Raw genomic sequence first — 69,369 nt, forward strand, 5'->3', positions numbered from 1 at the left:
AGTTGCTATCCAGCCATTACTACTCTAGAGTTCAACGATTCACTTCTCATTGGACCCAACCACAAAGCCCTAACCCTAAACCCACGGAGGTGGAAGAGGGGTTGTTAAAAATGTAAACTCTCTTAGAAATCCAATATGCATCCAATAGGAAACATTGATAATATTATTACTATAGTATGGACAATATTGTATCCTAATTTATCTTTTTTTTTTTTGTCCTGGCATTGAGGTGTGACAGTAGTAATCTACATGGATGTGGAAGCACACGGGCAAAAGCGGTCACCTTTTAGTGTCTTGGGTAGGCATATTGAATTCCTGGGACATCTTCCCCAAAAACTGGAATGATCCAGGATAAACAGGGACAGCTGGACACCTATTTGAGGGTAACCCCCAGATTGGCGTTTGATACAATCCATAGGGATTATCCAGTGCTGTAAAATGTTCTAATACAATTCAGCTGCGTTTATCCTGATGCTTTATCATAGCAACCCTTTAGTTTCTTGAAAATTCTATCTTATGATTGAGTGTTTTTGGAATTGCAGAGAAATAAGTTATGGATAAATTAGTAAGAAACAAATATAAATACATTATTTTTTAATAAATGTGCATTTCTCCAACTGTTCAAGCAAATACAGAAAGTGGTACACACACTAAACTTACATTTACAAAAAAAAGGTTGGTTCTACTTTAAGAGAATGGTGAACCAAGGCTTTTACCTCTTGTAAGAGCAAACAAAAGTAATGCTGGTCTCCATTTTAATATGGTGCAAATATCACACAACACTAAATACCAGCGAGCAAGCTGAACAAAAATACAATCGCTAATATGTTTCGACTTTGGGCATAACATTCCGGTGACTATTCCTTCCTGTTCTTTGGTTGAGAAATGTCCAGAGCTCAGTGTAGCAGGGAAATCAATATTTTATACTACTGTATACAATACAAAGTAAGGCAAGACAAAGGCAGGCACTCAAATGCAGCCATTTAAGAGTTTCCTTTTTACATTTACAGGGTATCAGGAACATCACCCAAGAATTTATAGGGCCCATTATTGATTAAGTTTGTTTACCCCAGCATACAAGTCATAATAGATCTAAGCAAAACATTTACTGTACAACAAGAATACATGTGAGGATAGATTGCATGCTCTTTCATGTAGCTAAACTGTAAAATATCTGGTATAAGAGATGTGATTAACCTTTAAATTCTAGCTTCCTTGCAACATTATATCAAGCTACATTCTCCCAGGCTGCTTTGACTTTTAAATAATAAATGGGGGTAAAAAACAAAAATGCTATTGAGTTACAGGGGGAGATGGTATTAGAAAAGATCAATAAAGCATGCATAATCTTTTCCTTAGTTCAGTGATCAATATACAAATGCTGTGCATTATAAAAAATGCATTTTGTAAACAGAAGGTGTACATTGGTACAATATCCATAATTAGCCTTTACAGCTCATCTCCAAAGTGCTTACTCTAACAAGCTGTAAGTCACAAGAAGTAGTCAAAGACCTTGCAATAAGGCTTAATACTGGAAATAAGCAAATGTATCACACATTACCTCAACACAGAATTGCACATGATTTCAATCTCTCTGCAGCATTCTTAGTTTCTGAACACTTGTTGTACTTACAGTGGAATAGATAAGTCCCACTTACTTGAAAACAGAAAAGTGCATTTGAAAAGGAGTCAACAGCGTCTTGCTTTGACTAGGTACTGTAAATACTGCCCACTGTGGTTTGATACGTTAGCCCACAGAGTTCAGTTCTAACCTGTACACTTAAATCACTTCTTGCAAGACACAAAAGTTTTCAATAGGAACTGACGCAGAAGCAAAAGTGCACTACGTTATTAATAAAGTAAACGTGATAGTGCCCCCTGCTGGTACCCATTCATATTACAAGTATCACCCCAATCAGAGAGGATTGCACACACACACACACATTACATATAACTTCTGAACTGTAGTTTCAATACTATACAGCAATAAATACAAAAACATTGAGTAGGCAGGCATGTAACAATCCATAAGCACCATTTAGCACTGCATTATCTGATAAACTGGAACCAATATCTAATACATTTACTGTTGTATGTAAAGAATATATGCATTGACAATCCTACTGTCTGTAGTCCCTACAGTATGTCAGTAAAGAGGCGTCATTCAACTGCCCCAAATAATCTTTGGTTAGCGGTCAATCTGGTAGTTACTACTGCAATACCCCTTATAATACTAATCAAAGAGAACTGGCGAGTGCTCTTAAACAGGGTTGCTCTCTGCCCAGGAGGGGTTGGAGAAGGTCAGGTTTTTGCGTGTTGCCCATTTTGCAAAGATGGCTTTCTCTGTGATGAAGCGGTGGCCTCCCGTGGCTGCTTTCTCGTGGGCTCTGTACATCTGGCACTCATCCAGCCTCCCGTTCTCGTAGTAATGGTAAGGCACTGTGTTGAGATTGGCTCTGCTACGGAGGAAATACACACCAACGAAATTAGGAGATACTGCTAATTGTTAAATGCTAACCTTTAAAAAATCCACTCCCTTCTGTATTTCATACCAGCAATGTAATCACTGCACAATAAAACAGGGTCTTTATCATGATAAAATGTTTAAGCATAGATCCAGTACAGTTACCTGCAATAGTTATCGTTGATCATCCCATAGACTTGAATACTGTCACACATGTCTAAAGCCAGAATCATTGTGAAGAACCCAGTGCTGAGGTAGGTGCCAGATTTAATCCTGCAAATTCATATGCAAAATAAGGCGCTTCCTCATTTCATTCAAATCATGTGACTTTACAGCACTGCAGCCCCTCCTACTCGTCAAATAATTGTAACCCTTTCATGCGTCGACCTCATATGGAAGACACAAATGCACCATGACATCATATGGAGGATGACATTCCTTCCCCCCCACCCCCCAAATATATAAAAAGCAATACTTTGTTTGTCCAAAACTGCCCCCCGCCAGTTATTTAATATCTCATGCATGAAAGGGTTTTAATTTTTTTTTTTTTTTTTTTTTTTTATTCAAGAGGTATATGGTACCTGTCCTTTCCAGTTTCATTTTGAAAGACACGGTCACACTCAAGTATCTTCTCTCTGGTCAGCATGTAGATGCGAGTGTCAGGGTACTTCTCAGTCACTCTCACCAGAGTATTGTAGATTCTGCCCCTCCCATCCTGCCTCATGTTCCTCTCAGGCCCCCAGACCACATACACAGTGTCGGCCGCCTGTCTGAAGAAGAGCGTCTCGTTCCGGAGCAGCAGCGGCACGCTGGTGTGCGAGACGACCCGCAGGCTGGTCTTGCTGCCCACGTCATCCTCGTACCCCAGGGTGGGGGCGTTGTTCATGCGCACCACGCAATCCGATTGGTCAATCTCTCTCCCTTTCCGCGCCCCCAGCATCTGACCCGAATTGGACACGAAGGCACATTGTTTGCAGTGGAAATCCAGTGGCTGAGGAGGTGGGGAGGGAGAAAAACCAATCCTTTTTAGACCACTTGGAAAGAGTGGACCACTGCAAGGCAAACCTTATGGGGCTGGGTTTTTAAACACTATCCCAGCAGCTGTACTAAGTTAGCAAAACATTGTTACAAACATCTGAATTTTTTATTTTCTTAGTGGTTTGTAATATTAGCAGACAGTCTCCTTTCAGAATGCAACTAAAAAAAGAAACTAATTGCTCTGCACAGCAACATCCTTTTGATGAACTCACCCGACCAGTAGAGACGCACACATATCCATGCAGCCCGCTCTCGATGTGCGGTTTCACAGCCTGGTAAGAAAAGAACACCGCCAGAGTGGTAACGACCCCCAGTGCAATCCACAACAGCCTCTGTGAACAGTAACAAGTCAGGACTGGCCAAATACACGCTTTCTATCAGTATTGCTTTAGGAACATCATTAACACAAGACCCATCAGAACAGGCAGACTTATTCTGCTGGGTCTCCAAGGGGCATCTAATGCTCTGGAGTGCTCAAAATAATTACAATTTAAACTAAAGCACAGGATTCAAAACAAACTTCATCAAAAAGCAGAAACACCACTGGCGTGTTGTAGCATCAGCTACCACTGTAGGCTTTCATATATTATTTAACTTGACATTGATTGAACTGTGCCGAAACGCAACTTACCAGAGTTCTCATTTCTTAACTGGGGTGTTCTTAACCCACTTGCTGGTTTATTCCAATATTGTGAACAGGCAGCTGCATTATTCCTACAAAGGAATGGGAAAGCAGTGTTTTTTGCCCCTCTTGTCAGGCTGAGAGCCAGTGGTACCTATTCAAACAATATTATATAAGGAACAATGGCCACGTTTTAGAGAACTGTGAGTTTACAGTCTAACTTTCTGACGTCAAACTAATGACGAGACTGTTCTAAAACACAGCACTAGTATTTTATATGTACAGTATAAAATAAAGCGCATTCTGTGTACATCTGCAAAACTACTCACTCTAAGAAAACAAAACTTTTCAAAACTAAAGAAAATAATGAAGACAGTACTGTTAATAGTTACAAAAGTTCAAACAGAGAACCCACCCCCGCCTCCTAAACTAGCATTACAACACAGTCTTATACGGTATTATCAACCAAAAGGGAGATGGTAAATGGTACTGGGAAACTAAATAAAACAAATCCTGTCAGCTATTGACTTTAAAACAATAAACAAAACATCAAAGTGCAAATACTTACAGCTTTGGTTACAAATTAAACACGTTTTTCTTTGCTAAAATCAGTTACCCCCATGTCTCTTTAAACGTCCACCTGTGTATCAGAAATAACGGTCCTCTACGACAGGAAAACAACGGTTCCACTTATGGGGACACACAAACACTTAATTAGTTTAGAACCTAATGAAGGGATTCTAAATAGTGCACAGCTGTTAATTAGACAACCTCAAATTACATGTTGTAATTGGATGAAATAACTGCCCTGCGATTAATTAGGTGAGTGGGAAATGTTCGTTATGTCCTTATTATGTAAACACAATTTTGTTTAAGCTGAATTCATAAACATCAAATATTGTTTTATTTATTTAGGTTGGTTTAAATAAACAGAATTTCACCATTAAGTTTATCTGTGAATATAAAAGGAGGCGTTTTGTTAATAATAACCCCCAGACTGCCTTTCCTTTTAAAGAGTTAATTGTAATTTTGATCCGGTCTGCGTCAAACAAACAGTCAAAATTCAGACGCTTTCAAAGCAGGAAGTAAATGTCAGTTTGCTTCAAGTGGCCTGGCTTGGGCTCTTACCTCCCCTGTTTACATTGCGGTTGCTCAGACTCACAGCTCTCGTCGGAAATTTTGCCTCACATTGGTTCACAGCGCAGTTCATTACATCTCCAGCCCTCCCACACCGGCGACAAGTTAGTATGAGCGCCGGAGGAGAAAATGCCCTTTCGTACCGGATGACTGACCATCTACCGCAGAGTGAGTGAATCGAAAAACTAAATTATAGTCTACAAAAATAATAAGGACACAAGGACAATGCCCCCCTCGCTTCTTTATGCCTGCTTCTAACGCTGCTAGGGTTCAGGCTTGGAAAACAATTCTGCTAGACTGCATTGCAGGACAAGACTAGGAAGCAAGGGCAGTTAGAAAGTGATTGCACAATACATCCGTTTACTTTGGCTAAAATGCTTTCAAATAAGTGGTCGGGGGGGAAAGCATGGACGCGATTTTCAATACCTTTCAGTAATATATACGTTTTATTGGCAGCATGCCGTTTTGCATATATAATTTAGGGCATTTCCACGGTTTGGTTTGCTTATGCTTCACACGCGTTAACGTAGTCCTCCTTGTTCAGGTGTAATTTGTACTGATGGAGATGTAAACACAGTTTGAAGCAACGTTCTCGTTTGTATTTTCTTGACTCGTTTTATCGTGTGCGGTAATATTTGGTGTAGTGAGTAGATTCCCGTACACTGGGGAGAACGGCTTTGTGATTTTGTTTTGGGTCTCTTGTGCTAGTGTAGTGTTCAGTTCGCATGGGTGGCCAGAGTTGAACAATGCATTATATCTGTGCTGTGCATGTCTGGGGTATACCATGATTTCATACTGTTCCTTTACCCAGCTTCTCTACACTTTCCTAGGGGTCATTCAGTTCAAAAGTTAAAGGGTAGTATTTTTTTGTTGAAAGACCTTGAAACCAATGTTAATTAGGCCAAAGGTCATCACATATGGTCAAACAATGTGGGCAAATGTTCGCTAACGCCAAGCTAAATGGCTTAACTATTTACAGGGATAAAACTCTGCTAAATCTCTGCACAAGGTGGTTCAATGCAGACCGAAACAACGCTGCCCCCTTTTCTAAATACATTCATTGTAAAAACTACCCGTTTTATTAAAGTAAATTCTAACCCCGTTGCAGTTCGCTGCTTTTTCCACTGTTTTAGTTGGCATTTGGTGCCACCTGGTGGTAAAATATTGGAATAACGCCATGTAACCTTCTGCATAGTCAGGATTTTACCATTTGTACCAACTACTGTACATCTGTTGAAAAAGAAGAGGGGCTTGTCATTATTTGTGTATACAGTTTTAAAATATATATGTAAAACAGTCCAAATATCCTCTTTCTCTCTCTGTGAACTCTAAAGTTTCAGTGGTATGGTGCTGCTGAAAAATGCTTCCCCACTGTTACAAACATTAAAGTGGCATAGAAAGTGAAAGGACAAACAGAACCAAGTAGCACAGGTTATTGCAGTTGTGGGGGGAGCAATTTCTGAGCTCACCCATGCCTTAGAAGCTTTCTGTTAGGCTTTCAGTTGAACAGAGGGTATATAAATTCCACGCAGACCAACTAAACTGAATCATCAAAACATACAGAGGAACAAGAACAAGTAAAGAAAACACAAAAAGTAGTTGCTTTGACTAATCCTCATTACGCACGTGGAGATTACCTCCCCCACAAAAATGTTAAGCAGGCTTGTGTTCCGGCTGTTTTCCATGTTTTTGTCACTCTCATTTCAGGACTTGGAAGGGAATGGAAGGGGAGGGCAGGTAAAGGAAGGCAGCTGTCAGGAGTGGCCTCTGGCTTGGAGTTAAACCCGTCTGCACCTCTGAGGTTACGGGTGTTGAAATGTCTCGAAGGAGCAACGATGGTGTCTCCATTGTTCAGGCCCTGGCCATGACCGTGGCTGAGATCCCGGTGTTCCTCTACTCCACCTTCGGGCAGGTGAGACTCAGTAGCTCTCTGAAACAAAGTTAGGATGCAGTGTGTTTTCAATACCATCGCTGTCTTTTATTAGAAGGTGTAAATTGTGTTCTTTTCTATTGTTTTTGACAAAAACTAATACCAAACAAATTGAGTTTTGCATTCTGTAACAGCTGCTGTAGTAAAGTTCTTTTCTGCTCACTTCTTTTGCCTGACAAGCCCCTTTACCTGAACTGTAATTTCAGTGACCCCAGAGTGCTTATACTGTAATGTACATGCCAGTGGTCATCATCTTCATTTTTAATTCAGTCTGATTGTTTAGTACTGGACAATAACCATTGCAATGAAAGCAATGATGGAAAACGTGCACATTTAAAAAAAACGTTTTCGACTTTTACAAGCTGACTTTACAGGGGCCCTTACTAGACTATAAAACCAGGGCTATGGTACTGGCTCTCCATTCAATTTAGCAAAGCTTTTTACATGTTGCTTGTTTTACATCGCCTATGACAAAAACAGATTTGACAGCGGTCATAGCAGGAACGGTAAATGCTTTAGATGTTAACTCTGACGGTGATCATCTATTAAACAGAGAGAAAGTGTGGTCCTTACCTTTGACTCCTCTGTAGTCTCTCTTCTCCCAGCTGAGGCTGTCCCCGACCCTGAAGAAGGTGCTCTTTGCCACGGCGCTGGGCAGTGTCGCCCTGGCCCTCACCGCACACCAGCTAAAGAGACGGCGACACAAGAGGAAGCAGATCACCCCAGGCAAGGAGGTCCAGAAACAGCAGCCTGTCCCGGGGTCACTGCTGGGGACAGGGAAACCCTCATCTCTGAAGAGAGGTAAAGAGCACCCAGATGGTACAGGTAAAGGTGCTACCAGCCGTCTATTTCCTATTTGAACATTGGACACTTAATAATCTTCAAAAATGTATTGAGAATAAAAACAGATGCATGAGAACTGTATTATTTAAAAGCAATAGGATTAAGAATGTAACATTTCACCATGTGTTAAAGGACAAGAAGGGTGACAATTCTTGTGGGTTGCTTGTCCGTTGCAGCTCCGTACCCGGGCCGGAGAGCGACAAGCCCCAGCAGCCGCAGCAATGACACCCTCAGTGGGATCTCCTCCATCGCCCCCAGCAAGCATTCCAGCTCCTCCCACTGCCTGGCATCGGTGAGTCAGGGACCAGAGAGCCGCCAGCAAAGAAGTGCTTTTTCTTATAATGGAAGTAGATGTTCATATTTAATAATGCAAGAAACCTTTCAGTCAATACTATCTGTTTATTTGAGTGTAAAAACTACTTCCTGATGCTGTTTGCCTTTCTGTTGAATCTTCTCATTAAGATACGAGTACCGCTGTCAAGCCAGGCAGCCAGTCCCGGAGCACCCTGGGAGACTGAGGTGATGGAAGAGGAGGAGCCTGGGAATGCAGAGGACAACGCGGATAATCTCTATGTCCTGGGTAGGGTGCAGACTTTGTAACCCACTGCAACTGGGAGGAGATCCATTAGTAATGATATCATTTGCTGTTTGTTTGGTTTTCGAGCTCAATAAAAGGGCACTGGCTACAGTGAAGAGCTTTCCTTTACAGTCCTCCCCCAGCTTATTTCACTCATGAGCTTAATGTTCTGCCATCAGGCGGAAATGCGCTAACCCTTTCGGTCCTGATCCGTGCAGGAATGGAGTTGTTTGAGGAAGCCCTGCAGAAGTGGGAGCAAGCTCTGAACATCCGCCAGCGAAGTGGATCCGACATGACCAGCAGGAACAGCCTGGTCCCCCAGAAACCAGCCTTGGAGGAGCAACCGGAGGTACCGGAACTCCTCCGTCCTCTCTCTCTCTCTCTCTCTCTCTCTGTCTCTGTCCTCTCTCTTTCCTTCAGCATGCACAATTACACCGTGCCAGGGGCTGCCCCAGCTAGTTTGTGTATTGGAATGGGATCAATAATAGACCACCTGCGCAGTCCTTATTTAGAATATTTCTGATTTAATTCGGCATGACTTGGTTTCATATAGTTTTGCCGTAGAGTTCACAGTGATTGAGTGTTTTGCCCTGTGTCACTGTGAGGTTGGTTTTCAGGCTCGGAACAAGGGGTTTGCGGAGAAGCTGGAGACCCTCCTCCATCGGGCGTACACCCTCCAGGAAGAGTTTGGGAGCACCATCCCGCCAGACAGCCTGCTGCCAGACTTTGGTAAACACCAAGAGGAGGCATTATGGGACATTTTTTTTTTCTTGATTATTATAGATTTCCTGATCCATGTCGTGCCTTGAGAGTTTTAAGCAGCATCATAAAGTATTTTTGCTTGTTGCGCGATAAATTAACAAACAAGAAAAGAGTTTTTGCAGTCTGAAGTCTAGATCTGCATGGCCTCAAGCTAGAACGTTTTTTTAATGTATGCATCTGTATGTGGCTTCCTAAGATCTTTCTCCGGGCTTGCAGAGAGTGAGGGGACATTAATCCTGCCCAATGCGGAGGGCTTCGATCGGATGCAGATGGATGGCGCCAGTGGCACCTCTGACGATTCTTTCTTCTCTGCAGCTGAGGTGAGTGTGTGTCCCTCGGCAGGGCTTTACCACATGGTTCCTAAGTAAGCATTTTAACATCGGATCCTTCTTTTCAAGCGTATATCCTATAATACGATCTTGCCTAATCGATGACGCACACGCTGGCACTCGCTGTAAAGCTTGCGTGGTCCGTGTTACTTTAAATCTATGTTAAGTGTGCCAGCATGCTGTCATCTCCTCCCAAAGGCTTTTTTTTTTTAAACCAGTGTATTAAAGCAGAGTTTTTGATGAATTGTGATTGTACCTCTTAGTATTTTGTCAAACTCTTATTCAGTTTCTATCTGATGTTTATGGTCTGTGTTACGTGAAGTCTCTCCCAGTCCTAAGCAGAGTTGGCTGGACTGGAGCTTGAGATCTTGCTTGTGTTTCCTATGGCACCCACGGATGTGCATTAACTCTGGAAACCCCCCCCTCCTGTATTCAGCTTTTGGATGCTCTTGCGTTTGATGGTGAAGCATTCGTTCCCTCGAAGCCAGGGGGTCTGTATGAAGAAGCCCTGATGCAGGTTAGGGAGGGGCAGGTCAGCTGCAGGACCCTCAGGTATGAAGGAGCACCACTGCTTTGCTTGTACTTTTGAATGTCAGCTACGACTGTGTCTTGATGTTTCTTTAGATTTACAATTAAGGGCTTTTATATGTACATATTTCAGTTCTCTTAAAAAGAGATCAGCAAAACATGTGCAACAAACACCAGTAAGCAACTCTGAGAGTAATCAAGTTAAAATGTAATAAAAAAATAAAAAAATAAATCATTTTCAGCTTGACCACTTGTCAGTCAGCTGATATAGTTTACAGTTTGTCCTCTATAGTTCTGCTTGAAACATACGAGTGAAGGTAAAATAGAAGCACCTACAACATTACTAGCAATGCTAACTTCACTTTCTGCTCAACACTATGTACTAGAAGAATGGAGTGGAGTGTGACTGGAACTTCTCGGTAGTTTGTGAATGACGTGTGGTGTAGCTGAGGGAGAGGTTGCTTTAGTTGGGATATTGTTGAGGTAGGTGCACTGCAGTGCTAGGGGGTGGTCTAAGAACCTGTGACCACTGTTCTTTGTGACTTGCAGGACAGAGCTGTTACAGTGCTACAGTGACCAGGACTTCCTGTCAAAGCTGCAGTGCGTGCGACAGGCATTTCAGGTACGCTGCTCTCCTGAATGAACTCTCGCTGGAATGAAGGGTAGGACACTGTGGGTACATCTAATAGGCGGGGATAAGGTATAACAGGGAATTGCCAGGATCACATTGGCTATTGCAGAAACCTATTTCTGGAGGGATAAAAGGAAGAACACGTATCTTGCCCAGTCATTCTGCATTGGCATTGGTCCTATCATGGCTGCTATCACAGACCTTAGTTGGCATCTGACGTGGAATACCTTCCCTTTCATCAAGTGCGAAATTCTTGGTAAAATAGAAAACTGAACATTTGCCGCATGTGTGTTTGTCGATCTCTGAGCCAGTGGTATCCCAGGGTGATTGCATTAGGGGACAGCTCTGTAAGCAGTGTCTCTTTTGCAGTTATTGCTACAGGACGAGACTCATCGGCAGTTTTTCATGGAGATTGGAAAGCAGATGATCTCGGGACTCATGATCAAGGCAGGCAAGGTGAGCAATAGCACAGGACAGTGCAGCACATCCAACCCAGCACCAAAACATCAATTCAGCACAACAATAGAAAATCCATTCACTTTAGAGGCAGTATTCAAATGATTGTGCAGTATTGCTAAAGAACAGATCAGTCTGCTACCGAATGATCGTAGGACAATCACATAATAACGTGCAGTAAGAGACGTGCGGACAGCAGTCTCCACAATAGCTAAAGCTCAGTTTGGAATCCCCTACCAATCACATAACCATGCGACCAAGTGATTCTACCATGACATTAGTAACCAGGAAACATGTGGGCAAAAAGAACAAGGAAAATGAATGTATGTGGTGGTTAATGTGCTACAATGTGTTTGTCCTGCAGAGTCCAAAAGCGTTCTTGGAAAGCTATGAAGAGATGCTTCGCTATACCCAGAGAGGGGAAACCTGGGCAACCACCCAGATGGAGCTGGAGGGGCGAGGGGTAAGACCCAGGACACTTCAGAGAGAGAAAGGGAGTCCTGCGATGAAAATTTTAGTTTTTTTTTTATTACAGATTCAGCGTATACAGATTTTTCATTGTTACAGTTTTAAGAGATACACCGTCCTTATTAATTGGTTAGTTCCAGTTTAATTATAGTAGATGTCACTGTAATCCGAGAGGCATTAATCAGTGGGTAACTGTAGAGGGAGCAGTCCTGTGTAAGGCTGAGCTGTGCCCTCCCTCCTCCTGCTTTCGCTTAACCTGCAAGAATGGAACATCAGCAAATAAAAAATGCATGCAAGGCTTCTCACACTTATTATTGATGAGCTGACTTCGCTCTCAGCTTGTCATTAGATACCAGGACAAGCGATGATGAGATGTGTTTATTAAGGCAGCTAGCTCGTTAAAAACATTTGCATAAATTACAATAGCAGACAAATATCTAATCGGAGATGTCAACATATTTAGTAAGCATGCGGTCTAAGTGACTCTGCTAAGTTTGATCAAACACTTGTTCCAGGACTCTATATAAATTTGTAGGGTATCTGTGCAGATGAGATTAGTGGGACCTTTAAGGGGATGTTTTCAAATTGCATCAAGCCCATCCTCGGAGCAGCTGCCTCATCACAGCAAAGAACCTCTTGACAGGGTTTCAATTTTGCGCTTTATTTAATGCACCCTGCTGAGCAGAGGATAATTACCACAGCATAGGTAAACTCAGCGGTCCCTGTGATTGAAAGCAGTAGAAATCTGACGTTGAGTTCCTGTCCCTTCTCCCAGGTTGTGTGCCTGAACTTCTTCGACATTGTGCTGGATTTCATCCTGATGGACGCCTTTGAGGACTTGGAGAGCCCGCCCGGCTCGGTCGTGGCTGTCCTGCGTAACCGTTGGCTCTCTGACAGCTTCAAGGAGACGGTAAGCCTTGGGTTCAGAAATGAAACTGGGGAACCTGAGTGGACCCACATTATACCTTTACCTGGTAAGGACCCTCAGATATGACCTGAGCATGCGTGAAGGTGTTCACTGCTTGTTTTTCAGGCGCTGGCGACAGCCTGCTGGTCAGTGTTAAAGGCAAAAAGACGTCTCCTCATGGTAAGTCCAAGAGAATTACCCAGCAAAGCTCAACCTGCCTTAATAAAACATGGGAGATCTTGAGACGGAGGCTCCATGCTATCTATAAGAAATGTTCATCGGATCAGATACCAGGTTACTCGTGTTTCTAATGTCTGTGCATGGCTGCTATCAAAGCTGGCGTCAGCAGCTTCCTGAGCTCAAAAGCTGAGCAGCTTTTTCTTCATACATTTGCTGGCATTAATTTCTGTGGTTGTATTATTGTATCATTACATTTACTAAGCGCAAAATGAAAGCTCAGCTGCTTGATCTTACGCAGTTCTGATTCATTTATTCATGTTCATTTAAACGACTCCACAATGCAAAACACTCATACGTAGAGATCATCTTCAGTAAAACGGAAGAAGCATTTCTTAACAATTTCTTTAGAGTGGGGGGAAAAAAAAGTGTGAATAATGAGGATGACTTGAATATTCAGGAAGTTTATTGATTTTATGTTTTTCATTTTTTTTTTAAACCTTATTTTTAGGTACCAGACGGCTTCATCTCCCATTTCTACTCCATTTCAGAGCATGTTAGCCCCGTTCTAGCCTTTGGATTCCTGGGCCCCAAGCAGCAGCTCTGTGAGGTCTGCAATATCTTTAAGGTAAGACTCTGAGAGATGGTGTATTGTAGTAACACCACAATCCTTATCGTGGCTTCCAAACAGCTAAAGCTGTGATAAAGATCAATGTAGTCATGTTACGCTAAAACAGATGAAAATGCCCAAAACATGAAGCCGCTTGATAACTTGATAAGTCCCACTTTTTGATGCTGTGAAAGCCCTGTTGTGTAAAGAGGGTTAACAGTTTCTTAGTCCGGGAACAAGCAGATTGGTCATGTTTGAAGCACAGCATTCTCAACCCATAAAGACTGAGCCTTTACCCATTAGGTTCTGCTGGCAAGTCGATGTATTGGTTTTATGATGCCATTCATGAATTATAGTCTTGGTTGGTATTGGTGCTGGTTTTTACGAATGTTGTAAGTAATAAAGTAATATCCTTAAATACCATAACCCCTGCTTTTTTTTATATACAGTAATGCTCAGTTTAGGTGATAAATAGATGTCGCTGAAACGAATGCCTCAAGAATAAAAGTATGTGAAATGTATTTCTCTGTGTTCCGTTCACAGCAACAGGTCATTCATTACCTGAAGGACATGTTTGACCACGATAAAGTCCGCTACACCTCATGTCAGTCTTTGGCTGACGATATCTTGCAGTTGTCACGGCGACGCAGCGAAATTCTCCTCGGTTACCTGGGCATTGACAGCCTAACAGAGCCCAACGGAACCTTGCACCTTGGCAACGGGCCTTCGCCGCATAACTAAGGAGGCTTGTTTCTAATCTGACTGTATTGTTATCCAGTGGACAGGGTCTGGAGTATTCTGGTAACTGGCTGTGAACGTTCCAATGATTTAACAGCTACCCGTTGAAGATCCTGCTTCGTCTGCATGTCCACCATGAAAATCAAGCATTTATTTGAGAAATCGGGGCGAGAATAATAACTGCTTGTTGGTCAACTGAATTATGACACAGAGTTTATTACATTGCACTGATGCTGAACAATGAAGTCAAATGTACTCTGCAGTGCTAGGGTAACCAATTGAGACAAATTACCTTTTAAATTATAATTATTCTTTTTATTAATATTGTTAACGCTTTTGTTTCAGTACTCTAGATTTAAACTGTAAGATACTCATGTCAGGCAGCTAAAAGTCTTGGCCAGATCCTTCATTACTGATGAAGACTTCAGCCAAAAAGTTTTGAGCTGTTTAGAGATTTAGAGGGAACTGTCGATGTACCCTTTTTCACTGGCCCAGCTGGGAACATTGGGAGCTGGGAGATGCCGCATCTGGTTTCCAGTGGAAGGTCCAGCTTTCCTCATCCGAACAATACAGATGCTCACAGGATATTTTTTCTTATGAGGAGTTATGCATTAAGTGATAAAAGCTGGGATTTAAACCAGGATATGTTTGTTTGAATCGTGCACAGTTATGTGCCTGTGGACATGGGATTGTGTCTGGGGAAGACGGTTCTTCAGCAAATGAAAAAATCGATGGAGGAGTCCTGACTGAGGATCCTATTGGAGCCTGCAGACGGATACATACTAAACCCTGAGAATGATCTGCTTGTTCCTAGCTTTCATCAACAATAACCACAACCGGCTTCAATGAATGGGGACTTGCTGTGTTTCTTCTCAGTAGAATGGCCAGTATGCAGTCTCAAGCCACTAAGTTTGAAAGCACTGGTAGATGTTTTTTTTTTTTTTTTTTTTTCATTCTGGTCTCCCATATGTGAAGCCCCAAGCATTTCTTACACCTGGGTTTGCGTCATTGCATCAGATGGTCTGTTCAGTTTGAGATTGTTTGAAATGTGAAATCTGTGGTTGTTCCACAAGGCCATCCCTGGTCCTGGATAGCCACAGTCCTGCAGGTTTTCTGGGTATCTTTTTAAATCATCAATGGCTAAAGACCTGGAACAATGGTAAGTGTTGACCAATTAAGAAAATAATTGGTTCAATTAAGTCATTGAAAATTCTGGTGGAACAAAAACTAGAAGATCCTGCGGCTCTCCAGGACCAGGGCTGGACGTCCCTGATCTATACCATCATTGGATGTATAGTAAAGTTCTTGATTTCAATGTGCAATCCATAAGCCCAGGCATTTTGAGGTGAAGAGATCTGGAAAGATCTCTTGCAGTAAATGGAGACTCGCTGTCCTTTAGGGCTACAAGAAGAGGTCAAAAATGTTGCTAAGATTACAGTACCAGTACAAATTATGGAAACAACAAATGAGCAAAACTAGAGGTTGGGATTGTATTGCCCATCTTTCCTGACATGGACCCTTCACTTACTGAATATCTTGGTATCCCTGAATAGGTAATCATCTCCTCTTAAATATGCTAAATATTTTAATGAGCAAGGCATCACACAGTAGAGTGGAACCCGAAATGTTCTCCTTTTTCTAGGAAAGCAGTGCAACGGGATGGGGAGTTTGTTGCCGGATAACTTCACTCAGTCTACTTGCTCACTAAATATCTTGGTGTCCCTGAATTGATCATTCCCACCCCTAGTATTGCTTGAAATCATTTGTTCCCATAATTTGTGCCTGTACTGCATGCAATTTACTATACATAGTAAATATGTTAGAGGACAGTCCAGGAATCTTTATACCAATACAGAACTTTACTATACGATTCTTGCAATGTTAGTAGATATAGAATAGACTGGTGCAACACCATAATTAGATAAAAGTCAACACAAAAGACATGATAGTCAAAATAATTGTTTATATACTATGATTCTATATGAATGAATGTAGATCTTTTAAAGTTAAAGAGGAATGGCAGGTTGCCCTGGGCAGGTGTTTGTAGAGCTGGCATTAGAATTGTTCTTTGTACTTGGTGATGCTGAAATTTAGAAGGTAGGAAATGCAGTGCTAACTAGAATTTGTGTGCACACTGATTCAGCGTAGCATGTGGACCGGAAATCTGTATGATATTGTTTCTGCACTTGTACAATAATGGAAATATATATATATTCCAAACACTGACAATCTCAGCTGCCTTACCATCTTCATTCTTTACTTATGTTGGCAGTAGCTTCTTGGTGCAATCGAAATGATTGTTATAGCCCTGGGTATTTGACTTGACTTCATATAACGGTAAAAACTGAAAAACAACCATGCTTCTTATTTTTGTTTCTGTATTTGAACACATCACGTGTTATTTTATAGTGTGGACAGCGGAAGAAAGTCGCTGCTTCGCCCAGTAGATATTGTATATAATTTTTGATCACCTAAAGCCAAACGTCCAGGTTAAGAAAATGAGTGGTGTCAAGTATTATGTTTCAAAACTGATTCACTCTTTTAATAAGCCTTTGAATGTATGTTTTAAAAATTTACAAATTATTTAATTTAACAATAAATGGATCCTACTTTTCCATGTCAGTCTAAATAATCTTTGAAGCTGACTAATTCTATGTTTCTAGTCTGCTGCTAGGGAATGCCAGATTGAATTCTATGTTCCTTTTTAAATAGTTTTTAGAAAAAAAGACGAGATCCCATGTAACAAACTAATCAGAATGCATGTGAAACAGTAAACCAAGGTTGTGTCTGGTAAAACTTTTTTTATCCTGTGGACAAAGTCTTGAGTTCTCTAAGAACTAAAAGGATAGTTCTACAGTTCAGTTCTACACTGACAATGCTGTATAGGCTAAATATAATCTTGGAGGGCTGGCATTTTTTAATCTTGTAAAAGCTTATGCAAAGCATTCTAACACCGCCATGGGGGATCAAAACATGGCACTTTCCTGCTTAAAAACTTTACTTTCTTTGGGGAAAAACACATTTCCCTTATTTATTTAAGCCAGTCTATATGTAATCTGGAACCGTCCAATGATTTCAATTGCTGTGCAAGGATACAGTGGTATTTAAAGTTGAAAATGTGAAAAATCTTATAAAACTTGATTTGGGGTTTTAAACCAGGTTTATATTCAGTTTTGTATATTTAAATTTGTATTAGAGCCCGTTTCACTGCGTTTTAACTGTTCCAATCCATGTTTACATGAAATCAGTTTCTTCTGTTCCAAGTGACTTCTGAACGCACTCTCCTCTTCACAGCCAAGGCTGCTTGTTTTCAAAGTGATTCATTAGAACCATTTTTTGTCTAATTCAGCTTAATAAATCATAACACAAAATTATTTCCCTAAATGCAATTGTGTGCCTGCTTTCCTTTTTTTATGTTTTGCATTTTTGTTTTGCAAATATTGTGTAGTCTCTTCTTTGCTTTTCGTTGCCATACCCTAATTTGATACTGTCTCGGTTTTTGTTGGAGTATCTTCAACAAATACGTACAAATTCCAATGAAATGTACGAACCATCAAATGGTGTTGAGGAGTTTTGTGTAGCCTGTGTGGGTTAAGAACTTCAGTGGAGGGTAAAAATTAACCTGGGCGCCTAACCAATCAGAATCTCCAATTAGACTTACACCAATACAAAATCAAATCATGGATTGGTTGCTTCCTGACTGGGACCTGCCAATCGGACTGAGCCAGCAGTGCAAACTGAAGACGCACAGTCCAAGCGGTTGAAAAGGGATAATAATGATATAACCAGAAACTATAGACGATAATGCACACCACACGTACTAGGATATGTAACTGCAAAGATAATATCCAATACAGGCAGATTCTATTACACAATCAGAGCTTTTGTACAAACACAGGCCTGCCTGCCTACCTACCTGTGAAATTCGGCCAGTATGATCGAAATTTCAGTTTGTACATAACCTATTATAACTAACATGTAACATTTCATTGTAAAACTACAAGTATTTATAATAACCATCCATAAAGTTCCAATTGGGGTTTCAATAGATGTGACTGGTTTACCCTGGCAGTAAAGATCCCGATCTGGAAATGCTGTGGTAAAAATATATATAAAAAGACTTTCACCCACTTTATAAAACTGTAGTGTTAAAGAACAATTGCATTGTACTTCAAATTCAAAATACAGTATTTAATAACCTTATTCTTGCCAGTGGAGGTGGGTTGGCGAGGATTTGTGGCACACTCAACAACCCGGTTTCTCAGAAATGTCGGGTTCAGTGGTCAAGAGTTGCATCTCACAGTGAAGAACTTATCTGAAGCAGCAGAAAGGAGCGGCAACTGGCTGTGGCTGAGACGGAAAGAGTCTGGCTTGGGGATCTCAAGCACAATAGAAAGACAGCAACGCCGATGTGCGGGTAAGTAAGCTGGACTGAGCTGAGTGGGGTGATGCTGGGACGCCAGAATCACCGTGGAGCCCTCTTGAGGTGTCGTGGGCTACTCATGTAATGGAAATCATGGCGTTGCCTTTCTGACCCTCTTATGATTTAATCCCTACTTTGAGATTCTTGTAATATTGTCGTGTACTGTGCATGTGCGCCTTTAACGTTTCGGTTTGTTGCCAAGGCGTTTTACACACACCTACACGAACTCTGTGTGTTTGTCTCCTGGCTGCCACCCTCTTGTTTGCTCTTCTTTTCTGGTTGGGTATTGTCCTTGTGTGGCGTGAGGAGGTTATTTTAATTGGACAAACTCTTTCGCCTTTAAACACTTGGTCGATTATTTGCGAGACAGGTTTGGTGTGCTTTACTGTGAATGGTCCGCTTGTCGGGTTGAGCCCGCAGGTCCTGATTGGACGAGTCCACTGGGGGCGTTGCGTTCTGATTGGTCACTTGCTTGCTCCCGGTATCCGGGTAAGATGGCGGGCGTAGACGAGTGTACGGTCACTGCTCCGTGGCTGGCGGTCTCTTTAACACACGTCGAGTATCCTACAGGTAAACGCAGATTTGAAACTTGGATTTGTTTTCGGACAGTTCAGTTATCGCTCTGTTTTGAGTTGGGGTTGTTTTTTGTTTTTATTAATTTCGGTTGCTGAATGGACTCAGCCGAGCAGCAGCTGCCATATAGTGAGCTATGCTATTTTAAAGACTGGGAGCTCCAGTACGCGTGCGTAATAGGGGCAGATAAACATGCCAAATAGTGAGCAGTGGCGCGCATGCGCTGTTGTCTACTACCTACACTAAATGGATTTAGGATTTTATAGACATTAAAATTTAGATTTAAGGAGAATATCTTTCAACCAAGCAGCCCCGACCGTGCTAATATAATCTATACACAGTGACGGCATCATTGCGATTTCCCCACGTCTACTTCAACTTGTGAAACTCTACTGTATTTGCAATTCAAATAACGATTCCTGGTTCTTTTTGTGCAGAATAGCGGAGACGGTTCAAATGTATATCTGGCATTTAAACCACTGTGATAGCTTGATGAATTGCAAATACCCGGGCAAACATCCAACCAGATAAGGGTTTCCAAAATAATAAACAAACAGATAATTTGCGTCCGTGGGCGTGCATGTACAATTCATACAGATTGCTGTTTTTATTTATTTACAAATTTATTTAGACCGACTTTTTCTTAACACGCAAATCTCATGTTTTAAACACAAAAACTTTGTGATCTTGTGTAATTTGCATTCATAGTCAACTTTATACAATGAAACTCTTGCCAAGAATGCTTTGTTTTATTTCATGCATCGTGCAGTAAGCCGGACAGTTTCACTGCTGTCACAGCCTTGCATTTTGTGACAAAACAGCCCATGTGCAGAGATAGAGGAACGTTCATTGAGTAGCAAGCATGGAAATGAGACTCCTGTTGCGTAGCAGTTTCTCCCGTTCCAGGTTTTAGTATGCACTTAATGAGGCCCAGTGTATAGCTAGCAAGCTCAGGTTGTCATTTTTAACTCACAGTAAAAGCAGGATTGGATCAGACTGCTGTAGGAGCATTAACTTAATTATACCTATGTGCAAGTTTGCGTGTGATTTAGTTCCAGAATTGTTCGTTTAGATCGAGGAATTAGAATGAAAAATACACTCAAACAGCAAGCAGGTTTAATGACTAGCAGCAGTTTATTGAATATAGAAATAAAAGTATTCAATCTAATCATCTAAAGTCAGAAACTAAGTTAAATAGTTTTAACATAGCTACATTGAAAGCAGTTAAGTTTCATGTGTAAAAGTGCTGATCAAAGGCTATACTTAACAATCCTTAATGCTTGGGCGAACAGCCTGCTTGTTGAGAATTGTCCCTTTTTAAGTTTCCTCTCGCTCTGTTCTTCCACGATGAAATCTTTGATTTCCGAAGGAATCCAATAACACAGTTTACGTGCTTGGTCCGTATAATCTTCGATCCCAGTGGGATCTAGCACAGTTCGTGCTCTGGTTGATTCTAACTTGTTCTGCTGAACAAAGTTTAATCAGTCGGTCTCTGCCACGCTTCATCCTGTTGCCGGTCCGTTCAGCCTGTCACTGGTGTCTCTTTAAAGCTGTCGATGCAGAGGCTTGTGGTTGACTCAGTACTGTCTAAGTACTAGAATTTCTTCGCTCAGAAACTGTAAGTCAAAGCAGGATAATCGAAGTAAAAGCAACCAAGCTTGGTACGACAAGAGCAACAAATATTTATTTTTGTTAGTTTATATAGCTTTCTGCTGTTTGCAGTCTCGTTTCCTTTGTCTCTATATGGTCAGGTCTGGTGAGTAGCTTGAAAAAATGGATGGTGAGTAAGTAGATTCAAGAAAATGCACAGAGTTCTTTTCTTCAATCTGTTGTTAGGTTTATTGAAATATGCAGGGAGTCTGGTCCCAGGTACAGGACAAACACAATACTTGTCCTTACAATGTTTGCATGACACTAAATACCCTTCTGTATAGATGGTCCACCTCCTCTTTCTCTGACACTTAACCAATAACAAAGGTACAACACATTATTCTGTTACCGTATATTTAATTTATTGTGTGTGTAGTCTAGTGTGACGACCTCTGATGACCCATTCTTCAGACCCCTGGTCCCCAAAAGGTCCATACATCTGGTTTTTGTTATCTTCTTGAGACCCTTTGATTCCAGTGGCATTATCTCTTTGGATCTGTCTGAGAACCTTTGGGTCCAACATCAGTCTCTGGGAGCCTTTTACCCCCTTTATGCATTTTATTCCAAAAGTCTTGGAGTCTGGCTGATAACAGCATTCTTATCTTGTTAGCTTGCAGTCAGTGCTGGGCAAGAAGCTTGTAGACGCAACGTCTCTATCAATTGTTAGCAGTACATGCAGTTTGAACCAAACAGTCTGCTATCTGCAATATTAGTCTGTTTTCAGAAAAGAACACCAGTATAGCTCTGCCAGTCCACATGCGTAGCAAACTGCTAATCAATTCTCGATCCATGTTTTCCAACATCTGGTTAGCTTTTTTTTTTTTTTTTTTTTTCTTTTTTTTAAAGCATCATGGCAACTATTTCGTTAGAATTTCTTAAGTTCAGTTTAACTGGGCCTCTTCGGGGGGGAATGGAACATATTTAAATGAGCCCATCTATATGTTGTGGTTTGCACCTTGTACTCTAGGCTGCTTCAGATGTCTTGGGTGAGATCTGTGTTTTTCCCGTTTTGCGTTATCGGCACTGTTCTTGTCTTAAGTTTTAAGTTCCTGCAATGGTGATAAATGTCTATTTTAAACCATTCTTTTAATTAACCATTTGCAGGGTATAGCTCATACACTGATATGCAATGGGAACCTTAGTCCATCCCTGTACTGTAATTATTACACAGAGCAGGCTGGCTGAATAATGATGATCTGGATGATCCCCCAGAGAGAGCGAGTGGGTGTTTCGCAGTGATCCTCAGGAGTGGAATAACCACAGCACTGCAGTAACTTACAATGGAGTATTCTGTTTGTATAACCATTGCAACATATGGAAATATATGGAAATTAAACAGCTGAATTTGGAGCTGAAGATGAAGCGCTGCTTCTGATTAGCAATGTGGCATCTTTCAGAACAGTGCAATTCGCTCGGCTGTTGTGCCACTGGATTTGAATGAATGCAAGACAGATTCCAAATAAATGTGATTAATATAGGCTAAACATATTCACTTTGGGTAAAAAAAAAATAAAAATGAACCAAATGGCTGCTTTCGTTTGAAGCCAATTTAACTGACTTCACAATGATTTCAATTTGTCATTTGTTTCAACTGTGAGAAGCTCATTTTGACAGACTACTGCTAATTTAAGGCAAAACGATGCATTGGAATTGGTTATAAGGGAATTGAAACTGGGAAATGATTTGAAAAAGGAATCGAATTGAAAAACGGAAATGAAGCCCAATCCTGGTTGTGTTCAGCTCTGTCTTTCTGTCGAGAGTAATTCACCTTTGTCTTTCTTTTTTAAGGTGACTTCACAGGCCAGCTCCTCGCATACTCCAGTCTCTTGCCAGTCTTCATTCTCGTGGGCTTTGTAACACTCATTGTTTTTAAGAGAGAATTGCACACTGTAAGTCCTCTGAGCTTTACCCTCCTGGGAACGACTAACTGATCCAGCTGGCATGTAAAATGTAGATCATATTTTGAGGTTGCTAAACAAGAATGAAAAAACATTTACAGATGTTGCACCTTTTTATGCTTAAAAATGAATCTGTATACTTATTACAGGTGGATAATTGCAGTCACCTGTAAAGCTATTGTTTTTCATGGTAGTTCAATAATTTCATTGTAAACATCGTGAGAAATGCCCAAACAAATGGCATGATGACCTGGTTTGTAAACCAGATTCCTGCGTTTGTGTTGTTTGCATATTGTATTATCAGAGTTATCAGTTACTGTGACTGACCGCAACATTATTATATTGTGTGTGTGTTGTTTCTTCAGATATCATTCTTTGGGGGGCTGGTCCTCAATGAGGGAGTAAACTGGTTATTGAAGAACATATTTCAGGAGGCCAGACCGTGTCGAGGTATGGAGCAGCCACCCATCATGCTAGGTGATTGAGTGGTGGGGTGGGGAATTGGACTGAGTTTTAATGGCTTCTGTAATGCAAGCACGTTTTAATGTAATTATTTCACTCTATTCCAATTCATTTTAAAATCAATTCCTATGTCCTTTTGAAGCAATCGGGAATATATAGAGACATAATTGTTTGATTGTTCAGCTGCTTTCATTTTGAAGCCAATTTAATTGAATATCAGTGACTTTAATTTAAACAGTCGTTTGCCACTGTGAGGAGCTCATTTTAACAGAATGCCATAGATTACATCAAAGATGTGTTGGAATTGATTAAAAGAACGTGGGAATTGGAATTGGGAATTTGATTTTAACAAGGAATTGAAATTTTGAAAAGGTGTGCTCTGAATTACAAACCCCTTGTGCTTCTCCTTCCAGGTGCTCATGCCACCCTCACTACAGAGTATGGGATGCCCTCCAGTCACTCCCAGTTCATCTGGTTTTTCTTTATGTACTCTTTCCTCTTTCTTTATTTTAGGTAAGGAGTTTGCTTTTCTGTTTTATATTGCATTTTGGCTCTGAATCTGGGAACACATTTGCTGTGATAGTCTGTTTTAGTCCGTTCTCAATATTTACACATCAGTTAGTTTTTTCTGTAGCAGCTCCATTGCCTTGCAGTTTGGCTTCACCTGTATTCTCGGTTAAGTTGGAGTCAAAATCAGCCTTTGGAATCGTCATAATTAATGCAAAGCTTTCCAGGATAGTGGTTTTTACAGAATCTGACCTGCAAAGTGACAAGCTGTGTGTTGTGAAACGGCTTTTCACAAGTTTTATTTAATCGGGTGGGTTACAAATGCCTAGAAAGGAAAATGGGGGACAAAGCAGCAGTAAAAAAAAAAAAAAAAAAATGACTCCTGTAGTGTCACAATACATGCTTATCGTTAAAGTGTTGAATTGTTTTAAAACCAGTTTAACGTGCCTCGCTGTTTGTCTTGAGTGAAGTTACAGAGGAAGTATTGCATGCAAAAGGACTCGTCGTATTCTTTTTGCTCGTACCAAATCGATCATTTCATTTGAGCTGGAAATGGAGGCATTACTTGTGTTCTGTTAAGTGGCTCTTGAATATTTGATGCACTGTATATCATTAAAGATTTTTCCTTCTCCACAAAGCAGTCCTTTCATCACAATCAGAGAAAAAAACATGATTCAAACTCCACACATAGGACCTTTGCATTATTGTGAATGAGCTACTTAAAGCAGCAGCCTTCTGTTTATACATGTGGTAGGAAAACCTCTTGTGGTTCTTGGTACGTTTTTGTAGGTATTGTGACCTGTGACTAGAGCAGGTTGTCTCCTGCACTTATAAACCAGCCAAGTCAAGATAAAATATGAAGTTTTAATATATAGTAAAACACTAAATGTTTTTCTATGTACTGTTCTTGTAATTAAATACAAACGCTTGTTCACGGTAACATTCTGGTTTTAAAGCATATTGAAGAAGGCACTAGAATTCTGATTAATGTTTTTAAGTTGTACAGAAGTACTGTGTAATTGTTCTAGAATGTGTGTGTTTTAAGATACTGTGTGATGTGACTGGCTTTGTGAAAGAAGGTGTTTTGAATGTGGTTTATATCTTGCAATCTAGTAATTGAAGCCATCAGAGTAAGTACATGTTAAGAACAGCCAGTGCAAACTCTTTTTTCCTTTCCTTTTCAGAATGCATCAAACTAACAATGCCAGGTGTCTTGAGCTGCTGTGGAGACACGTTCTGTCTACCTGTTTGCTGAGTATGTCGGCCTTCGTTTCATACAGCAGGTACAAACACTTGCATTATTCCCTACTTCATGATTGCTGTGTTTTCTTGTAGCCGAGGGGCTGTGAACCTGCACCCGCATCTGGGTTTCAGCACGTCCCCTGTTTAGGTTTGTGATCAGGCCCTTGGTAAATCTGCTCTGAGCTGATCGCATTTATCACAGCATGAATAAGTCGTACCCAAGACTTTAGGTTTACTGGTAGCTGCTATTTCTGCAGCTATAAAGTGAAACGTTTTCTTTAACATCAAACTCCTGGCTCCTGATGATTTTAAATAATATACTTCTAAGATAGTTCTGAAATCCAAGACTGGGTGCTAGTGTGAGTTTAAAGCCATGACCTCTTCACATCAGTACTGTGCTCCACTACAACCCATATTGGGACTCTCGGCACTAGAGTAAGCCACATTCAATATATGCAATTGCTGTCTTCTAAGTGTAAGCTACTCGCAGTTTTCAGCAAAATATTAACATCCCATCTTTTTTGCATAGAAACACAACACCCAGGAGTAATATACTGTTCTTGACAATGACCCTGAATAGAACATTGTGTTCTTTTTTCCAGTGCAGAGATGATTCCTCTTTTAATATCATGTGTTTTTTTTTTTTTTTTTTAAGAGTGTATTTGCTGTACCACTCCTGGAGTCAAGTTATACATGGAGGGGTAGCAGGGAGTATCATGGCAGTAGCCTGGTTTATCTTCACACAGGAGTTGCTGACTCCACTCTTTCCCAAGATAGCAGCATGGTAAGTACCAATATTCATAAAGCACACACAGAGAAATGCATTGATTTAAAGAAGAGTTGCATCTTGTTGTGCATTTTCAAGGGATGGACCTGTTTTGATATTGGTCAACTGAAATATGCAGTGCCTAAAGCATGCTGTACAATCTGCAGATTAAAAGGACATTTTTTGAAAAGGCTCACTTAGAAGATACGTCTAGCTAAAACTATTCTAAGATATTAAGAGTTGTGTGCAGCTACTCGGTAACAATCACGAGAAAGCAGATGGAGCTGGAAGTTCACAAAGGGTGTCTATGCAAACCTCTCATCCCTCAATGCAGTCACTATTTGAGGTGTAATGATTCATCATATATCTGTGAATCATGCTACTTTCTTTGCATGGTGTATTTTATTGTAATAGAGGTATGTATTGTTTGTATTGTGATACAAGACCAAAAGCACAACCTAGCTCATTGTACTGCACTTCACCAGGTGGTTCTTGGATGAAGAATAAGGGACATCTTATTGTGACATTAGTGCAGCGACCAACATATCCATCAGTTGCAGGTCATTTTAATTTATTTTTTTGCTGTGACTGTAGATTAATATGTATTGTATTTGCCCCCTTACCTCTCAACAGGCCAATTTCTGAGTTTTTCCTAATCCGGGACACAAGCCTCATTCCAAACATTCAGTGGTTTGAGTACACAGTAACTCGAGCAGAAGCAAGGTAAAAGAAAAGTTTTGTATTATTGTGTTTTTTTGGTTTTTTTTTTTTAGATTTGATATTATAGATGAAGTACAAATGATATGATATTTATCAGTTTTTATTTTAATTTAGTAGTTTTTCTACATGCATTAAAAACAGGTCTTTTACTACTGAGTTTCCCTGTAGCACGAAACTGATTTGTATGCTGTAATCCTTTCAGTGTATTTATTTGATCAAATACAGAATTGTTTTGCATGCAAGTCATATTTTTTCATAAATGTAAACCCATTCTGTATAACTCTTAATCATTCAATTTTTATTTATTTCCCCTCAGAAACAGACAACGAAAACTGGGAACAAAACTGCAGTGATTTTTCCAAAGTTCCTTGTTTTAACTTGGAAAGGACCACACACACTGGAAAACCTGGACTGACCAATGAAGGAGGGGGGGTACCATTTCACAAACGGACCAAAGGAAATGCTGGGACTGACCTGCAGCCTGAAGGAGCCAATGGGCTTTCTTCTGGTGCTTGCGCAGCTTGCTAATCGCTCCCCGATGCATGTGTGACCGTGCAGGAGTCTGACTATTTAATAAAAAAAAAAAAAAATGTTATCAAACGCACGTTGGCAGTAAAACATAGTGAAAGAAAAGTACTTTGCAGTGTGTATCAGAATTTAGGAGCAAATGAAAAATGGAACTGTCGGGTTGATTTCATTACTATCATGGCATGAAATTAGTATTTTTTTTTAATAGAAAGCAGAGTTGCAAGTAGCTTTTTTTTTTTTTTTTTTTTTTTTTTTTAGGGGTGGGGGTGGGACTTTGTTTAGATTTTTCCTTTTTGATCATGCATTTCAGAAAAAAAAGTTTAGGGTTTTTTTTTTTAACACAAACAAAAAGGAGAAAAAAAAAAGTCGAAAGTTTAATATAAATTTAAATTTGCACTGTAAAGATTAAAAAAAAGAAAAAAAAAGATTTACTTTTATTAACACTAGAGGTGTGTGTGTGTGGGGGCAGAGAGGAACTGAAATGTTTTCCCTGTTACTTTACCTCTGTGTCTTAAGTACAACTTGTTTTATTTTGTTAAATTATTATGCATCCTTTCAAGTTTTGGTATTAAGACCAGAGCAAACTGAGCAACTATGAAGAGCTACAGTTGCTAAATATTTTCTGCTGTAGTCCTGGTGCCGCTAGCCCAAACATTTCAAATATACAGTGGTAGATAAACTGCTGCATTGTGGTACCTGTGCTGTTGGTCGAGTGGTCTGATTACAGCGAATGACTTTGAACTAAATTAACTATAACCAGAAAGCAGCAGCAGCAGCAGCAGCAGGATTTCATCCATAGTGTTGTCTTGGAAATGTGTGGATATTCCAAAACCTGATGTAAAACGTGAAAGCCAAGACAGTTGAAAAAGGAGACCAGTAATGCTATTGCTAATCCTAATGAGGTTGAATTTAAAGCCTTGGTTGACGCTGCTTTTAAAATAGGAATCTAGACTACTTTAACCCTATTCTCAGCTTTTGATATTATCAGGCAGCAGCTAATTAATAAAAATGACTTTTGACAACTTTGAAATCAACCTGAAAGTGTGACATCTGGTAGCTTTACCAAACAACTGGCAAAGAAAAATCATCTTTTAAAATAAAATAATGAAAAAAAAAATTGGCGAGGGTTCAAATGGGACTCCCTGTGTTGTATTAAACATGATCCAGTTGACATGGTCAAAGGGAGTGGGTTTGGGGGTACAAAACAAAATGTGTTGGGGTAAGGGTGAAAACTTTAGGATTTATTTTTTATTTTTTTTAATATATAGGATGTTATACCTGCATTATTTTAAGAGACGGGGTAAATCAAAACACTTATCCAGCTCTTCATGTTTTATTCTGGGGCCTTAATATGAAAATGCATGTAAAGCAAAGTTTGTCAGTAACACACACTACCTGCACATTACATAAATAATGAGGAGTCCTGAAATTATGCATACAACTGTTCCCAGGTTTTGGATGTAGGTTATATTTTGTATACCACACTGGGAGCCCTTCATCGGTCAGTCTCATTTTAAGCTTTATCTTCCCTAAATTCTCAGGTTTATTTCCATTGAAAATCGCTCATTAGCATAGAAAATAGGGCACTTTATAGTGCAGCTGGTGGCGAGTTTGATCAAAAAGTTTTGTGAGAAAGATTATGGCTTTTGACATACTATTTTTAAATTATGTTGAAAATGTTTTTAAATAAATAGAAGTGTTGCATGAGTGTGAAATTGAGAGTTGTGAAGTGGATTTTTAATTTTTTTTTTAAGCACCAGACCAGTCATTAGCGGATAAAGGGCTCCTGTTAATTAGGGCTGTAGGAACAATTTAATAATTTCCAATCTGAAATGTTATTTAGGTTCGGAAAGATCAATGACTTACTATGAACACTCGCACTAGACGCAAGGAAAAAACAGTTATTAGCAGAAGTTTATTGAATACAGAAATATGAAAGGACAAATCACAAAAGTTAAAAAAATAAATCTTAAGCATGTGTTATCCATCAAAGATAATCAATAGATTCAAACCTTCAATCTAACTTTTTCTAAAAAGGCACAGATGACCCTGAACAGGTTATTATGGGCTGTAAGACATTGGAACCCTTTGCATGGTGGGTTTCAGTGGCCTGGGTCCATGGTTCGTTGATTGATTCTGCCTACTGATGATGCAGAGCAAAACATGCTGGCGGCCTGCTGACATGAACAACAGTGAGTCTTGTTGATGGTACGCAACTAACCTTGACCCGTGAAACAGGAGGTAATCCCTTTATGTGTGCATGTTATAGGTGCAGAGGTGACTCACCACTGACCAGTGTCGCAAGTAACACAGAATCAGCTAGGCTGGTCAGTAACACATTGAATTTCTTTGTATGGAGAATCTCAGTAGCTAAGGCTCATGGTTCATCAACTGATTCAGATTCAGTTGTATTGTGTCAACCAGCTGATGATGTGAGGCAGAACAGTAATGGGATACCAGAAAATATGAATAACTGAGTTTTGGCCTTCTTCAGTATTCAGGATGGAAAGCATATCTCACAAAGTGACCTTGTGTGAGCAGAAAGAAATGTATAGTAACAATGTGTACAGATCCAGAACTATTGTACATGGTGCAGAAGTAACCCTGACACATAAATTAAAACATAATCCTCTTGTTAATTGTGTATGTAATATGTGCCAAAGCAAGTCATCAGCGACTGGGCCCAGACTTTGTCCAGCATACAGTCATTTGGCTTGTTTGAATGCAATGATTCTGTAGGAGTTTCTTTCTCTCATTTAAATGTAAACCCAAAATGACATTACGAGGATTGAATGCATGAGTTGTGAAAGGGTCATTTAGTAAAATGGGCACATCTGGGAAAATTAGAATGTGAGGAAGGTGTTCCTGCTAAGCGTGTACAAGTGTCTTGTAGGTACAAAGTCAAGGCCATGGCGACTCACACCTGTGGTGCGAGACGATGGATTCAAGGGCCCATTGTCGTGTTCGCTGAGCCAACCAGAGCTGAACCTGAGACCGAAGTGTCCTGCTGGGAGCGAGCTGAAACCCTGGACATGGACTGGATGATTTAAAAATGAAATGTATTAATGCAATAATATGTGTTATAATCCTTTGTAGTGTTTGTATAATCTTTAGTCTGGAAAATTATGTAAGTGTGTAATCAAAAGTAACGCTTAATGCTGTTTTAATCAGTAATTGTGTATTCTCTTTATATAAAATCATGCAGTAGAAACTGGTATAGTTTGATACAAGAATTGATAGTTTTATACAAGAATTGATTCCCAGAATTGAATGCTAAGTTTCTATAGCACCCTTTTACCCTAAGGAAATGTTGTTAAATGTTGAAATAAGGTTTATATAATGTGCTTGCTTTTTACTATAAACAATTTGTGCATGTAAGACCATATGCTTAACAATGCCTGTTATAATAATATGCATGAAATTGTTTCTCATCAAGATAGGTTCGCATTTAAAATAGTTAATAATCTTGTTCTATAGGGAGTAAACTGTTTAGTTTGACTCTGAGTTAAAAAGATGATGCAGCATAAAGAGATGTTGTTTGAAATATAAAATAAGAAGTTTAAACAAATAATGAAAAGTAATTTTAAAAGTAGAGGATAGGTTTTGAAAAGGTAAACTTTATGTGAACTTTCTTCCCGAACTTTCTGTGAGCCTGTTTTTTAGAGAAAACCGTGCCTGGTGAGGGAGGAATAGTTGGCACGCAGAGCGAGAATTCTTTTATCAAAAGGATTATAGAGTCAAGGTTATAACGTAACAAAGAAAATTATCTTCTCACCCTAGAAGAAGGGGGAACATTGCTAAAAGATATTAATCATCGCTGGAAAGTAGGAAAATTGGTATACCACTAGCGAACTGTTTTTAGCTGGTTTGTGTGCTGCTGAAAAAATAGGAGGTCGTCCGCAGTTCAGCTGAGTTCATGCTGTTAAGAAACTTATAGGACAGAGACATTACAGTCTTACACTTAAATAAAAAAAACAAATAGATTATCCATGAAGAGAAAACTCTATATTAGAATAAACATAAGATGGAAGTTCCCTATAATATCTGCTAAGCACACACCTGTAAGGAGAAAAGGAAACTAATTTGAAAAATAGGATGATATGAGGGAATATAGACTTAGAAACCAGTTACATATAATCAATATAATTATAACTGATAGAGTTGTATATATTTTAAACAACACTCATATATTCAAAATAATATTATTCTCTTTGTATGCACATATAAAATAGAGGGATAGCAAGGGTCTTGTGAACTATGTTTCACCTAACTTTTTAGATAGAGGAGGGGTGGAGAAATGAGTGAGATCATGGTCAAATGTTTGGAACAGGTGCATTTCTTGGAAAGTTGTTGGCATATGGCTCTAAATTTTTAGGCTGTTATGTGCCAAAGAAAGATAAGAAGTGTCAAAACAAATTAATGATTGGATTTAATTAAGTCTCTCCATGTATTTCAATGAAGACAAAAACCTATCAAGCCTCAAGTCTTTTACAATGAGGTACCACAATCAAGACTCAGCTTGGCAGAGTGAAGTGGTCCATCATTTGTAGATCTCCACAAGACAATTCTGATTCCTTTGTTCACGCTACTCTTCCTTATAATAGGAGGTAAGCATATTATCAACATTTTTATATCTCACATGTATTGGTTGTATTGTTATAAGGTATTGAAACTATATTTTAGTGTTGAGGGAGTGTTATATTGAATGAACTGAAATATAGAAGTGGGTGCTTAGACCGCGTGTATAGCTGGCCCTGTGGCTACACAAATACATCTGAGTGTATTAGGTCATTGGCGTGTGTATAGCTGGCCCGGTGGCTACACTGATACACGAAGATGTATCATGCCAATTGAAGTGTTAATGCTGAATTTGCAATTAACTTAGAAACGCTAATTGCTATTGCATGTTTATGGATTTTGGTGGTATGCGCAAACTACCTTTCCAATATTAAAAGCGTTTTAATAAAGCGAAGGAGCACTGCTCTGATTCGTAAAACTTCAGATGAATGAGTCTTGAGTGTTTTTCTTGATTAAAAAGGGGTTATATGGACATACATACAGCTCGTCCAGTGCTCGAACATAAACCACTAGGAGTTTATAACATCTCTGTCCTCCTAACGTCTCCCCTGAGTTAAGAGTGTGTGCAGAGTGAACAAAAAGAGTACGTGAAAATCTGTGAAGGCAGCAGACGTGACAGCTTAATAATCTTTAGTCTGTAGAAATAGTGTGGAAGTCCTATGAATAATTCCTATGTAAAGCTATGTAGTACAGTCTAGCACTGCATGATACGCCAGCCTGCTTCAAGCAGTCTCTTATCAAGATGAGCATGGCTCTCGGGAATAAGTGCCAAGTCTTTGTTAACACTTTCCAGTTTTGATGTAGAATGTTGCTGTACTAAGTAGATGGGTATGTTAATATGTTTGCTTTAAATAGACTTTTTGATGTGAAAAAAGGGGCTAGGGGGGTTTTAAAGAGAAAAAGGGAGAACTATAAAGACTTAGAAAGGACCAATTCACTGCGTGACTGGTTGGAAGATAAAAAAATATATATATATTATTAAAGATTAAATAATTAAGTCTTGGTTAATTGAACAAGTAAAATTTGATTTAAAAACAGTCTCTGATTTAAAAAGAACAAGTATTTTAAAAAGAATGTATTCTAAGGATAGTTGAATTAATACAGTCTTAATGTTGCTACTGGTAAAAATAATATAGTTAAAAGCCTTATTTGGTAAAGAGTAAATTAAACTGGATTTGATGACATGTCAGCAAATCTTGCTTTTAACATTTAGAGGGTGGACCCTTTACTACCTTCTTTTACCAACAAGACTCGAAAAATCAGGGCTTGGGTACAAAACAAAACATGGCAGTTGCATCATATCCCTTTCAGTTTCAGTATTTAAATGTTATACTGTTTGGTTTATGTGAACGTTACCCGATATGAGATACTGTCCTGCCAAGACATTTAAGGAAAATGTGTGTGTATACATATTAAATGTAATGGTAAAATCATGCTGGCATTAACCGAAGGCAGATTGCATTGCTACACTTATCACATGCTGTGGGTGCTTTATTCTTCCTAAATATTGGTTGCAGTCACAGTCTGCCAGTCAGATGAAGTAACAACAAAAATGTTGTGAAGTATATGGCTGGTTTTAGAGTAGTCCAAGATTAGTGCTAGTCTGGATCTGTGACCAATAATGTTTGGGTTCACAGACGCTGTTAGGCACTTACCTTGGACTACCTTTTTCTAAGGTACTGTTACTGCATACAGTCCAAAATATGTGCTAACCAGGGTCTGCTACAACAGCCATAACTGGAATTATAGCAGATTATTCCTGGGTGTTTGACATCAAGAAAGCTGATCTGTGTGGAACTACTTCATGTTAATTTCACACTTTGAAGAGGCCTGCAAATCTAGAATTGCCCAAATGTTTGATGTATTGCATTGCATTGCAAATTTGTAGATCAAACGAGAGAGGACGGGCGTTTCATTCAGGCTCATTCCGGTTGTGAAACTTTAGAATGAATGTACAATTTGAAACAAACGATTTTCGGGTGCTCGTTACTAAATGACCTCTAATTGAGTAAATAGGGACCTGGCTGGAACAAGTCTGTTGTCTGGAATGGTACTAGGGTACTGCTATAAAAGCGTGTTTGGATGCAAATTGGGTAGCTGGAGCAGTAGACTTAGAAAACATTAAGATTTTGTTTGAAAACATCAGGCGTGAATTTCCTTTAAGTAAGAAAATAGAACCAGCGCTGTGCTTCGAAGTTAACGTATTATCTAACAAGGCAGGTGGGGACACAATGAAACGAAATGTTAAGGTATTTACTGATATATCAGACTAACTTAAGAGATTGGCTAAGTAAATTCAGTGGGTGTTCATATCGACGTGCTGTGTGACTACATTTATATTATTACTGTACAGCAGTGGTGTCGAATCGCGATCTCGGAAGGCTATTCCACTCCAGGTTTAACAGGTAAAATTAGATGCATAACTACTTCAGGGTCTGGTGGGGGTCATTTTGGTTCAATCATAAAATTTAGCCCAGCAGGAGTGGAAAAAACAACACAGCTGCTGCAGAGAAATTATATATCCATAGTTTATCATCTAATGTTATTGTTTTTGTCATCGAGGTGCTGCGTAGATAACTCTGTGCCAGACACACTAATGGGATTGTCGTGGGAGCGTGTAAACAACGCGTTTCCGTGGGGACCTTGAAATACGACTGACAGTTTTGGCCAACACAAGGCTTCAGTGCAAACGCCTTCTAGAAGTGAAAAGGCTACATGACATGGAAATGGTTGTGTGGTGTTTCAGCCTCGCATCACTGCCACTGCAACCAGAAACGCTATTTAAGTTACAGTCTGTGAACTGTGAAAGTAAGTACTCTTATCTCTCACGTCACTTCCTGTAACTCAGAGGCTGCAAGTTGAGAGGACTGAGAGAGGACAAGCTGGCGCTTGTTTAGTAACATGTAGTCAGTCCAACCGGCAACAGGACTGCTACAAGAGGTAAGTTAAATCAAATGACTTTTAAAATAGGCATATACAATAATATTGCATAACTCGCTAATTTGAATTAAGTGGGATAGTTCAGCAGCAAACTAACTAGCATGTCTTGGCCTAATTTGAGAGGGAGGAGACTGTTATTTATAATAATTTTTATTGTGCAGTTTTGTAAACTGACTGTTGAAGCGCGGAGGGCAGTTATACAAGTTTGGACTCTTGTCTTTAGTGACAGAAATGTGTTTATTTGAAAATACGTAGACAGTACACACAAACTGCTCGGTTGTTTCAAAGCTCCGACGCGCCGCGGGAAATTATTCACGTGACGTGTTTTCTTTACTGATTTATTTTGGCATGGGAAGGATATTCGGCTTTCCTTGTTAAAATAAGCAGCTTGCCGTTTTCATAATATACATTTCTGATCGGTATGTGTTCAATTCAGAGGCCTCGTGAATAAAACAAGAGATGTGTGCAAGAGAGGGAAAGTTAGGGGAAAGTGTGCAAGAGACTGGAGGAGTGTTAAAGATAAGGGGAGGAAGAAGACTGTTAAAGGGAGGGTGATGCAAGAGGAGGAGAAGAGGGGTGCATCTGCAGGATTGAAAGAGGATAGAAATGTGCAGGAAAGTGAGAAGGGGTGGTGAGCTTGTGCAAGAGGAAGGTGTGTGTGTGTGAAGGAAGAAGAGAGAGGGATGTGTGGGAGAGGAGGTGCAGGGGAGAACGCTTATACAGGATAGAAAGAGGTGGGTCTGTCCAGCAGAGGTGCAGAGGAGGGAGAGCGCTTGTCCAGGAGAGGGAGGGTGGGTGTGTGAAAGCGGAGGAGGATGAGGGGGGTGTGTGTGAAGAGGAGTAGGAGGAATGGGGAGTGCTTGTGCTGGATAGAGATGATGGTGGGTGCTTATGAAGGAGAGGAGGGGATCTCTTGTGCACGATAGAGAGGAAAGGTGAATATGAAGGAGAGGAGGAGTAAGAGCATGAGCAGGATAGAGAGAAGGGTGAAGGAGAGGAGGGGGATCTCTTGTGCATGGTGGAGAGGGGTGAATGTGAAGGAGAGGAGGAGGAGTAAGCCCATATGCAGGATAGAGACAAGGGAGGGGGAGCGCTTGTGCAGAATAGAGGAGTGCATATGAAGAGGAGGGGAGATGGGGGTGGGTGCATGTAAAGAGGAGGAGGAGCACTTGTGCTGGATAGAGAGTAGGTTGGGCCTGTGAAGGAAAAGGAGAGGAGCGCTTATGTAGGATAGACAGGTGGATGTATGTGAAAGAGGGGGAGCGCTTGTGCTGGATAGAGAGATGGGTGGATTCATGAGGAGGGGCAGTGCATGTGCTGGATAGAGAGAAGGGTGGGTGCATGTGAAGGAGGAAGGGGGAGTGCGTGAGGGGGAGCGCTTGTGCTGGATAGAGATAGGTGGATGCATGTGGCGGAGGATCGCTTGTGCTGGATAGAGAGTAGGGTGGGTGTGTGAGGGAGAGTGCTTGTGCTGGATAGAGGGGTGGACGCATTTGGAGGAGGGGGAGAGCGCTTGTGCAGGATAAAGAGACGAGGGTGGGTGCGTGAGGAGAATTGCTTGTGCAGGATAGAGAGTAGGGGGTGCGTGTGGAGGAGGGGGAGTGCTTGTGTAAGGTAGAGAGGAGGAGCAGGGGGAGTGCTTGTGCAGGATAGGAGTGTGCATATGAAGAGGAGGGGGAGACGGGTGGGTGCATGTGAAGGAAAGGAGGAGGGAGAGCATTTGCGCTGGATAGAGAGTAGGGTGGGTGCGTGTGAAGGAGGGGGAGCGCATCTGCTGGATAGACAAGTATGGGTGGAGGAGGGGGAGCAGGGGAGCGCTTGTGCAGAATAATGTGCATATGAGGAGGAGGGGGAGACGAGGGTGGGTGCATGTGATGGAAAGGAGAGGAGGGGGGTGAGTGCTTGTGCTGGATAGAGAGATGTGTGGATTCATGAGGAGGAAGAGGGGGAGCACTTGTGCAGGATAGAGAGGAGGGGGTGCTTGTGCAGGATAGAGAGAGTAGGCTTTAATTTTCAGCTTTGATCCCAGTTAATCACATAGTGGTTGAAGGAGTTGTATTTTTTTTTTTTGTAGGCAACCTCTGGAATGGAACTCCAGGGGAAAATTGAGCCGTATGGGCTCTAATTGTGTATTGTGCAGTGTTTTTCTATTTCTCAATAACCACAAAACATTCAGACTATTGTTAATATATACCCAATAATTGCAGTGAAACAAATTAAAATATTTGAACGTTACTTGCCTGCCTACCCTTTTTCCCACATCCAGAACCGGAAACATCAGTTTGCTTTTGTGATGCATGCTTTGAGAAATAGAAAGTGAAACAGTCAGTAAGTGCGCTAGACTTGGCACAAGCCACAACAAAGGCACTGGATCTGAAACTCTGTTACGCAAAACTCTAAGCATATTTCAAAATGCTAATCCTAGAAAACTGAAAAGAAAAGCAGGAGGTTTTTTTTTTTTTATTTTTAAATATGTACTTCTATTGGATTTATTTTTATTAAAGGAGGTGAAAGATGAGCACATGCCGCTGGTGCACACCTGGTGGCCCTGATGCCACTGACTTTCTGCGTCAGTACGCTTCTGGGTCACTTTTGTCAAATGAAGAAAAAGCTGCCAATGAAGACCTCTGCTACTGCCTGGAGTGTGTGGTGGAGTATCACAGAGCCAGAGAAGAGCTACCATCCCTGCACAAGGTAACAGTTGTTTTGAAAAGTTAAGTTTGATTCCAAAACGATGTAAAACAATTTCCTTCTCTCTCTCTCCTCTAGTGCTTGTGGAAGTTGGAGACTTCCCGACTGCTTGATCACTTTGGAAAGTCATTGAAAGAGGAGGTCGGGGAGGAGGATGATTTGTTTATAGTGGAAGATGACCAAGAGATCCAAATCCATGGAATCACAGGGCCTGAATTCGAGAATAATCTACGGGTTCCACTGCTGGAGATATTGAAGTACCCCTATGTGTTGGTACACCCCAAAATCAGTAAGTAATACTGTTCAGGTACAGGCATGAACACAAACAACATTCCATAACCTATCTAGTCCTGTTAGAATATGCCAGTCTTTGTAAAAGTGCATTAATGTTATGCAATGGCAATCAGCGGGAAATATGACACCAATGTTCATTTTCTGGGAAGATGTTAACTGTGTAATCTGGTGGGTGAAATTATTATTTTTCTTTTAGGCGAGTTATGTGTTGAGGCTCTTTGTAGGATGGAAAAGTCCAGTTCCTTCCAGGTCTTTGATAAACATTCTGGGATTTACCTCCTTCTAGTACACCCTGATGAAACTGTAAGTGTCTCTTGTTAAATCATTCAATGCACATGCATGACCATGCAGCATTTAAAGTCAGTTATTTGTTTGCTTCCCCAGTTCTGACTTGTTGTTATGCATCCTAGGTGCGCAAGTGGGCGATCCGCACTGCCAGGGCCCTGGGTAAGGTGGACCGGGATGATTTTTACGACCTTCAGGACGTGTTCTCCTGCATGTTTAAGGTTATTGAGCTGGACCTCTTTCTCAACTCCGATATATACAGCTGTAGCGTAATGGAAGAAGGCAAGCTGATCCTGCTTCCACCTCACCTCTATGACTCCACTAACTACAAGGATTACTGGCTAGGTGAAGATTTTCCACCTCACCTCTATGACTCCACTAACTACAAGGATTACTGGCTAGGTGAAGATTTTCTGTATACTAGTGCTGTCCTGAATGTCTTTATATTTATATGGTATTACAAAATGTGCTCATTTTGGAACTTGAGCACGTGGGTATGACTAAGATATTATTAATATGATTCTAGACCTTTTGATATCATTACTCCTATTAAAACAACTGAGGTTACTAGTGATCAATTTATTTGTAAGTTTAAGGAACGTAAATACAATGAAGAGGTTTGTACAGTGTTTGATTGCTGGATCTGAGGTTTTATTCAGGATGTTTTGGAAACGGCTGTACATTATATTTGTGCTGTTTTTCTACATTCTTTCAGGTATCTGCATGCTTTTAACAGTATTGGATTCTCAGGCTATGGACTCTTTGCTGCTTGGTCCTGACAAACAGAATGATCTCATGCATTCAATTCTCAACACCATGGAGAAGAGTACACCGGGTATAACTTTATATAAAACCACCATGGACCCAGTTAGTTTGTAACTTTATACAAAATGTTTTTTTGTTTTTACGATTGCTGTAATTTGTGCTTTAGCCCCTGTTTCCTTTGTTTTTTAGATGAGGGTTTAGACCCTTTTTGGCCGGCATTGCAGTGTTTTATGGTGATTTTGGATCGGCTCGGCTCTAAAGTTTGGGGTCAACTGATTGACCCAACTCAGGCATTTCAGACAATTATTGGAAGCCGCAGTTACAATCAGGAGATTGAAAATATACGCAGAAACACAACTGGGTACATACCTTTTCTTATTCGTTAAATTTCCAGTGATTTGAATTTCTATTCCCTGTTTTTGCTGTCATTTTGACCAATATCCCAAACTTGTTTTAAAGACAAATGTTATATGTAGGTACATAACAATCCACATCATGTATTCTTCCTGACTACAATGTTTCTTCATGTATGCTTGAACCCCTTACCCGAACTGGCCTCCTACAAACTTTGTTCTAATTTTCCACCTTTTATTCTCTTTAATGCATGTAAACTCCCGATTATCAAACCACCTGTTTTATACCAGCTTATTCCCTTTCCCAGGAGAAGGTTGGATTGAAGGGATTCTTCTTTATTTATTAGGATTGGGTTGGAATGAGATCTTTCTTAACTTTGTGTGTGTTTTTTTTTTTTTTCTTTCTTTTAAGACCCAAAATCAAGGTTGAACCAGACCAAGATGAAAACATGGTGACATGTAGTCAAATTGTCTATGACTGTAATACCAAGAAACAAAACAAGGTACAGTGATGATTTATTATGATCATATATGTGCTGGGCTTAATGTAGTTCCAGCATTGAAATATTTGGTATACAATTAAAGTAAAACACAGCCTGCTGCTTGTAGTAAGTAAATAACAACTCTTGTCAAATTCCCTTTTGTTGTCTTTATGCTAAGATGAATTCTTGTAATTTTTTATATTTGTATTTATTTCTTGTAGGACACTGGTAGCAGAAGTGACTTAAGTACTGAACATTGCTCAATCATGTACGAAGAAATGCAGTCTCTAGTGAATGTGCTTCAGTCTGATATGGGGCAGGAAATGCGTGTCCACAACAGCACTTTTTTATGGTTTATCCCATTTGTACAGTCTGTGATGGACCTCAAAGACCTTAGCATTGTCTATACTGGAGAAATCATTCACCACCTGTGTGCGGAAATAAAGGATCTTATAAACGGGCGGGTGCAACAGTGTGATAAAGTCACAGAATTTTTCATCCTCATTCTGGTTTTTGTCATTGAACTCCACCGCAATAAAAACTGCATGAACCTATTGTGGTTCAGTTCACAGAAATGGGTTGAGGTGTTGGTGAAATGTGCCACGCTTTCTAGTTGGACTTCCAGTCATAGCTGTTCAACAAGAGTGTCTTCAACAACTTCCTCATCCATGCTTCCTCAAGTTACCAATGTGGCTCCTCAAGCCTGTATTCAGTTGATACGTAGCCTCCTTAGGGAAGGATGCCAGCTGAATCCACAGAGCACCTGCAAGCAGTTTTTGGACAAGCTGAACTTGCAGTTACGCAAGGGTGTGATGCCAGGATGGGATCTTAGTCACTTGGCGATACAAGATCTACAAGTTTGTCTGAGACAGCTTGTTAAATTCATGAGAGATAAGAAACCGGCTTTGGAGACCGGTACGGGCATCGGAGGAGAAACTGTTTCTTCACCCATAACAACTAGTAGACTATTGGGACCCGAAGAAGGAAAAGAGAGCAGAAGTCGTTTTGAATGCAAGAGTGGAATATCTAGTCCAGCATTGTCTATAGGGGAGAAAGATGGCGAGCCTTTGTGCTTTCAGAGTAACCATAAAATGAAAGAGGAAAGGCCTTGGGATGATGCATATTTTGCTAGGCCTTCTGCTACCATTGAAGTTCAGGACAGAGATGAAGACTCCAACAGAGAGGCTAAAATCACACAAATGCTGCAAATAAAAAAAGAAAAGGACTTATGTACTGATGTGTGTGGAATGGGTAGTAATTCTGATACCTGCCCTATGAAAAAGGCCTCGGATATAAAGGATGCGTTATCAAAGATGGAACAAAATATTTCAAGTAAGTTTAAACCTCACCTGGGTCGGATGCAGGATCTGAAATCCAGACTCTCAAAGGTGTTTATAAATCCGTCTCTTATTAAGAAGAAAAAAAACGATGGGTCTCCTGGATCCAAAAAACAAATGCTCAGTCACAATATCTCCAAAGAAAAGCGAATGAGCTTTTCACTAGAGCCAACTGAAAAAGTGGATGCTCCAGAATGTTTAAAAAGCTTTCCAGTGAGAATAAAGCAAGAAAAGACAGAAACTAATAAGGAGCTGTCGATTGTTCAATGTTTTGACACAGAAAGTTATAGTGATAATGAAGATGATGTCCCGCTCACGGTTATAAAGTCCAATCTGGAGAAAAAGAGAATTTTCTCAGAGGAGGTCAACCAAAATCTCTTGACAGATTCACAGGTTGATAAAGATCTGGAATTACTCTCTTTAACTGCCCTTTCAAAAAGTTATAGTTTCCCTGTTGATTCAAGTCAGGAGTCTTCAGTACGACAGCTGCCAGACAGGATAGAAAGGAAGGTGAGGAGTAATGTGAGAAATATCTTGAAAGCAGAGAGAGAGGATGATCTAATTATATTGGAAAATCCAGTAATTACAATTTCCGATTCAGACTCTACAAAGGAAGGTAATGACCTACACGTTGGCAAAAATAGTGCCACGGCTGACCGATTTGAAAGAGGAAAGAAAATCCAAAGACGGCAAAGTGCAAAGCTTGAGCCTTCTGATGTCAAAATTGCAGAGAAAGACAACGGAGAAGATTTGGACAGAGGGAGTTCTCCACCACTTTACAATGACGATTCCCAGTTGTTTGAGTTTGAAACTGAAGCAGAAGTGTTTTCTGCCTGGGATGACTCTCAAATGGACAATGCACTGTCATCTCCAGAAACTGAGCAAGAAAGCTCTACAAAAAAAAATTCCTCCCCGGAGAAGAGTCCAGATCTGAGTGATATGTACAATGATTGGGGGTATGACACAGATTATGTCCCGGATGACCTGATAGAAAGAGCAGCAGAGCATGCTGAAAAACAGCTACAGAGAGAGCAGGAATCTGTCCGTGTGGAGAACACAAGTGAGGTGAGCACGCCGGTGTTCTATGGGGTTAAACGCAAGTCTTCAACGGATATTTCATCAGATGTGGGCAGTAAGAGTGGGACACAACCTGATAAAAATGCCATGCCATCCACCTCATCCACTCCATGCTTAACATTAGCTAAAAAATTGGCCAATAAAAGGGAATCTTGTGTAAAAGTAACATCAAACAGAAGTAATTTTTTTACATCTCCGAAAGCTGCACAAAATGAAAGAAAAGCAGCAACTGCAACATCAAGGTCATCTGCTGTGTCCTGCAAGACCCCGTCTCGTACTACTTCAGCTCCTGCTATAGTTCCACCAAAAAAAGTACGTCTGCGAGAAGAGCCCAAGTCTACTGCTGAGAAGCTTGGTCTGAAGAAGAAAGAACGCAAAGCATTTGATCTTTCTCAGAGATCATTAGACTGCGTGGCTGAGCTGCGGAACTACGGTCAACATGTGCAGGTTGAGAAGCAGAAGAGGAGAAGGAGGAGCAGGAAAAGTCAGGGCACAATGCTGATTTCCCCTCAGAAGCTGGTGGTTAAAGGGAATAAAAAGCTACTTGCTTCTCAGGACCTTCAGTTTTTCCGACAGAGTAGACCTAAAAAATCAAAACAGGTCGGAGAGCTTTCAAAACGCAATACATCTGAGGAGACTCTGCCACCTAAAAGAGAAGGGGCCGATGGAGAGGACGATGTTTTTTTCCCTTTGACTCCGCCTGACCCAGCTAGTGCAGAAATCCATGATCCAGAGGTGCAGTTGGCTGAAAAACCAGGTGCTGCTGCAGGAAGTCATACAGACTATCTGTCAAAAACCTTGCACAGAAGTGATCATGGCTTTCCACAGATGGAGTGCCAAAAGTCAGTGGTATTGGAAAATAAGGAAGAAATTAAACTAAATGTGAATGAAGATATCAAACATGATGATGATGATGATGATCAGATGTGTTTGACACAGATGGATCAGATTGACATGGAGATATGCTCACAGTTGGAGTATGCAAATGACTATTTTGCAGGGACCCAAAGAGATTCAGTGGACATGGAAATTGATGAGCCAGAAAATGAAATGCATGCAGTTGACTCTCCAAGTGTGGAAAGCTTCAGGAGTGGACAAGCAGATAACATTGCAGCAGTTTGTTCTGCAGAAGCAGAAATTCTGAATTCTGCATCATCTAAACCCAAAGATGATCACCTGTTCCTTAAGCCAGGAATGCCCCTGTCCTTAATAAAAATTGCAAAACCTTCCACAACTAAAATATATACACCCAGCTCAAGAAGTGCTACCTTGGCACAAGAGCTGGATAACCCAACAAAAACTCAAAAAGCTGGTTTAAGAAATAAGGTTTGCCCAATGTTGCCTCCAAGAAAGCCAAGTGTACCCCCACCTGAAAGTAGGCAGCCTGCTCTTCCAAAGCAGCCTGCCCCTATCTGTTCATATAAACATCAGAGCAGGGATGTTAGTCAGGTGAAGCAGGCCCCTGTAGATGGTAGGCCAATGTCTTCTGTAGCCCAGCAACCTCCCAAGAACATTTCAAGCCACAACTATGACCAGTCTTTCTTGATCCAGCAAGTCCTGGAATGGAACCATGAGATGTTTGAAAACTTCTGCCTGTTTGGAACCCCAAATAATCTGTGTATGTTTCCCCTGAAAGAGGTCCCAGAGAAATTCAGTTCCTTTGACGAGTACTTTGCCACGTTTTATCCGTTGCTGATGGTGAATACTTTTGAGGAGGTGAGTGACAGCTTAAATGCAAAAAACTGTCAGGTGAGCTGTTTTCTAAAGACAGATGAACAAATACATCAGAAAACGGAAGTTAACAAACTTGGAGGCTTTTTTTACAACATGCTGTTTGTGTTGGAACCGTGGAAAACTAAAGCCTGGTTCATACAGTTCTGTTGTAGATGAAGGTAATGCGTTGGGCGTAGACAGTTAAAAGCTGTGCAGCTTCACTATTTGCTGTATGGGACGCATTGTGTCACAGCCCTTTTGAGTGTATAAAGTGGTCGCAGCTGTTCATACTTTAAATACAGACTGCATTTGCAAAATTAGATACATTTAAGCAGATGTGCTGAATTTGTGCTTCTTACACGAGGATTTAAAATAAATAAAAAATAAGTGACATCATTGGTACATCCATCCTCTCAACCAGCAGAGAACCTAAGTTAGAATTTCAAACATTATTGATGCAGGTATGTGACACTGAGATATGTGAGATATTTTTGGAAAGACAGATGAAATGTTTGACGATCTGTTAAGGCTGTACACCTTTTCTAAGATTACATAATTCCTATGTTTTGCACAGGGTCAGAGACCCTCGACTCGGACCAGAAATTATGTCTGTCTGAAGTATGTACTGTAAGTTTTGTACTAAAGTAACATTTAAACTGGTCAGTAGTCAAAAACCATATTTTTATATTTCTTTTGGTGTACTGTTTAAAAGCTCTTGTATGTCGATGTAGCTAAAACTACATTATTTGGTGAACTTTCCGTGAATTCTTGTGTTTTTTTTTTTTTTTTTTTTTTGCCGCACCTCGTCCGTGAAATGTACTACAAATTACTTTGCCAAAATCGTAGCCTCACTCCTAAATAATGCCACCACATCTAAAAACATTAAGCCTTGACTCCATTAGGTGAAGTTGAATCATGGTATAATGTTTTATTGCTAATCTGTGTTCTCCAAAACCAGAATTCCACACATTCCCAGAGGCCTTTCAAAACCATTTTTTTTTTTTTTTTTTTTTTGTATATTTCTTGCACAAGTTAGTACAGGAGTGGCAGAAGAATCTGAAATCTCAAAAGGGGATTGAGAAGATGTTGAACCTGAATGGCATTGAATATCAGAATAGAGTCAGCTGTGCAAGTTTTTCAGGTGAGGTCCAAGGCACTGCACATCAAGATTGACTGAGCTTCAACCTATCTCCATTGTACTACTTTGGACTTTTTTTTTAGTGCCCCTACATAAATCTGAGGTGGACAGGCAGCAGTACCCCAAGGAAGATGACTTGGTCTTTCTGTGGCTGCCACAGCATAACCATGCCTACACGTCCGAGGAGAGAGAAGTGATAGAACCAGTCGCACACTTTGGCTGTGTCTCTAGAAGTAATGTTTCTGCAGGTAATGCATGACTTCCAATAGGACTAGAGTAATAGAATTATGTTTGTTTTTAAATCTGGTAGAAAAAAAACATTGTTGGTGTATAAGGTACTGAGACTTTTTTTTAAATGGGACGATTTTTTTTTTTAAACTTTACAAAAACTAGTTTTGTAATTAATTTTTTTTTTTTTTTTTTTTTAATGTATTTGATAACGGATCAACACTGCTGACCTGTGTACTTATCTAGATAACTACACGAAAAACACAAAACGTTATGCTGCTCAGTCATCCATTTTCAGTAAAAGGCATTGGAACTGTTTTAATTTGTTTTCCTATGTTCACTTTACAGAAAAATTTATTAATTGCAGAAAGAGTAAATAATTGTTTCTGTTTTAGTTATATATTTTTTTTCCTTGCAATACAGCAGGCCAAAATGACTCCAAAGCAATTCTCTACATCACCATTAAAACTTGTGGGAATGTTTCTGCTGTACACGACCAGCCAGTAAAGTGCATGGTGATTGGATCTCTGATCAGCACCTTGCGAGCATTTAAAGCCCTCTACTCCCTGAGAAACAATGTGATGGCCAGAGCAATCCTTGGACCCCATGTCTCTTTTTTCAGGCCAGGACAGCAATATAAAGTTGCCAATTTGAGCATTCTGGTAAAGTTACTTTTTTTTTTCCAGTAACTTAATTTGTTTTGCAAGTTTTTTGTTTTAGTCTATCAATTTATCAAACACATGCCTATCTCTTCAAAATAATCTTTTACTTGTATGGCATGCATAACCACTTTTATATTGATTTGAATAACCAGTTATACGTCATGTCAACTCTTTGTTAAAAAGGATTACAACGATGAACAACAGAAGGCCATAAACTCTGCAATAGCCATGGTCAGGCAGCCTCAAAGGATTCCCAAAATGTGCCTGATCCATGGACCGCCCGGAACAGGCAAAACAAAAACAATTGTAGGACTTCTTGAGAGCATCTTCTCCGAGGTAAAGTGGCAATTGTTTTTGTACATCATACGCGTTTTAAAATGTCAGTATTTTTTTTATTTATTTTTTAACCATATGAAATGTACAATTGTCATCCCACACGGTGTACTGCTGGCTAGGTTGAAATGAAAGTGTAGTAAAAGCAGTCTAGCAGTCCTTTTCTCTGTGTACTATGTTCTCAGAGATACTACAGCAGTACATTTGTCACAGGCAAACTGATACCGCGGAATGGTCCCGTAGTGTATCAGACGCATTTTAACTGCGGTTTCTCTTTAAAGCTGTGTGTTCTATTTCTCTAGGATCGGGAGAATTCATTCCCGGTGGAGAACATGCGTTTAAAGGGCAGGAAGCCCAGGGTTCTTCTCTGTGCACCGTCCAACGCTGCAGTGGACCACCTTATGAAGAAGATTATTTTGAATTTTAAGGAGAAAAGCAGGGACCATAAGAACCCATTAGGTAACTTTTTTTTTTTTTTTTTTTTTTTTTTATTTTGTGATCTAATCCACACTGAACACGTGGTGTATGGAGGCAAATTTTGTTTTCTGTGCAGGATTGCTTTTTTATAGATCTCCTTTTCCCTGGTGCCTGGTGTATGGGACCCCGTACTCTAGGCGCAGTTCTGTTTGTAAAGCTAGGGAAGAGTTTTAGTTTTATACAAACTCTCAAGAATAACCGGGCCAGCTTTTAAAAACATATCTTCCCATTTTCTCAGTCAGTTTCCATGTATTTTACCCCCCCCCCCCCCTTCCTTCCCCCCCAAAGAGTGATTTAATGAAGGACCATGTGAGATCTAAAATATCAATTAATACAATTTCAGGTAACTGTGGGGATATTAATTTGGTACGCCTCGGAATGGAGAAGGCTATTTCAAAAGACCTGCTGGGATTCAGCCTGGATAACCAGACTAAAATCCGAACACGTAAGTAAACTGTCAGCTAGCAGAGCAAAACGCCTCTTGTGCTGAACTTCCCATCGTTTTCAAAAATATAACATGCATGACTGAGCAGCCTTGATGCATCATTCCATTATGTGAGGGAAAACTAAATAGGCGGTTTCTGTCTTTTTAACATGTCTGTCTCGAATGTACAGAGAGGGGGCAATTTGTACAAGACATAAATATTTACAGACACAAGGAAGATTTGGATCAGCAGCTTGACGATCTGTCACGCCAGTGTGCCGTGCATCAGAAACACAGAGAAAAGGTACATTTTTCAATTTGCATCGCACTCTTAAATCTCTAGTTTTCTGTGTAGTAAAACAAAGCGTAGATGTTCTCTGTAGTAAATCAGTCTGTTTGTTTTGTGCAGTTTCAACAACTGACAGATGAAAAGTACAGATTGCTTAAAGAGAGAGAGCAACTTGGACGACAGCTGAAAGAGGTAACATACCTGCATACAGGTCTAGGAAAGATAACTGTTCTGTAAACTATGCAAGTCAACCAATCTGTATAACTCCTCTCAATTGTCATTAGTTACCAATGGGGGTTATCATTCTGTACTCTGCGCTGAACGAGTTTTATGGTTGAGGGTGGCATTCCTAGTTCACATTATACTTGTTCAAGGCTGTAATGTACCATACATATCTTAAACTGCTAAATAGCGCCACCATATAAATTCAATACATTTTTTTTTTTTGGTTCCGTTTCAGCCTTAACGTAATGCGTGAAGTGTTTCATACTGCTTGGGTAATCTGACTACCTCCTTGTTGATTTTCACATGTGGGTTTCTGTTTAACTTTTAAATGAGAGATAAAAGTAGATTTTTCTAATGGATAGATTCTCTGGAGCATCAAACTTGTGTCTGTTGTAGTTCAAATGCAAGTAAATCTACTTTGGCACAGAAGACTGCAGTAGAGATTTTGTGATATTAGTGGCAGTTAAGTCTGACCCATTTATGTAACTGTATCTTCAAGCAGTTGTCACAACCAGTGTGGTGTTCTTGTGTTTTTTTTTTTTAAGGGTATGATCAAAGTAGATGCTAAACCCTCACACATGCATATTAATAAAGCCTAGATCTTATAAGGGGTTTTGAGCTGTCATATTTGCCAAGTGTCTGACCAGATTTCTGTCTTGACAGACTCGAAGCAGAAAACAAGAAGTCCAAGCCAGAGTCTTGCAGGATGCCCATGTTATCTGCTGCACACTGAATACCAGTGGAAGCATTCTGCTGGAGTCGGCCTTCAGGAGACTGGGGCATGATCCATTCAGTTGTGTCATAGTGGATGAGGTAAGCATTTTTGTTATTTTATAGCTGCTTTTTAAAAATAATTATATACGTATACTGCTGTCAGTGGGCTATATATAATTTAAAATTTGTGCTTTTTGTTATTGTGTGTGTGTGTGTGTGTAAAGGCAGGGCAGGCCACAGAGATGGAGACTCTGATTCCACTAACCTATCGTTGTCCGGCATTAGTCCTGGTCGGGGACCCAGAACAGCTGCCGCCCACAGTAGTCTCCCAGGTAAGTAGTCTCAGAAACTGCGTAACATATGCTAGACCTGGCTGTGATGTGCAGACTTTTATGGGGTCTACTTTATTAGCTGCTGCTTCTTTTGTAAGGCTGAAAATTTGCAACCAGTGTCAATATACTGTAAATCATAACTTCAAATGTAAAAATCCTATACTATCTTGAAAAATGGCACATTTTCAGTTGAAACGTTTGCAGTGCTATTCCTTAGCCAACCTTTCGATTTTTAAAAGAAAGTGTTGTAGGATACAATGTAGTTGTTTCAATAAAATACTTTTGGGTATACTAAAGATGCTTCAACTTCTTCCCCTCTTTCTGTGTTTAGAAAGCCAGAGAGAAAAGGTATGACCAGTCGCTGATGGCTCGTCTGTGGAAGTGCTTGCACAGAGAAAGCAAAGAGAACCCAGGGGTTCAGACTCCCATCAATTTCCTCAGCATACAGTACAGGATGCACCCTGATATCTGTGAGTTCCCATCCAAATACATCTACAAGAGGGCACTGAAAACCGATGGGTAAGGATGTCCCCTGGAACTTACATTTTCAGGATTTACCTGTTTTTAATAAAATGTGCAACAATGATCTGAGATTCTGTAGTGCTTCCTTCTACAGAGAGGGTAAAGCGTTTAACTTTTACAGTAACATGTCTCTCACTACTGTGTTGCAGCGATACTGCAGAAAAGAGATGTGGGACAAGCTGGCCTTTCCAGCCATACAGGCTGTTCGATGTTACGGATGGCTTTGAGACAAAAGCAGCAGAGTGAGTGAGCGTTCTTTTTAGTATGTATGCCTTCTAATGAGTAATACACTGGGTGATTTAGAAGGTAAGTTTACAACAGCAACACACCGTATCACTGACGTGTGGAGTTTACTTTCTTATCGCCCTGTACGTTAAAATAGTTTGAAGTATGGTCTTAAAAAAAAAAAAAAAAAAAAAAAGTTTCGGTTATTTTAATTTAAACACTAGAGTACAGTGTGTTAACATGCTGTCTGTATGCCTGCTAACTTACTCAGATTTTCATACATTGGTCTCTTTAATATTATAGTGTTTTGCTACAGTATGGCTGGCATTAGAGTTCTGGGTTGTCAAGAATGTTTGCTATATACATTTCCTAAAGGATAAGTACACTTTTTTTCACTCTTTCCAGATCCTTTCACAATGATCAGGAGGTGAAGCTAGTGATGCAGCTGATTAGACTCATTGCTGAAAAGCAGAAGGGACGTGTGGGAGTCATCACCCCCTACAGTGCGCAGAAGCAGAGGATCAAGGACTGTATCAACAGAGAAGGCAGTAAACTGTTCCAGTAAGAATACGTATGTTAATACCATTGTAAGAGTCGGAGATTCAGTGCATTTGGCTTCTAAACGGTACTCCTAGAAACCTCGGAGGGAACACATCAACTGTTTTGAATTGCTTTGCAAAGCACAGATTTATTTCTTAAATGTCCAATCTAATGCTTTTAATTCATGTTGTTTCTTAAATTGGTTTATAAAAAAAAAAAAAATTACATGCAGCATTTTAACAGTGGTGGTGTGTTTTTTAGATTTGTGGAAGTGGACACTGTGGATGGTTTTCAGGGTCGTGAAAAAGATTGCATTATTGTGTCTTGTGTCAGAGCCAGCAATACTCAGGGTTCAATTGGGTGAGTACTGAAAGTGTTTCTGTTACACGTGTGTGTGTGTGTGTGTGTGTATAATATATCTCGTTTTACAAGTTGAGAGTTCATGATGAAAGTGTTAAGAACCGAAGTTGGTAGCTGCATTTGTCTGCTTTGTGCTTTGAGTGAATTTGTGTAGTAGGGGAACAAGATAAGACGGCAGGTGCTCTGAGCTAATTGGGTGCAGAAGGGGATGCAGACAAACCGAGCGTGAGCAAAGAAACCCCTAATATTGGCAAGGAATCTTCTTAATCGGCTTTGTAGAGAGGGAGTGATACTATGTATGTGCATGCAGCAAGCTATTTGCTTAGAATGTCTTGCTAAATTCAGGGAGGTGGCCTCCCTGTTCTGCTGTTTTCTCTTCTGTGCCAAATAAAGAACAACTTAACCAGCTCCTGAGTGAATTCTTTACAACCACCCTTTTCTTTTAGGTTTCTAGGTAATCGTCAGCGATTAAATGTCACAATTACGCGAGCAAAGTGTAGCTTGTTCATTCTGGGGCATTTGAAGACGCTGATGGTAATATTTTTGTTTCAGTACTGAAATAAGTAATTCTTCAGAACCTGCTGAAATACCGAACTGCTCTAATGTGTGTGGTTTTTTTGGTTTTTTTTTACACCTGTTTTTCTAGGATCACAAAGACTGGGGTGCTCTGATTCAGGATGCTCATAAAAGAGGTACCATTATAAAGACTCGGGAGAAAGACTATAAAACTGACGCAGTGCAGATTTTCAAACCAGAGCCTGGGCTGCTACGAAGCTTCTCCTATCCACCAGTGGAATCCAGATTGTTGTCTAAACCTGCAGTAGTGCAGACGCTGGCCACTAGCAGTAATGACAAGTCTGCTGCCAGTGGCCTGTCGCTGACCTTGCCAGCTGCAAACAATCCTACACAAGTAACAAGGCGGCAATCTTCAGACACTCGGTGCTGTTTGTTGGCCCAACCCCTTGTTCCAGCAAAGCCTTCTACTTCAGAAAGGCCCAGAGACCCTCGATTGGCCGGCCGGGCAAAGGAAGAAGCCTCAAAGGAGACAAACCAGCCTTCAAATAAGACAATTGCCAAAGACCCCCAGCCCTCTGTATCAACAACTAGTCACCCTAGCTCCAGAGATAGTGGTGCCAATACCAGTGCCAGCAGCTACACGGCTGGAAACGCTCCCTCTGCAAGGCCCTCTCCCTCTGCTTATAAAGACCAGGACTACAGAAACCCCTCCTGGAATGGGGAGGGAAGCAGGTCAGGACCAGGTGACCATCAGAAAAAGACGCAGAGTAGCAGTGGCCAGCATAACAGGCTCCCTCAGAAAAGACCATCCAATGCAAGTTGGACACATCCGTTGGAGAAGCGCAAAAATCGGTGACTTTTTTTTCTTCTTCCTCAAGTCTGTATTGTGTACATTGAGGATGATCTTCTGCCAATTTCGGGGGGGGGGGAGCATTAACAAACTCATTGGAAGTCTTGATTTTCTTTTATAAAATAAAGACTTGGACGTGACCTTTCTAATTCCTTATCGTATCCTGTAGATATCTGTACCTTGACAGCTTCTGCACGGTTTCCTGCACATGCTGTGTGTTTTTTTTTTTTTTTTTTTTTTTTTTTTTTTTTTTATTATAATTGGGCCTGTAAAGAGGCTGCTACTGAATTTCTTTTGTTTTTAGAAATAAGCACTTTTAATTGTACTACCTCTTCCGTCCAGTGACAGCATTACAGAAAGCTAACTTTGTATTGAGCACATCCTGTGTCTACTTTTCTTTGTAAATAGCTTTGCCACACCACATTGCTCGGCTTGACTCATTTTTATAAACTGGAGCCTAACTAATATTTTATGTGTGTGTGTGTGTGTTCTGGCCATTCAGAGAAAGATGTACAGTCGGCGCCGCCCATTTCTCGGCATGCCTCAGGAGACGGAAAAATATCCCGACCAATAAGCAGCTATCCCAATTAAACGAGAGGCAGTTGGGACGACCTTGGTTGCAAATTTATTTTTATTTTTTTTTTTAATTCTTAATAAAAAGAATGAAATCGCATCAGATTATGATTAAATCTTAAATACATCATTTAATTCCATTTTTTATTTATTCCTAAATGAAATTAATCGTACCTGCACGTTGTATCCCATTTAAGCAGCAATCCCAATTTTTAGGTGACGTTGACTACTAAAAAAAAAAAAAAAAAAAAAAACTAAGAACTACGTGGGATGACAAGAAATTTGTTGATAGCAAATTGATCAAATTGGATTAAAAACAACTCCCTTTTCTGTGTCAAGGGTTGTATGTAAAGCAAGAGTAATTGTCAACTGTACTTTTTTGTATTATTGAAAATTGTAGTATTTTCCTTGCATTGATATGTGCATGCACATGTTTGTTTCGGGTTTTTTTTTATATTGTTTGACACACGTCTGCTTTTTCATATGCAGCTGTGCTGTGGTTCCTGCTGTCTGTCGCTGTATAAGTTTTTTTTTGTTGTCCCCCCCACCTATAAATTTAACAGAACCCTATAAAAAGCTGCCATTATTCCTGTGTGCTCTATTGCCAAAAGCTAGGATGTAAAAGGAGAAATGTAGCGGGTAAACTAGATGCACACCAGAAATGCAGATACACTGGAAAAAGACAGTCCATCCATCCCTTTCTGTTTTGGAATAAATACTAATCCCTGTGACGTGCTACATGTTCTGTATGTAATATGCTGTAATTTATACTACTGTTATTGTATAGGTTCTTTTAAAATGACTATAGCTTTGCTTTACCGTGCCCAGTGTTGTGGAACTGAGACCCAGCCTACAGACTACAGCTGTGTGGATGGCAGATAAGGCTTCACAGTGGTGATCTGAAATGACCACGTTCCAATTACATTCCAGCGGTCTAGGAACTTGACTAATCTGATCAAACTGGGCTCAGTTCAGATCCCAGTCTCAAGAAAGTAGTTCTGGTACAGTTTTTGCAAGGTAGATTTAACATCGAAGTTTATTGGCATGTAAGAAATGTTTTTTTATTGTGAAATTTCTTGCACTACATTGCTCTCCTTCCCCATGCTTCCCTCATAATGGTTCTTTTATTAATAAACACGTTCTTACATAAGTCACTCTGTAATGCAATATTGTCAACTTGTGTAGCAAACCTATTCTCACTCTCCATATCATCAAACAGGGGGTTACTAAGGCGCTTGGTCTATGTTCATGCACGTCTGCATAATCCTTATATGTAAAAAGCAGCTATCATCCCTACCAACCATAGAAAACGATTAAAGGTGTTAAGTAACCTTTTTAAAAGTATTTATGTACTTAACATTATATAAGTTACAGTGGTCAACTTTTACACAATGCCAGTATTTGAAACCCTTTACTGTAAACATTTAAAAAACCTGTCAGTCAGCCAGCATCTTCAAATGAAAAGTTCTGTACATTTGTTGACGTTGGTTCTGAAAACTGCTGCCTTCTCCAAGTTTAAGAATCTGCTTGCATTGTGGTGCAGTTTAAATAATTAGAACTACATTTATGAAACGCTAATATTATGCTGTCTCTTAATTTACAACAGAAGCAAAAATAGCCTGCTGCCTTATTTATCCCATTTTTATTATTTATCATTTTGCTTAAATCTAGCATGAAATACTGTACTATTATGGCTTGCAGTATACTTTTGTAATTGCATTACATGATAAAATATCTAAATGACATTCATTTAGTGTATGTGTGTGTGTGTGTGTCTATATATATATATATATATATATATATATATATATATATATATATATATATATATATATATATATATAGTCTCGATCCTAAGAAACTAGGTGATGCAAAACTTTTGGCCATGGCTATAGAACCAATCAATTGACCAATTATAGTTTACTATCAATGGATACTTTTTTTTGTTTTGTTTGTAGTGTTGAATGGTTGGACAGTATCTTGTGCACCAGTTCTTTGGCCACACATGTTCCAGCACTGACAAAATCTGGAGTTTATCTGTCTAGTTCGTAGTCCAGAATAAAGAAGAGTATTGAAGATTCTGTTCCTGTAAAACTGCAACATGTTTGGTCCAAAATTCTAGTTTATTGGATACTGTATTTCATATATATAGACAGAGAGAGAGAGAGAGAGAGACACATAATACAGTATCCAGTGTGTGTGGATAATTTTTCTCTAGGTTAATTCCTTTTGATTGGTTGGTGTGTCTATACTGTACTGTATGTTCTTTGTTAATAAACTATTACACTGAAAAAGACTATAGCTGAGTAGACTATAGCTTTACATCTCTGAGAAGCAAAAGAATGAGACACAAGAAGAATGAGCAAATAACAGTCACCTTTACTGTAATTCCTTTACAGCATAAGAAAATGTCCCTCTTGGAATTTCTTTGTTCATTTTTATTTATATATATATATATATTTTTCATGATCATGTTTACTTTGAACAAAAATAACGATTTCTACAAAAAATATTTAAACAGTTACAGTATATAATATTGATATATTTTTTTAGATTTTCTTTCATTTGGATAAGTTCTGTTCCCTGGCAGCTTCCAGCCACTATCAGGAGGAGTGAACAGTAACTAGATTCCCTTTAACCTTCTTCACAAACCTCTAGGCAATGGATGAAAGGAAACAAAAATCGCTGCAAATAAAGGAAAACGGGGAGAGGGAAACAAAGTCTGTTTCAAAAACGAAATTGTTGTAGACTGCAGCATCGTTATAATCCATCTCAGTTCTCCAACGTGATATGGATAAGTGCATCATTAAGTGGGGTAAATGAATGATAATTACAAGAAGAATAATGTCTCTCTAGTTTTGTGGGGGGTTTTTTGGTATGAAAGTCACTGGCAAAAGCAGAAAAGCCCACCAATCTACAATTGGCTTAAGTTGTCCATGTCTGTCCTAACCATCCAAAGCACCTTTCGATGTTAGAAAGGGGGGCGCCAAGTCCTCCTCGCCCCTGCCTGCCTGCGATCACTAAGCAGTTAATGTGGCTAGCTGGTGGAGCAGTGCACAAAGCAGGATTGTGGCCAGGCTGAGGAACAAGGTTGAGGCAGCATCACAGTCCCCCTCTCCAGAATCACACTTGGGCTGTTCACACAGGACCCCCTTGAACCCTGGCGGGCACAAGCACCTCTGGCCCTCGTAGCAAGTCCCTGCGTTCTGACAGAGCAGGAACTCTTCATCGCAGACGTTTGCTGCAAGGAAGCAGAGAAGCAGGTTTAGAGGCTTCATTTCACAGCGGTCGTCAAATAACAAAACCCTTTACCACGAGGCATGCTTCACGACAGGGTTTCTTTAGTGCGTAATTCAACTGTTTAATGCCAGTACATCATTTTAATAGACTTTATGTTTATTTTTTTAATTTATTTTCTCAATTAATTCTTAGTAATGGAAGAAAATCGGGATTCTAACTGATAATTGAGCTTTTTTATCCCTCTGCTTTGTTGCTTAATTATTCCACAATCTGATCATTCAAAATTGACAGTTGACATTCATTTGTACTATACTGTGTAATTCACTGCCTTCAATATTCCACAATTTCTCATGTGTAAATTAGACAGCACTTACTAGTCATTTATACAGAATTATCCAGATATACACTTTTTCATTGAAACTTTTCAATGAAATACCTGTAGAGGATATGACTTGACAGCAGTTGAATTTTAGTTATTTCCATAATATGCATAGGGAAATCCAACTGCAGTGTAATATCTTTTTTTTTTTTTAAATGTTGTCAGATTGACGTTACATAAATAAAAAAGTGTGATGTGTGTGGCTGGTTTAGATTGTACCACGCAAATCAATCCCAACTGCATGATGTCTGACAATATATGGTTCCCCTTTAGGTATTTGGTTTTTAAAAGGTGTGAAAATGGGGCACGAGTCTGTAAAAACGAAATCAGACAAACAAAACTGGAAAACACGGGCGAGACACAAAACCCATTCCAAGTACTCAATAATAAGAAACCGATTACACAGCAGTGCAATAAAAATACAATCAGAGACTTGCAAGGCATGGCCTCACGCCAGGTTTCAGTAACTTGGCAACATTTGTTGCTTTGGTGAGTTAAAAAATAAAAGGTGGAAAGAAAGAAAGAAAGAAAGAAAAAGAAAGAAAGAAAGAAAGAGAAATGACTACACATTGTTTCATATAAAACTATTATGTAACAAAATCTGTAAAAATGTAAATAATAATACAAAAAAAAAAAAAATCTCCCTTTGAGATTTCATGGGTGTATTTCCATTGAAACAAATCCATCAAATCACTGTTGAGATTTTGTTAAAATTCCTATACATCTTATCCTGCGTATAGATGGCATCCCATGCAGTGGATAGACTTCACACTGATTATTAGTAGACTGTGTACAGTGTTTGTGATTTCTAATCTGTTGTAGAACCTTTTTTATCAGAACAGCTGCAGGTGAATTTATTTGATAGATTTGATAGAGGTGTAAAATACTGAGAGCGTTTCTCCAGTATGTGTAAAGGGGGCTCTTGAACTAAGTGCAGGTATGATCCAGAGCAGCCAACCCCAAACAATTACCACTGAGCACCTGTTAACACACTTCGCTCCCAGAACACAGAACTCATAACAGTTACTACTGAAGTTGAAAAGCAGCCAAGTTAGTTTTAACAAAGCGCTTTTATCCAACTTCCAAGGACACTGGAATGATCTCTACCAGAAATGGATCCCAGCTTCAATATAATTTGCGACACATTAGTTATCCATATGCAGTAAGACAGACACTGCCTGGTCTGTTGAGTGAACAGCCACCACATAAAAGGCACTGTTGGTTTGTATGTTTTCTGCATTATTATATGCAACATATAACATACAGCATACATTGAATCAATAAAGCCAGGACTCAGCACAAAAGTAAGTATGCTCCAGAAACTATATTTGCAGTGTTCTTTGTCATCACCACTATACTGTTTAGGTCACCAATAAAGGAGCTCTATCTATCACCAGGGGTTTACATGCATGTTTAGGCTTTCAATTTGACTTGGTCTTCATACTCAAAAACAGTGGTTCCAAACCCCGATCTTGGGGACCCCGTGTGTCTGCTGGTTTTCATTCCAACTGAACTCTCAATTACATAACTAGACCTTTCATTGAACTGATAGTTTGCTTAATTAGACCTATTGTTTTCAGCTCTTAAACAGTTGCAGAGTTCCAGTTACTTATAAAATAGTACAGCAAAACCTAAGTAGATGCCCACATGTTTATTAGCAAGTGGATACGGATTACTCACTTTAGACCCTCTGGGTTGCTTTATGGTGTAAACTCCCTTCCTTCAGCATTCATGAGTCCAATGGTCACGAAGAAAAGTCACATTCATGAATATAGAGGGGCTTGGTACCCAAGCAATATTTATCATTACTGAAATGCAGCATTATAGTTACTATACTTTATCAATTCCAAATCAATGCTGATTGTTTTCACTCTTGCATTTTGGAGGCTGTGCACAAGCCCCCTAGTTCAGTTCAGGCTCACTGCACACCTTCACACACGGTTCAGGGTGTTCATGCAGACGGTACCCTACCTTCCTTGCTATACTTACGGAAACAGCCCTGCCTCCAGTAGTATCCGGGCAGGCAGTCTTCACATTTCTGTCCGGTGGCCCCGTCTCTACACTCGCAGTAACCCGTCTCATTGCACCGGTCGTGGAGGGAGCCCATCTGGTTACAGTTACACTCTACAGGGAGATCAACAAGGGACTGCTTTGGTCCAGTATGCAGTGGAGGTGCAACGCCTGGCTGGGAAGCATGCCAGACTCACGCCAGGACTCCCTGCTGCTCACAGTTACAGTAATCCTGGGCATGGTCACCCTAATTACAGCCTGCTGTCAGTGGAGTGGTCTTGTTGGGTCAGGGTTTTAGTAAATATATTGCATACTGTAAAGCTGAGGGAACACAAAGCCACTTTTTCAGGAACAGTGGCTTGAAACCTGGTTCCAAGAGACTAGGAGGCCTAGTATAAGGCATCTTTGCTGCATCTAACCCAAAGTCTGCCCTGGTGTGCCATGCAGTGCCCTCAAACCCAGTCTGAAACCAAGTTCCAAGCCACAAAGTGTCTTTGTGTTCCCTCAGCTTTAGTCAGAAACTGGGCAAGTTTAATGTTAGAATTGATTACTTAGTGCTAGTATTAACTGCCCCAGTGGTTTCTCGTTGTCAAGGAATGCACATTGAAATAAGAAGGGGGGAATTCAAGCTGAGAGGTTAATCACTGAGCTCATTAGTTGCTGGTTGCTGGTTTCTTTACAAGCTTTACAAGCCAGCCATACATTTTTAATTGGGATGTTTAAATAAGGAGACAAAAAATGCATTTCTAAATAAAATGATATAATATTTATTATAGTTACCGAGGGTAGTAATGTTAAACCACTGATTCAACATTTTTATGCCACTTTTAAAAGGAGCGTTGATTCTTAAAACTGAACGGACCTTTAGCTGGTTGCTCTTTGCTTGTCCAGCAGACTCAGATAATCCAAACTGACCAACAGTGTTGGGGGAGTTACTTTTAAATAGTAATCTGTTGCTTGAACACAACTGTAACTAGTTGCAGTTACAAATAGCTACTTCTCAGGCACAGTTGACATTTTACTGACATATTTTTTTTTTTGGGGGGGGGGGGGGGGGGGGGGGGGGGGGGGGGGGGGGAAGATCTGTCTGTCTGTCTTTCCACCATTTTCTAACAAGATGTGACGTGTAAGGTTTGATTGCACTGTTGAAGCGCTTTCTGATTTCCCTGTTGTTTGATAGCCACATTCCTTTAATAGAACTAAAAGTAACTATGTTATTTATTTATTATTTATTTATATTTTTTTACATATGGCTGTGTGGTCCAGTGGTTGCAGAAACAGGCTTGTAACTAGGTTCAAATCCCAGCTCAGCCGCTGACTCATTGTGTGACCGTGAGCAAGTCACTGAACGAGACGCTGTTGTAAGTGACTCTGCAGCTGATGCATAGTTCACACATCTTAGTCTAGTATCTTGTAAAGCGCTTTGTGATGGTGGTCCACTATGAAAGGCGCTATATAAAAAAATTAAGATTATTATAAAATGTAATGCAACATTTAGTTACCTGTCTGAAAAATAAACTGTTACAGTTACAAGTTACTGAAAAATGTAATCAGATTACAGTAATGCATTACATGTAATATCTTATTCCCCAACACTGACAATAATCTGAGCCATGCTGTCACAATGAAATGCACGCTGAGCGCAGCTGGAGACATTTCAATATCAGCATTTTAAGATCTGCACAGCTTTGGCCAAAAGTTCTGCATTACCCTATAGAATAAAATAAAATGAAACCTGCTGAATAAAGTTACATTAAAATACTGAATTACAAACCCCACAATCTATGATAAAGAGTAAACGACGTGGGTGACAGTCGCGCCAAGTCACGCGTGGGTTCCTGACTGACCTATACAAACATTCTCGTCGTCGAGCTCCGCGGTCGCGTTCCTGAAGTGTCCCAGGCGGCAGTGCTCACAGTTCTGCCCCCTAGTGTTGTGTTTGCAGCTGACGCAAGTCACGATGTTGAGAAAGTCAATATAACTGCAGCGGTTAGAGTGGCCATAGCACTCGCAGCCTGACAGGGAGAGAGCAAAGCAGCGTTAATGTCATAGTCAGAGCCGCAGCCACCTGAAACTCCGAGAACAAGGGAATAAACAGCCATGAAGCCCAATGGGGAGTAATAAATCTTAAGCAACAAATGCACCGTAGGTACCAACGACAACCAGTGTGTTTCCTGGCAAAATCTACAATGACATGTTTGTCAAATGCAGAAAACATTTACATATTGCCATCGTATTTATCAGTTAGGTTGAATAATTATGATTTATAAGATCTAATTAAAGTTTTAATAACATGTTATAGAACAAGTCCTCGCATGTTATGTTTATTTAACATTTTACAAAGCATGTTATTAAAAATAATAGTTTATTTAGTGCAAAAACACGCTAAGGCATCTCAATACTGGATGAAGAACACAACAGACTTCATTTTAGCTTTATTTGATATTATCTCGATATAGCGCTGTTTTATAAAAAAAATAAAAATAAAAACTTGCACTTGGGTTTGCAAAGCGCAAAGGTTATATCGAGTGTGTTTTATATTCATGGAAATGAATGTCCAGCATTACTTGGTCCTTGGACAGTTTAAGAATGGTTTCTGACAGACTTTTTAAAAGAAGCTTCTGGCTCAAATCATTCTTGAAATTGGCAATTTGGATTTTAAGGTACAATAACACTTACATTACACACTATATTGGACACTGGCAAGCTCACAGGACAGGAAATAATGATAGTATTGTGTGTGTGTGTGTGTGTGTGTGTATATATATATATATATATATATATATATATATATATATATATATATATATATATATATATATATATATAGAAATAGTGCAAATGATTTATACAGGCAGAGACAAGCTTACCTTACATAGCAGTACAACCAAAACATGCACACCAAGATGAAGGGTGAAATAGAAAGGAAAACAAACATTGAGGACAAATTTGGCAACAAAAAAATTCAGGTTAGATGGTAATTTTTCCACAGCTGTAGATTAGAATTGTTATTTAATATTTTAATATTTTTTTATTTCACTTTTTTTTTTTTTATGAATGATAACACTGAGTTGCGAATCACTAATAAAATATATTTATAAGAGTTTTGAAGATTTAAATCCTGTATTATATAAGGTTAGTATTTATATGCCTCTAGGTTTAGAGCTATTTAGTTTTCACTTAATCACTAAACTGGGTAGTTTTCTAATCACCAGTAACTGCAATATCAGTTTTCGTTGTGCAGGTGCAAGACCACAGATTTAGTTTGAGGTAGTATGATATCCTGTCTGTATTGTTAGCACACCCCAATGTATATGGTGTCAGACATTTCAGAAAAATCTAAATGACCAATCACAGTACAGCTTTTTCAACCCATATATATATATATATGGTATATTAGTATTGGGCTTGCTTGTAAACAACAACAATAATAATAATAATAATAATAATAATAATAATAATAATAATAATAATAATAATTTGTAAACAGTAAAAACAAGTGAACCTTTTACACAATGTACAAATTACAAAGGGGTAGTGAATAGGCAAGCCCTAACATATTTAAACAAAAAACAGAAATAAAAAGGTTTTATTGAAAATAAGTAAAATATTATGAAGTTTTTTAAAAGTTAAAAATCCCTATTTCTAATTATTCATGTATGCTGTTTGCTGGCGTTGATATAAATTCCATTAATAAACACAATAAGAATATAAGATGGATACTGCACTACCACTAAGAGAAGACTCTCATTTTGTGGTTCACGCTGGCACTGTGGTTCTCTAGATTTCAAATCTTTAAACCGATACTCAGTGATTAGAATACTAGCCCAGTTCAGGGCTTGAATTTCACCATACCACAGACACAGCATAGTTATCCCAGAACAATAAAATAAACATTAGCAATATACAACATGGAAGTCCTCCAAGCCCCATTTGTGCAGGCTTCTCGTATAAAACTACAAGTCCCAAGATGCTTTGCAAGCAATGCAAGCAAAGTGCTGTACTTCAGTCAAGTCATAAAAACTGGTGATAAACAATTTAAAAAAACAACATAAACAATCCACTTTGTTGATTCAAGGGCTCCCAAGTACACACTTTAACATCTTGGATATAAGACGTGAATGTAGACAATGTGCTTCATTTAACTAAATAACCCTCTTGTTCAATAATGATCCAATGGAAGCACCCTAAAACTGGGAGCTTGTGAAGGCTTTGTTAGTATAAAAGTTACACAAATGAATGCATTATTAAAAATCATACAGCAGTTAAGAGGAACTCAGGGTGCAGTTGGAATTATCCGACAGTGTCTGCTATTCCATTTTTATAGTGCCTGTAATTTGGGCTTGAGACTCTTTCACTGGTTTCAGAATTAAACAGTAATGTGATTAAAGCAGAGCCTTTCAAGGCCACACCAATGACTGAAGCCCATCTCCCCCGGAACACTGTAGGAATGACATCTCTTTACAGCTGCACTGCAGTAAAGGACCAGCAGAGGGCATGCTTGCAGCCTAATTCAATCATCAACGAGTCTTACTCACCACCATATACAGTATAAAAAAATAACAATCTTATAAACCAACAATGCAGCTGTACAAATGCTGCACAAGTAATAGTTCGGTGCACCAACAAACCCATAATTGCAAATGTATAGAAGCAATCCTTTTTCACAATAATCCAATATACTGTGTTCCCAATAGTTCCATTCAAGCCCCGCCTACTACTTGTACACCACGTCTTACTAACTACCTTACCTTTATAATTCCCGTACGCTATCCCTGACAGCTGTCTTGGTTGGGGGCGTGCAGGTTTTAAGAGCTTGGAAGTTGCTTGGAAAATACAAAATATGGTGGTTTTTATCCCAGCGAAAATGTGACCCTACCCCAGTTCAAAACAGCAAGCCTACAGAAGCTTCTGCAGACGAGGTTTCAAACTGACAAGGAAAAAGACATGCAGTTCTGAGATAAGGTCTTACTCTAAATCTCACTCTGCTAAAGTAAGATGTAAGTGTTGGTATTCCCCAGGTTTTTCTGCAAGTGCCAGTGTGTTTCCGCTAATGACAGCGAGCGTATGTGTAAGGGGTTCCAGCTTTTCTGTAAACACTTATTCAAGTGTGAAGCTATCAGGTAAACTGCAATGGGATTACATTTCTCAGATTATTTTGTGCTAAAATCCTATTCTAACTGTCTAGGACACTTTGAAGAAAAACAAGCTTAGATAAATAGTTTACTTCAAATTGTGAACAACTGTGGTAATACATTTTTCTAACTCTACTCCACAGTGTACAAGGCTTTAATGAATGGTTTAATCAGCACACATACAGGCACATACAGGCACTCCTGCTACTGGTGACAAGCTATTCTACTACCATTGCTACAGGACAAATAGAGAAAATGAATGGGGGTTACTATTTTGGATCAAGGCAAGACAATAAGGAGAAGACTCTGCACAGCCAATGCAGCTGTTAAGCAATGTTAATAGCCCGGTGCCTTATTCAATGTCAGCCTGAAATCAGAGATGAGCCCAGCAGTGAAAACACATTGAAGTTAAATGCTTAGTAAGCTTCCATAAAACCAGTGCATCAGATCCCTGCTTGGGGCAGTCTTCATTTCACTGGCCGTCTTTGTAAAATGAATAAGTGAGTTCTGCACAAGTTAAAAGTGCTTTATAGGCCAATAAGACTTACTCAACGTCCAGCGGGCTGTTAAAAGTGCAATTTGGCCTCCCTACTAGAACAGGATTATATATATTGTCATCATAAGGGATAAAGCTAGACATCTTTTCTCTTTTTTATTTACTCTAACTTACAAAGAAGGAAGGCACACAAAACAGGACCCTGCGTGCGACTAAAAGCTGTTTTTCTAATAAAGTCAGCAGCTGTTCTGTAAAAGAATGCTTTTAACCTGACCGATATGATATATGATGAATCCCTTAATCGATCGTTCACATGGTTGACTCAGCCCAGGACAGAATAGTCAAGTCAAAACACATTATAATAAATCAGTTGAGTATTCCTGGCAGAACTGTTCCTCACAAACTCCTATTCTGACAAGCGCAGTTCTTCGTTGTTCTCACTGAACGGATTTTACTGTACCATACCACAGGTTTCCGTGAGATGATATTTCACAATTACTGGACAGCAGGCTTTGTCCATACTACCATTGGCACACATTGGAGGGAAGACTTACAATAGACTGGCCTTCTATAAACAGAAAAGTACCGTACAGACTCTAAACAGCCTTTACCTGGACTCTGAAAGCTAAATACAAACACACTAGGATGCAACAGATACCTGACTTTTCTTTGCGCTACTCTCTTGAAGAACTTGACCCTTTGATTTCGGAGCAACTGTGTACACCACTGATAGCATTAGAATGACATTACAGAGATGGGGCACATACTGTATATATATTGTTTTTCATGCAGGTAGGTGGTTGTCTAACAACGCTAAGGTGAGTCTTTATTGCAGAGCAAATGCTCCCTGACATACAGCAAGCTGGGCAATCAATATATTTTAAAAAGTTCCCCTTCCTTTCACATCAAAACTCAGATACTGTATCCCAACCTCAATACATCTTGTTGGGTTGAAAAGACGCTTTTTTGGCATAAAATCCGCTACTGCAGGAAACTGAAGTATTGCACTTGACAAACTTTACAAGTTTTGTTACAAATTCTATTTAGTTAGAAAATAAATGAAATGTAATTTGTGTATTATAGAGAGAGACAGAGAAAAAGAGATCAGCTTTTTTGTTTATATATTTTATTGAGAAAGAGATAATTTAAACATAAAGTTATCCTTGTATTAAAATGAAAGTAAAAGAAGCTTTTGTTTTACCAAATTGAAGTTAACAGCAGCCAGCACTGTATTTCACAGGCAGGCTACCAGGATCCCTGCTACATCTAGAGAGACTATTGATCTGAATGATGACTGGACCCAAGACTGGACAGATAGAGAGTCTATTTATAAAAGCCACTACCAAGTGCATTGTCATTCTACCCAGGAAGGACAGTGTATTTCTATCTTCTCTTATGAGTTCATATTTCTCACAGCACACAGCTTCGATACCTACTCTTTTGTCCTGAATGACCAACACCACCAGTTTCCTTCCACTTATAAAATATGTATTAGGTTATCATTCAATAACCTTTGAAAAATAGATCTGAAGCTCTCCGACTACGCTGAAGAAGCAGTTTGGGTATTCATTGCATCTGATTTAATATATATATATATTGCCAATGCCAATAGCCGGAAATGATCTACTATGGTTTACCGATATTTGGTTTACCGATATTTCAATTAGCATCTTTGTGAAAACAAAAAAGGATTGAACAGAAATCACAGGATCATTACTTTGAGGGATGGTTCAGTGTGACATGTGGATATCGATATTGCAAAAATACCCACAATTTGGTAGAATGGGGTCATAAAATAAGAATTGGGTACATTTGGATTGATATTACTCCTGACTCAAAATAACTTCATTTTATCAAAACTAGAACATCTACGCAATACTGTCACATTCAATATAACCCTCTTCAGCTCTCCCTGTCCTTTGTTTTATAGCATTTTCCTCTTTTTAAATAACTATAAGTGAATTAAAGACGGGAAGAAACACTTTGAAAACAAAGAGCGTTATTTCAAAATAAAATAAGTTTTAAATTAGGAAGAGCTGCAGTAGCTTCTGTCAGCTGCCCCAGTGAGAATGCTTTAGTTGCGCTGGCTGAAATGAAAACGCAGCGCTATCAACAGTACAGAGAGTGACACCAAATGTGCATCCACATCTATCTACATGGAATACACTTGAACAGAGTCAGCAGTGGTTGCTGAGCAGTGATTTTACAGCCAGTGACATCACAGCAGCTGGTCTTTAGCAGGCGTAGGTGGAGCTCGCACACTTTCGGGTGATGCCCGAGCTCTTTAAGCATTTGCATTTCATTGATTTTTTTATCCAGATCGGGGATTCAAATGGTTATTCTGGTACCTCTACAGCGGGAGGTCTTCCAGTTTCATTTGCTCTCAGAGAATGAGCTGCGTCACCAACAGACACAGTGAATAAATCAGCGCTGTGGTGCTGCTAACAGAGAGGGCCCTCTGCTGGGCCTTGCATGTCAGGAGGTCTCCTTTCCAGCCCCAGTCCCTGCTTTTGTGCTCCTGACCTTTGTAGGTCAGGCGTGAGAGCTAGGGACAGCCGCTTCCAGTGATATGGGCCCCTTCTCACTAAGAAACGGCCAGTGGTTCAAACGGCAACCACTCAAGTGCTGGGCAATATAAGCGGCTTAATTAGTGGACGCTGGGACTGGACTGCCCTGATAGTCTGCTTATTTATTTTTTATAGATTACACTTAATAAATGTTTATATAGGATCATATCAAAGATTCAAGTAATTTTTTCAAAGTATATTCCTGCTAACAGCTGCTGATTTGACAAGTGATGAAATCAGACTGGGCCAATATAAATTACTACCGGTACATGACCACAATTTACGAACTGAGGTTATAAAATGAACGACGAGTGTAATTTCTAAAGAGAAATAAAGAGAAATAACTACAGCATATTGTTCTATTTCTTGCTTTTTTTAATCAGCAAAAAGGCTAAAAAGCCAAACAAAATACATCCTAATATTAAATATTAACATTAACATCAATATGACTTCTTAGAAATGTACAAGAGAAAAAAAAAGTGTAAAAAGTGACTGTAGTAAAATATTTAAGCTTTCTGCAGAGCCTCTTAAGCACTTTTTCCTGTCACTCGGAGGTGTGTGCGTGTCAATGAAGGATAATGGAAGAATAACTTATAGGGTATTTCTGTATGACACAGAAAAAGTCCCCAAGGTGCCTGTCTAGGGTGCCTGAAAAAATGTTCAGTACAGATCAAAATAAATGACTGCGTTCTAGTAGGTCACATTTTGACTGCTTTCCTGGCAAGCTACAGAAAGGATGGAAGGTGTAATGCTATTCCTGAGAATCCAGACTTCCAGAAGGCAAAAAAAAATAATAATAGTAATTGATGTGTATAATTTTCATAATTCAATCTAGGTCTTGAAAACACATAACTTGTTTGAAGAAAGTCTCTGCTACTCATAGCGAAAACAGCAATTGCTTATTTGACAGGAAATGCATACGCTTTCTGGCAGTCCTGTGTCCACTAGAGGGCACCATGACGCTCGATGCTGCCATCTAGCTAGAGCCAAGGCACTAGGGGTTTGTCTTAATTTACAATACAGCTTATTGTCAGCCACATATTGTACATTTTAATTCAGCACACAATGCAGCCAGGTTGCCTAATGCTGGGACTGCGGCACATTACATGGGAAATCAAATTCACTTTATCTGCACGTGCCTAGCAGGAACTACTTGTTTGAACTTTGATCTTGCCATGCTGTCAGATGCTCACTGACCCTTTTGCATTTTTGGAGTGGGTAAGTATTATTTAAATTGAAAGATTTCCACAAGCAGGATTTAACAATTCTCCAGGGGACCAAGGAATAGGTGGCGCTATCCCTCAGGCTACGGAGGTCGTGAAGCGTTGCCACTCATGATGGTCCATGCCTTGTCCTAGGGCCCTATACCTGTGGAGGAGAGGGTGGGGAGATTCTTCAGCGAACCTGCTCCTCTCCCCGGGGGATTGGAGCCGATAGCCTGTCCCAAATCCATCCCTCCTCATTACTCACAGCCCGCAGGCTGACCTTCTCAAATCACACATCAGTCTAGATCAGGCTGCGCATACAACAACGCTCTCCCCTGGCGGCCTAAGAGGAGGGAAAACTGATGATATAGAGGAACTGGGCTGGAATGCTGATAGTCCCACTTACTCTCTCAATTCTATTTCTGGACAGAATATTAGATTATTTATGTAAAAGACTCTTACACGGAAAGCCGGTGCTGTTTTGCTTGGCTGAAAACCTGCGTTTAAACCTGTTTGAAGTAAGACTTTTAGGCTATTTTTTTTCAACAGGAAGTGTTTTATTTAAGCTTGTATCTTGTAGCTCTGATTGCGGGACGGAACGGTGGAAAAGCCAAGGAGACACGACGGTTGGAAGGCTGAATGTGTAATTAAAGACGCGCAGAGAACGATTTATTCAGAGTTTTATTTTTCTTAACCAAAAAAAAAAAAAAAAGCGAACTGATGCTTTAGTCTACAATTTACCGAAATGTCATTTATCACGTTCTAATTTACTCAAAATACTTTAACACAGAATGTACAATACTGAAGTGATTGAACTGGCAATGCAATTCTGAACACACAGACACATTCTGATCAGCTGCACCTTATTTGGCTTCAGCCATGTGGACAGAACACTTAACAGCCTACAATATGTGGCACTGGCTCTTAAAACCTAATGGTAGTGCGCTGTGCAGCTGTAGGGCACATTTGCTAATATACTCTGCCTTAACTTAGTGGTTCATAATGCTTGGAAACCGAATTGCATGGCACTAATAGTCTAGCACAATAGCCTATTTACCTTAATTACTGTTTTCTGTATATCAGTTCATGTTTGCAATCTCTTCTCTGTGCTTCAGAAGAGAATACAAGAGTATTGCACCAATCAGTCTTCTGCGACACTCTGCACTAACTGGTTCAAGATGGCAGACACTCTCTAACGACCGAGAGTGTCTCAACCGCTGTGCAAACAACTAGATCCGATTGAACGGGAGAGCTTGTATCGTACACCCTCCACATCCTCACCTATCTGCAGTATAATGGGTCTGTCATGACAAGCACGGGACCTGGATCAGTCCTGTTTGGCTGTAATCCTCAACATTCAGATCAATTTTATAATAAGATGGGGTGCTAGCGTTCTCTCTCTTCTCGGTGTCTAGAATACACATTTTAGGGCTGTTAATCATATATTAGTCTATTGAAGCAATCAAAATCTGGTAACACTTCACATCTCTAATGAATGTGTATTTACAGAGCAGTCGCTTAGTAAATGCATGTGAGTTTACACACAATTATAATGTTATTATGTATAGTTACAATGTACTTCATTTTGCATGTTAAGTACATTGCATCTATGCATAATGCCATTGTAATTATGTTTCATACAAAGTAACTAATACCACCAAAGATTTACTCGCTTGATTAATTATACACAAGTTAATATACAGTACACACCTACCTAACGCTACTGGGCTGAGCACACGGATGGAATTAAGACTCCCATTGCATAGCAGTTTGAGTCATTCCAGACTTTACTGTGAGGGTTAGGCTCCCCCCCACTTTATTTATTGGGCTGGCCAATTCAGCTCAGGAGTCAGCTGACAGTAAGAGCTGGAACGGCCCAACCTGCAATACTAGGGCCGTCAATCACCTTATCTAAAGCATTTCTTAAACAAGCCACCCTACATTGCTTTAAGCTACAGTCATTCTTCATTTCCAGGACAAGATCTTACCTGTCTCTTCTTTCATTTCTACAGTTTCCTCAGCAGGTTTTGGGATAGTTTTAACCTCTTGATGGAATCATTTGAGAAACATATTGATTTGGTGTCATGATAAAAAAAAAGAAAAAGAAAGAAAATACATTTGCATACAAGATGCTGCCTTGTTTTTTTTTTCTAAAAACAGCATCATATTCTCTTTCAGCTACACACAGACACACACACACACACACACACACACACACACACACACACACACACACACACACTGCTGACATCACAAGATCCTTCCCTCAACCCTTGCAATGCCAAACCCTTCACGCTGCAGCTCAGAGGCTCAATAGCAGTGTTGCTGAAAACTCCATATCTCACAGCCAGTAGAGAAACTGGTAAGCCAAGGCTCAGCAAGTGAGCGAACTGACACTGCATTGGCACAGCTAGGGCCCTATAATCAT

At 39.8% G+C, this 69,369-nt stretch overlaps 5 protein-coding genes across 14 annotated transcripts; 3 read left to right on the top strand and 2 right to left on the bottom strand.

The window, feature by feature from the left end:
* Positions 1-579: 579 nt before the first annotated feature.
* On the bottom strand, positions 580-4,851 carry st6galnac4 (ST6 (alpha-N-acetyl-neuraminyl-2,3-beta-galactosyl-1,3)-N-acetylgalactosaminide alpha-2,6-sialyltransferase 4). Of its 5 annotated transcripts, none has more exons than XM_041242877.1 (6): positions 4,693-4,799; positions 4,134-4,216; positions 3,715-3,834; positions 3,046-3,455; positions 2,630-2,737; positions 580-2,456 (listed from the first exon to the last, which is right to left on the bottom strand). In XM_041242877.1, the coding sequence occupies exons 2-6, from the start codon at positions 4,143-4,145 to the stop codon at positions 2,261-2,263; spliced, it is 846 nt and encodes a 281-aa protein (XP_041098811.1). In that variant the 5' UTR covers positions 4,146-4,216; positions 4,693-4,799; the 3' UTR covers positions 580-2,260. The 5 variants fall into 5 exon arrangements, with proteins under 5 accessions (XP_041098811.1, XP_041098812.1, XP_041098808.1 ...); XM_041242878.1 differs by having other exon boundaries at positions 580-2,459; positions 3,715-3,774; positions 4,693-4,794; XM_041242874.1 differs by having other exon boundaries at positions 580-2,459; positions 4,693-4,794.
* Positions 4,852-5,344: 493 nt separating this feature from the next.
* miga2 (mitoguardin 2) lies at positions 5,345-17,591 on the top strand. Of its 3 annotated transcripts, none has more exons than XM_041242872.1 (16): positions 5,345-5,429; positions 6,969-7,173; positions 7,797-8,016; positions 8,211-8,326; positions 8,497-8,614; positions 8,830-8,960; positions 9,229-9,340; positions 9,590-9,693; positions 10,139-10,254; positions 10,780-10,852; positions 11,231-11,317; positions 11,682-11,780; positions 12,561-12,695; positions 12,819-12,872; positions 13,381-13,497; positions 14,023-17,591. In XM_041242872.1, exons 2-16 carry the CDS (start codon positions 7,078-7,080, stop codon positions 14,218-14,220), a joined length of 1,776 nt encoding a protein of 591 aa, XP_041098806.1. In that variant the 5' UTR covers positions 5,345-5,429; positions 6,969-7,077; the 3' UTR covers positions 14,221-17,591. The 3 variants fall into 3 exon arrangements, with proteins under 3 accessions (XP_041098806.1, XP_041098805.1, XP_041098807.1); XM_041242871.1 differs by having other exon boundaries at positions 5,346-5,429; positions 7,782-8,016; XM_041242873.1 differs by having other exon boundaries at positions 5,347-5,429; positions 7,782-7,992.
* A 1,520-nt stretch (positions 17,592-19,111) lies between these two features.
* Positions 19,112-27,247, top strand: dolpp1 (dolichyldiphosphatase 1). 2 transcript variants are annotated; one of them, XM_041242869.1, is made up of 8 exons: positions 19,112-19,210; positions 22,652-22,752; positions 23,127-23,238; positions 23,637-23,736; positions 24,915-25,013; positions 25,628-25,756; positions 26,372-26,461; positions 26,775-27,247. In XM_041242869.1, exons 1-8 carry the CDS (start codon positions 19,135-19,137, stop codon positions 26,809-26,811), a joined length of 744 nt encoding a protein of 247 aa, XP_041098803.1. In that variant the 5' UTR covers positions 19,112-19,134; the 3' UTR covers positions 26,812-27,247. The 2 variants fall into 2 exon arrangements, with proteins under 2 accessions (XP_041098803.1, XP_041098804.1); XM_041242870.1 differs by having other exon boundaries at positions 23,127-23,211.
* Positions 27,248-34,399: 7,152 nt separating this feature from the next.
* On the top strand, positions 34,400-51,398 carry setx (senataxin). 3 transcript variants are annotated; one of them, XM_041242881.1, is made up of 25 exons: positions 34,400-34,504; positions 37,009-37,198; positions 37,274-37,484; positions 37,686-37,792; positions 37,900-38,119; positions 38,490-38,609; positions 38,729-38,900; positions 39,305-39,395; positions 39,596-43,504; positions 44,534-44,642; positions 44,723-44,887; positions 45,291-45,529; positions 45,713-45,865; positions 46,165-46,321; positions 46,683-46,784; positions 46,955-47,067; positions 47,173-47,244; positions 47,941-48,090; positions 48,216-48,323; positions 48,655-48,842; positions 48,995-49,087; positions 49,476-49,631; positions 49,872-49,970; positions 50,417-50,504; positions 50,617-51,398. In XM_041242881.1, the coding sequence occupies exons 2-25, from the start codon at positions 37,019-37,021 to the stop codon at positions 51,340-51,342; spliced, it is 7,728 nt and encodes a 2,575-aa protein (XP_041098815.1). In that variant the 5' UTR covers positions 34,400-34,504; positions 37,009-37,018; the 3' UTR covers positions 51,343-51,398. The 3 variants fall into 3 exon arrangements, with proteins under 3 accessions (XP_041098815.1, XP_041098817.1, XP_041098816.1); XM_041242883.1 differs by lacking the exon at positions 39,596-43,504; XM_041242882.1 differs by lacking the exons at positions 34,400-34,504; positions 37,009-37,198; positions 37,274-37,484; positions 37,686-37,792; positions 37,900-38,119 and having other exon boundaries at positions 38,555-38,641.
* Positions 51,399-54,327: 2,929 nt separating this feature from the next.
* LOC121309741 (netrin-G2) lies at positions 54,328-67,189 on the bottom strand. Its single transcript, XM_041242880.1, has 4 exons — positions 67,105-67,189; positions 59,386-59,580; positions 57,518-57,652; positions 54,328-55,150 (listed from the first exon to the last, which is right to left on the bottom strand). The coding sequence occupies exons 1-4, from the start codon at positions 67,187-67,189 to the stop codon at positions 54,930-54,932; spliced, it is 636 nt and encodes a 211-aa protein (XP_041098814.1). The 3' UTR covers positions 54,328-54,929.
* Between the last annotated feature and the right edge of the window lie 2,180 nt (positions 67,190-69,369).

Source organism: Polyodon spathula, unplaced genomic scaffold (assembly GCF_017654505.1).
Source record: "Polyodon spathula isolate WHYD16114869_AA unplaced genomic scaffold, ASM1765450v1 scaffolds_1435, whole genome shotgun sequence".
In the NCBI taxonomy this organism is placed as follows: Eukaryota; Metazoa; Chordata; class Actinopteri; order Acipenseriformes; family Polyodontidae; genus Polyodon; species Polyodon spathula.

Excerpts from the sequence above, each read along its gene's own strand:
- st6galnac4 (XM_041242874.1), bottom strand. Across the intron at positions 2,738-3,045 it reads AATGAAACTGGAAAGGACAG|GATTAAATCTGGCACCTACC; the intron begins GTACCATATACC and ends ATGAATTTGCAG. Across the intron at positions 2,460-2,629 it reads ATCAACGATAACTATTGCAG|CAGAGCCAATCTCAACACAG; the intron begins GTAACTGTACTG and ends TTTCCTCCGTAG.
- miga2 (XM_041242871.1), top strand. The coding sequence starts at position 7,078 with ATGTCTCGAAGGAGCAACGATGGTGTCTCCATTGTTCAGGCCCTGGCC. Across the intron at positions 8,961-9,228 it reads CCTTGGAGGAGCAACCGGAG|GCTCGGAACAAGGGGTTTGC; the intron begins GTACCGGAACTC and ends GTTGGTTTTCAG. Across the intron at positions 12,873-13,380 it reads CAAAAAGACGTCTCCTCATG|GTACCAGACGGCTTCATCTC; the intron begins GTAAGTCCAAGA and ends CCTTATTTTTAG.
- dolpp1 (XM_041242869.1), top strand. The coding sequence starts at position 19,135 with ATGGCGGGCGTAGACGAGTGTACGGTCACTGCTCCGTGGCTGGCGGTC. Across the intron at positions 23,737-24,914 it reads TTCCTCTTTCTTTATTTTAG|AATGCATCAAACTAACAATG; the intron begins GTAAGGAGTTTG and ends TTTCCTTTTCAG. Across the intron at positions 25,757-26,371 it reads TTTCCCAAGATAGCAGCATG|GCCAATTTCTGAGTTTTTCC; the intron begins GTAAGTACCAAT and ends ACCTCTCAACAG.
- setx (XM_041242881.1), top strand. The coding sequence starts at position 37,019 with ATGAGCACATGCCGCTGGTGCACACCTGGTGGCCCTGATGCCACTGAC. Across the intron at positions 43,505-44,533 it reads TGGTGAATACTTTTGAGGAG|TTAGTACAGGAGTGGCAGAA; the intron begins GTGAGTGACAGC and ends TTCTTGCACAAG. Across the intron at positions 48,843-48,994 it reads AGGGCACTGAAAACCGATGG|CGATACTGCAGAAAAGAGAT; the intron begins GTAAGGATGTCC and ends ACTGTGTTGCAG.
- LOC121309741 (XM_041242880.1), bottom strand. The coding sequence starts at position 67,189 with ATGGATTTGGGACAGGCTATCGGCTCCAATCCCCCGGGGAGAGGAGCA. Across the intron at positions 57,653-59,385 it reads CGACGAGAATGTTTGTATAG|AGTGTAACTGTAACCAGATG; the intron begins GTCAGTCAGGAA and ends ATCTCCCTGTAG. Across the intron at positions 55,151-57,517 it reads CTGGAGGCAGGGCTGTTTCC|CAAACGTCTGCGATGAAGAG; the intron begins GTAAGTATAGCA and ends GCTTCCTTGCAG.